General features: G+C 35.8%; 5 protein-coding genes and 4 pseudogenes across 5 annotated transcripts in view; 5 read left to right on the forward strand and 4 right to left on the reverse strand.

Moving 5' to 3' along the window:
- Positions 1-513, forward strand: part of LOC133248713 (olfactory receptor 6C3-like) — a 1,822-nt pseudogene extending 1,309 nt beyond the window's left edge.
- An 18,238-nt stretch (positions 514-18,751) lies between these two features.
- LOC133248715 (olfactory receptor 6C3-like) lies at positions 18,752-27,192 on the forward strand (annotated as a pseudogene).
- On the reverse strand, positions 22,958-23,925 carry LOC133248891 (olfactory receptor 6C1-like). Its single transcript, XM_061419172.1, has one exon. The coding sequence runs from the start codon at positions 23,894-23,896 to the stop codon at positions 22,958-22,960; it is 939 nt and encodes a 312-aa protein (XP_061275156.1). The 5' UTR covers positions 23,897-23,925.
- A 3,414-nt stretch (positions 27,193-30,606) lies between the features above and the next one.
- On the reverse strand, positions 30,607-30,715 carry LOC133249022 (U2 spliceosomal RNA; annotated as a pseudogene).
- A 4,400-nt stretch (positions 30,716-35,115) lies between these two features.
- LOC133248892 (olfactory receptor 6C3) lies at positions 35,116-36,051 on the reverse strand. The gene has a single exon (XM_061419173.1). The coding sequence runs from the start codon at positions 36,049-36,051 to the stop codon at positions 35,116-35,118; it is 936 nt and encodes a 311-aa protein (XP_061275157.1).
- Positions 36,052-48,309: 12,258 nt separating this feature from the next.
- LOC133248893 (olfactory receptor 6C1-like) lies at positions 48,310-49,344 on the forward strand. The gene has a single exon (XM_061419174.1). The coding sequence runs from the start codon at positions 48,384-48,386 to the stop codon at positions 49,320-49,322; it is 939 nt and encodes a 312-aa protein (XP_061275158.1). The 5' UTR covers positions 48,310-48,383; the 3' UTR covers positions 49,323-49,344.
- A 6,565-nt stretch (positions 49,345-55,909) lies between these two features.
- Positions 55,910-56,776, forward strand: LOC133248894 (olfactory receptor 6C3-like). The gene has a single exon (XM_061419176.1). It carries the CDS (start codon positions 55,910-55,912, stop codon positions 56,774-56,776), a length of 867 nt encoding a protein of 288 aa, XP_061275160.1.
- A 10,499-nt stretch (positions 56,777-67,275) lies between these two features.
- Positions 67,276-68,266, forward strand: LOC133248895 (olfactory receptor 6C1-like; annotated as a pseudogene).
- A 3,240-nt stretch (positions 68,267-71,506) lies between these two features.
- The window catches only part of LOC133248716 (olfactory receptor 6C3-like), a 945-nt gene continuing 362 nt past the window's right edge, over positions 71,507-72,089 (reverse strand). Inside the window, exon 1 of the mRNA XM_061419050.1 lies at positions 71,507-72,089. This exon is cut by the window's right edge and continues 362 nt beyond it. Coding sequence (XP_061275034.1) covers positions 71,507-72,089 — 583 coding nt within the window.

Raw genomic sequence — 72,089 nt, forward strand, 5'->3', positions numbered from 1 at the left:
TTCCCCCTCTTGCAACTATCCTGCTCAGGTACGTGGCTCCTTGAAGTGATTGGTTTTTACTCTGCAATAGTGATTCTGCTTTTTACTTTGGCATTAAAGATGCTATCCTACATTTTCATCATCAAGACAATTCTGGGACTGCCTTCTGCCAGTCAGAGAAAAAAGGCATTTTCTTCATGCTCCTCTCATGTCATTGTCATTTCCATCTCTTATGGAATCTGTATATTCATGTATGCCAACCCTTTAGCAAAAGAAAGGCATCCTTGAACAAAGGAGCATCTATTCTGAATGCTTCTGTTCCTCTTATGATGACCATTTATATATTCTCTGAGGAACCAGCAAGTGAAACAAGCCTTCAAGGAGACCATCCAAAAGGTTATCTTTACCCCAGGAAATGCAAGTTATTATATCAATAAAAGAGTAAAGTTCTTGTCAATGCTTTCTGTTACTCATAATCTGCCTAAACTCTTTCAGTACAGTTGTATGAATCCTTTTCATCTGTTCCCATGTTAAAAAATTCCCCACACTGAACCTAATTAACTGTATAAAGTTGAATATTACTTCAGAATTTTCTATAATTTTTTATTCAAATATATTTGGATGAAGTAAAGAACACAGGTTGGTGTTACAATTTTATAGGCCATTTAGTTTGATGAAAAGAATGTCAGAATTGATGTGGATTTCTGAAATTTTCTACCAGGTAATAGAAATGACATTATTAGGAATTTTTATTCTATCTGGAATTTTCATGAAATCAAACAACAACAATCACTAGAGGGTTGAAAATAAATATAAATATCAACTTAAATATTTTTAAAGTTTAGAAACTGAAGTATATTTTAACTCTTTATACTATTATAGTACTTTTATAATAATGAGGAGAGAGAAGAAAGAGGAGGGTAGAGTTAATATTTTTTCAGCAATTACTATATTCCAGGCCTATTCTAATTATTTTCTTCATATTGGCTCATTGAATCTTGTGAACAGCTTTACTTCATTTTCAGTCACTCATTCGTCATTTTCGTCAGTCATTTCGTCAGTCACTCATTTTCAGTCACTCATTTTACAGTCACTCATTCTACAGTCACTCATTCGTCATTTTCAGTCATTTGTGCTCTCATGGACTGCAGCACACGAGGCTCTGCTGTCCTTCACTAGCTCCCTGAGTTTGCTCAAACTCATTTCCATGATCTAGTAATGCCTTCCAAGCATCTCATCCTCTGTTGCCCCCTTCCCTTCCTGCCCTCAATTTTTCCCAGCATCACGGTCTTTTCCAGTGAGTATGCTCTTCACATAAGGTGGCCAAAATATTGGCGCTTCAGCTTCAGCATCAGTCCTTCCAATGAATATTCAGAGTTGATTTCCTGTAGGACTAACTGGTTTGATCTCGCAGTCCAAAGGACTCTCCAGAGTATTCTCTAGCAGCATAGTCTAAAAGCATCAATTCTTGTGTGCTCAGCCTTCTTTCTTGTCCAACTCTCACATCCTTACATGACTACTGAAAAACCCATAGCTTTGACTATACAGATCATTGTTGGCAAAGTGATGTTTCTGCTTTTTAATACACTAAATTCATCAAAGCTTTTCTTAAACAATTTTCTGAGGTAACTGTTATTGATTTTCTATTGAAGATATTTTTACCTTATCGTTTCCTCTGGAAATGTTTCATATGACTGTTCTTATTTCACAGCCATGATGAAAAGGTAAAATTGGTGTTAATTTTAATTGGCAATAGAGAAGAACAAGAAAGAAAAGGGATCCAGATTGGAAAAGAAGTAAAACTTTCATTGGTGACAGCATGATACTATACAAAGAAAACCGTACAAATACCATCAGAAAATGACTAGACTAATCAGTTAATTTAGTAAGGTTGTAGGATACAAAATCAATATGCAGAAATCCATTGAATTCCAATACACTAGCAACAAAAATCTGAAAGAGAAAATAAAGAATCAACTCCATTCATCAAAGCAACAATAACAATAAAATATCTAAGAATAAGTGCACAAAAGAGCTGTATAAAGAAAACTATAAGACATTGATGAAAGAAGTCAAAGATGACATAAACAGATGGAGAGACATACCAATTCTTGAATTGCAAGAATCAATGTAACAAAATGGAAAGCCCAGAGATAAACCCAAGCACTTTTGGGCACCTTATCTTCGACAAAAGAGGCAAGAATATGCAACAGAGGAAAGACAGCCTCTTCAATAAGTGGTGCAGGGAAAACTGGACAGCTTTGTGCAAAAGAATAAAACTAGAACACTTCCTTACACCATTCACAAAGATAAACTCCAAACGGATTACAGACCTCCACCTCTTTATGTTTCGGTAGTAAAATCAAGTAGGACCTTATTACAGAGAAGGCAATAGCAACCCACTCCAGTACTCTTGCCTGGAAAATCCCATGGATGGAGGGGCCTGGTGGGCTGCAGTCCATGGGGTTGCTAGGAGTCGGACACAACTGAGCGACTTCACTTTCACTTTTCACTTTCATGCATTGGAGAAAGAAATGGCAACCCACTCCAGTGTTCTTGCCTGGAGAATCCCAGGGACGGGGAGCCTGGTGGGCTGCCGTCTATGGGGTCGCACAGAGTCGGACATGACTGAAGCGACTTAGCAGCAGCAGCAGCAGCAGCAGGAGCAGGACCTTATTAAACTTAAAAGCTTTTGCACAGCAAAGGAAATCATAAACAAGATGACAAAACAGCCCTCAGAATGGGAGAAAATAATTGCAAATGAAGCAACGGACAAAGGATCAATCTCTAAAAAAGCAACTCATGTAGTTCAATAACAAAAGAACAAGTCATTGACACAATGAGCAGAAGACATAAATGGACGGCTATTTCTCCAAAGAAGACATACAGATGGCTAATAAACACATGAAAAAATACTCAACTTCACTTGTCAAAACTACAATGAGGTAAAACCTCACGTCGGTCAATATGGCCGTCATCAAACAAATACTGGAGAGGATGTGAAGAAATGGGAATCCTCTTGCAAAGTTGGTGGGAATGTGAATTTATAGAGCCACTATGAAGAATAGTATGGTGATTTCTTTGAAAAATAGGAATAAAACTTCCATATGACCCAGTAGTCTTAATACCGGGCATATATTCAGAAAATCACAATTCTAAGACACAGGTACTCCAGTGTTCACTGCAGCACAATTCACAATAGCCAGAACATGAGAGCAACCTTGATGACCATCGGCAGATGCAATGGATAAAGAAATTGTGGTAAGCACATGGACAGAGGAGGCTGTCAGGCTATAGTCCTTTGTGACTCTAGTGTCACAAAGAGTTGGCCATGACTGAGCACAAATGCACAACCATAAGCTGGGTTATAAACTGGTTCATAACAAGCCAAGCACCCACATAAAGGAACAAACTGGAAACAAATATAGTGAGGTAGATAAACCTAGAGCCTGTTATAGAGTGAAGTAAATCAGAAAGAGAAAAACAAATATTGTATATTAACACATATATATGGAATCTAGAAAAATGGTACCTATGAACCTACTTTCAGGGCAGCAATTAGAGACACAGATGTATAGAACAGACCTGTGTACATAGCGGTGATGGTTGGGAGAGGGTGGCGCAAATTGAAAGACAATAATTGAAACTCATACATTAAAATATATAAGACAGATAGCCAATGAGAAGTTGCAGTACAGCACGGTGAGCTTAACCCCAGCCTCTATGACAACCTAGAGAGGTGGGCTGGGGTAGGAGGTGGGAATGAAGTCAAAAAGGAGGAGACATATGTATACTTATGACAGACTCATGCTAACATATGGCAGAAACCAACACAACATTGTAAAGCAATTATCCAGCATTAAAAAACATTGAAAACTAGTATTCAGCATGATTGAATATTTCCTGAATTTCTATAAAGAGTGTTTCCAGTCAAAATCAAAATACAGGTCTCTCTCAGGTGTTGCTGCTCTGCCTTTTTCTGTCTGTCCTAATTTTGTAAGAAATATTGTGAAAACATGGAATGAAAAAACATTTCAAAGATGGAAATGAGGTGAGTTCCAAGGTTGAATGGAATGATGAGCCCAAAGGAAGGGTAATACGTGAGAGAATGATGAGAATTTGTATGGCAAAAAATGTATATACTATATTTGGTAGTTCAATTCAGTCATTCACTCATGTTCATTTCTTTGCAACCCCATGGACTGCAACAGGCCAGGCTTCCTGGTCTATCCCCAACTCTTGGAGCTTGCTCAAACTCATGTGCATTGAGTCAGTGATGCCATCCAACCATCTCATCCTCTGTCGTCCCCTTCTCCTCCTGCCTTCACTCTTTCCCAGCATCAGGGTCTTTTCCAGTTAGTCAGTTCTTTGCATCAAGTGACCAAAGTGTTGGAGCTTCAGCGTCAGCATTAGCCCTTCCAATGAATATTCAGGATTGATTTTCTTTGGGATTGACTGGTTTGATCTCATTGCAGCCCAAGGGACTCTCAAGAGTCTTCTCCAATACCATAGTTCAAGAGCATCAATTCTTTGGCACTCAGTATTCTTTATGGTCCAACTCTCACATCATACATGACTACTGAAAAAAACCATAGCTTTAACTAGATGCATCTTTGTTGACAATGTCTGCTTTTTAATATGCTGTCTAGTTTGGTCATAGCTTTTCTTCCAAGATGCAAGTGTCTTTTAATTTCATGCCTGCAGTCATCATCTGCAATGATTTTGGGGCCCAAGAATTTAAAGTTTGTCATTGTTTCCATTGTTTCCCCGTGTATATGCCATGAAGTGATGGTACCGGATGCCATGATCTTTGTGTTTTAAATGCTGAGTTTCAAGCCAGCTTTTTCACTCTCTTCTTTTACTTTCATGAAGAGGCTCTTTAGTTCCTCTTCACTTTCTGCCCAAAGGATTGTGTTATCCACTTATCTAAGTTATTGTTATTTCTCTCATCAATCTTGATCCCATCTTGTGCTTCATCCAGCCTGGCATTTCGCATGATGTACGCTGCATATAAGTTAAATGAGCAGGGTGACAATATACAGCCTTAGCGTACTCCTTTCCCAATTTGGTACCAGTCTATTGTTCCATGTCCAGTTCTAACTGCTGCTTCTGGAATGGCATACACATTTCTCAGGATGTAGGTAAGGTGATCTGGTATTCCCATCACTTTAAGAATTTTCCACAGTTTGTTGTGATCCACACAGTCAAAGGCTTTGGCATAGTCAATAAAGAAGAAGTAGATATTTTTCTGGAACTTTGTTGAATTTTCTATGGTCCAACGGATGTTGGCAATTTGATCTCTGGTTCTTTGACCTTTCTAAATCCAGTTCTAACATCAGGAAGTTCTCAGTTAATGTGCTGTTGAAGCCTCATTCAGAGAATTTGACCATTACTTTGCTAGAGTGTGAGATAAGTGCAATTGTGTGGTAGTTTGAACATTCTTCATGGTGGAGAGTTCTGACAAAGCGTGGTGCTCTGGAGAAGGGAATGGAAACCACCTCAGTATTCTTGCCTTGAGAAACGCAGGAACAGTATGAAAATTCAAAAAGATATGACACTGAAAGATGAACTCCCCTGGTTGGTAGGTGCTCAATATGCTACTGGACAAGAGTGGAGAAACAACTCCAGAAAGAATGAAGAGATGGAGCGAAAGTGAAAACAAGGCCCAGTTTGGATGTGACTGGTAATGTAACTAAAGTCTGATGCTGTAAAGAACAATATTGCATAGGAACCTGGAATGTTAGGTCCATGAATTAAGGTAAATCAGTTCAGTTCAGTTCAGTCGCTCAACCATGTCCAACTCTGCGACCCCATGAAAGGGTAAATCAAAAGTGGTCAAATAGGAGATGGCAAGAGTGAACATCAACATTTAAGAATCAGAGGACTAAAATGGACTGGAATGGATGAATTTAACTCAGAGGACTTTTATATCTACTACTGTGGGTAAGAAGTAGAAGAAATGGAGTAGCCCTCATAGTCAACAAAGGCCTAGTGTGAAATACAGTACTTGGGTGCAATCTCAAAAACGACAGAATGAACTCTGTTTGTTTGCAAGGCAAACCATTCAATATCACAGTAATCTAAGTCTATGCCCCAACCAGTAATGCTGAAGAAGCTGAAGTTGAATGGCTCTATGAAGACCTACAGGACCTTCTAGAACTAACACCCAAAAAAGATGCCCTTTTCATCATAGGGGATTGGAATGCAAAAGTAGGAAGTCAAGAAATACCTGGAATAATAGGCAAATTTGGAATACAGAATGAAGCATGGCAAAGCCTAATCGAGTTTTGCCAAGAGAAACACCCTCTTCCAACAATGCAAAAGAAGACTCTACACATGGACATCTCCAGATGGTCAATACTGAAATCAGATTGATTATATTCTTTGCAGCTGAAGGTGGGGAAGCTCTATGCAGTCAGAAAAAACAAGACTGGGAGCTGACTATGGCTCAGATCATGAGCTCCTTACTGCCAAATTCAGACTTCAATTGAAGAAAGTAGGGCAAATCACTAGACCATTCAGATATGACCTAAATCAAATCCTTTATGATTATGCAGTGGAAGTGACAAATAGATTCAAGGGAATAGATCTGATAGAGTGCCTGAAGAACTATGGATGGAGGTTCATGACATTCTACAGAAGACAGTGACCAAGAACATCCTCAAGGAAAAGAAATGCAAAAAGGCAAAATGGCTGTCTGAGGAGATCTTATGAATAGCTGAGAAAAGTAGAGAAGTGAAAGGCAAAGGAGAAAAGGAAGGATATATCCATGTGAATATAGAGTTCCCAAGAATAACAAGCAGAGGTAAGAAAGCCTTCCTCAGTGAACAATGCAGGGAAATTGAGGAAAACTAGAGAATGGGAAAGACTAGACATCTCTTCAAGAAAATTAGAGATGCCAAGTGAATATTTCATGCAAAAATGGTCACAATAAAGTGCAGAAATGGTATGTACCTAATAGAAGAAGAAGATATTAAGAAGAGCTGGCAAGAATACACAGAAGAACTATACAAAAAAGATCTTAAGACCCAGATAACCATGATGGTGTGATCTCTCACCTAGAACCAGACATCCTGGAGTCTGAAGTCAGGTTAGCCTTAGGAAGCATCACTATGAACAAAACTAGTGGAGGTGATGGAAATCCTGTGGAATTCTTTCAATTCCTAAAAGATGATGTTGTTAAAATGCTGCACTCAATATGCCAGTTTTCATATCCAATCCCAAAGAAAGACAATTCCAAAGAATGTTCAAACTACTGCACAACTGCACTCATATTTGGTAAGGTGATAGCAATAAAAGTATGAGCACTGAAAAATACTTGCAGGGAGACTATGTAAAAATTAATAGACTTTGAAAGCCCTGGTTTTTATTTGATTGCTCATTGTTATGCCTCTAATTTATAAAACAAGGCTTTTATTTTTTCATTTCCTGAGAAGAGTACAGTCTTCCTGGCCATGTCCATGAAGGCTCACTTGACTTTCAGATTCCTTAGGGTATAAATAAAGGGCTTCAGCATGGGGATAACTGAGGTGTTTAGCACAGCCACTCCCTTGCTCAAAGGCACCCTGTCCTTTGCTGATGGATTCATGTACATGAAAATGTAGCTACCATAAGAGATGGAGGTGACAATTTGTGGGAATAACACGTGGAAAAGGCCCTTGTCCTCTGAGTGGTGGAAGAGATCCTCAAAATCATTCTGATGATATATGGATAGGACAGAATTATTAATACCAAAGTGAACATTAGGTTAAACACAGCAATGGGAAAGCCCATCATTTCTAGCAATTTGGTGTCTGAACAAGAAATGTGTGAAAGGGGAAATAATCACAAGTAAAATGATCAATAGCATAATCAAGTTGTCTGAACAGCATGAGTGATGAGAAAATGATTAAGGATGAAGTCAACCAAGAAGCCAAGACAAGTAGTGTGCAGAGTCTACTATTCATGGTGCTCATGTACTGCAGCTATTTGCAGATGGCAATGTAATGGTCAGAAGACTTGGCAACCAGTAGGCAAAACTCAATGACTCGTAAGAGAATGGAAAAAAAAAAAAGAGAGAGAGAGAGAGAGAGAGCCATACAATCAGTAAAAGAAAAGGTTTTCTCTCCTGTAGTAATGGTGATAAGGAATTTGGGTACAGTGACAGTTGTGGATGACACCTCTAATATGGAGAAATTTCTGAGGAAGAAATACATCAGGGTCTGTAGGTGAGCATCCATCAGGGTTAGGGTGATTAATGGTCAGGTTTCCAGTGATACTGAGCATGAAGGTGGTGAGTAGAAAGATACAGCTCACAACGTGAAATTGTGGGTGATCTGACAGTTCCAGAAGGATAAACTCTCTTATTTCTATGTAGTTTCTCCTTGTCATCTTCTTTTGAGTATCCTTCAGGGTAAAACACAAAGAGACTAAAAGAAAAGCAAACTATTCACAGATAGCACTGGAATTTATTTCTGGAAGGGCTATGCCATACTAATTTAACTTGGGAGATCTTTGAAACAACTTATCTTTAAAGATTTTTTTTTTAACATATGCCAGTGTGTGTTTTTCATAGAATATTTATTTTATTCTTGTTTCATTTTTTTCTTATTTTATTTTATTTTTATTTTACTCTACAATATTGTATTGGTTTTGCCATACATCAACATGCATCCACCATGGGTGTACATGTATTACCCATCCTGAACCCCCCTCCCACCTTCCTCCCCATACCATCCCTCTGGGTCACCCAGTGCACCAGCCCCAAGCTTCCTGTATCCTGCATCGAACCTGGACTGGCCATATGACCCAGCAATCCCACTGCTGGGCATACACACCGAGGAAACCAGAATTGAAAGAGACACGTGTACCCCAATGTTCATCACAGCACCCCTTATAATAGTCAGGACACGGAAGCAACCTAGATGTCCATCAGCAGATGAATGGATAAGAATGCTGTGGTACATATACACAATGGAGTATTACTCAGCCATTAAAAAGAATACATTTGAATCAGTTCTAATGAGGTGGATGAAACTGGAGCCTATTATACAGAGTGAAGTAAGCCAGAAAGAAAAACACCAATACAGTATACTAACATATATATATGGTATTTATAAAAATGATAATGACAACCTTGTACGCGAGACAGCAAAAGAGACACAGAATATTTCTTTTAAAATAACTATTTCACTGATTGAAATAGGTTAAAAATATGCTTAAAATTTTTATTCAAATCACATACTTTAAATGCGAAGAGCAGGAATTCTAACCTAGGCTTTCCTATGTATATGAAATACTGGAATAGAAATGCTATCTATTGATTTTTTAAATCCTTTCCTAAAATATTTCTTTCCCAATGGGAAACTCCTCATCTTTTCTTCAAATTCAGTTAGATTGCATTATTTCCTAATCTTTTACCTGATTTCTTATATTATTATTTTGCTAGTTAATTTAGAAAATCCAAATATGTCAGGGAAAAGGTCACTCAAATGGGTCCATCTCCCAAATGAAAGTCATTGGACTTAAATCTTCAACAATATGAGAGACTTCTAAGTTCTCACTCTGACTCACACCCACCTTCCTAACTTCTGACTCCTTACCTGAATCATACCTAATGGATTCACTATTGTGACCATCTCAAGTATTGGAGCCAGGGTTTATGAACTCTGAAATCTAATGCCTGATGATTTGATGTGACAAAGATGTAATAATAATAGAAATAAAGTGCACAATATGCAAAATGAGCTTGAACCGTCCTGTAACTAGCCTCTACCCAGGTCCTTGGAAAAGTTGTCATCTGCTAAACTGATCCCTGGTACAAAAAGTTGGGGAACTTGTGTACAGACTCCAGAGTACAGAGGAGGCAGAGCGGATTTTTCATAGACTGCATCTGTGTCATTGGCTAAGGAAACTAAGTTGTATGAATATCTAAAATCAAACATAAAACATTATCTTTCAGAGAATATTTTTTTCTTCAAAATCTCTGCCATCTAAATATTATTATTCTCTCTATATGTGTGTGTATATTCTTTTTTTTTCTTCTTTTTAAATTAAATTTATTTATTTTAATTAGAGGCTAATTACTTTACAATAATGTACTGGTTTTGCCATACATCAACATGCATCTGCCACAGCTGTACACATGTTCCCAATCCTGAACCCCCTCCCACCTCCCTCCTGATACCATCCCTCTGGATCATCCCAGTGCACCAGCCCCAAGCTTCCTGTATCCTGTATTGAACCAGGACTGGCAATTCGTTTCTTATATGATATTATACATGTTTCAATGCCATTCTCCCAAATCATCACCCCCCCTCCCACAGAGTCTAAAAGACTGTTCTATACATCTGTGTCTCTTTTGCTGTCTCCCATACAGGGTTGTTGTTACCATCTTTCTAAATCCCATATATATGCATTAGTATACTTTATGGTGTTTTTCTTTCTGGCTTACTTCACTCTGTATAATCGGCTCCAGTTTCATGTATATTCTGCTTTCTATCCTATGTTTTATTTTTATATTTTCCTTTTTTCTACATTGATATTCACTTAGTAAAATCTCTATTTTGTCAGTATATTGGTAAAATTCTTAAATAGCAATGAAAGACTTTTACTTTGTCTTGCTGTTTAACAGTAACAAAAATAACAATGCATTTATTTTAAAAGGTCAATAAATTGACCCAGTTATTTTCAAGATCACTCATTCTGTGAATTCTCTTTGAATGGTAAAATTTACGTTTCGGTATTAGGAGAGAACTTTCTGCAATAGAATATTTAATTTCAAGATATAGGTTTATTGATTTGTTGTATGTGCATGCTTAGTTGCTCAGTTCTGTCCAGCTCTTTGCAAAACTATGGACTATATACCATCAGGCTCCTCTATTCATGAGATTCTCCAGGCAAGAATACTGGAGTGAGTAGCCATTCCCTTCTCCAGGGGATCTTCCTGACCAAGGGATCTAACTGGGTCTCCTCCATTGCCAGCAGATTCTTTACCATTTGAACCACCAGGGAAGCCTTTTTTTTTTTAGTATGTAATGCATCATAATATTGTGAAAATTCTCAGTGTTTTTTCTCTTCTACAAGCCTGAGCCTTTTCATTCACTTTACTGTATAAGAAAACTATAGCTACTCTCGATTTAGGGAAAATTCCAACTGAGATGAATGGTGGCCAATTCTACTGGGAAATCATGTGATGTTTAGGAGAAAATGAGTATATCCTTTTGCTAATCCTCAAAGATCAGAGGAAAACAATATCTTGAAACTTACAGAAACAGCAGGCTTTACATTGTCTGTAGACAAATTCATGGCAAATCAATATTTGATAAATATTCATTAATGCAAGTGTAAAAGTCATTGTTCTCAATTAACAACACTCTTCTCTAATTAACTGCTGTACATAACTCTGATCCTTAAACCATTTCAGAATGTGAAGTGTCAACCATTCTTGGGATGTTTTTGATAAAGCAATGAAGAATATACCCAAGTCTTTAAGACCTCATTTCAGACTTAACCTTCCTTAGGACTTATCCACACTTTTCCTGCTATTCCCATGAAATTTAGAATAACAAGCTTCATATTCCTTTCTCTCCCTTAAGATTTCTAATGTCTTATATATCTCATGGTGAATCAGGCTTGTGGTTCATTTAGGGTGAAAATTAACCTATCCAATAAACTACTGCTTGCCAAAGGAAGCGGGGGTGAGGGGTGGTGTGTGATTGGGACTGGCATATATACATTGTTGATCATTATTCTTTATTGTTCATCTCAGTCGCATCCAACTCTTTGTGTTCCTTTTGGACTGTAGCCTGCTAAACTCTGTCCATGAGATTCTTCTGGCAAGAAATACAGGAGTGGGTTGCCATTTCCTCCTCCAGACAATCTTCCTGACCCAGGGATTGAATCTGTGTCTCCTGTGTCTCCTGCACTGCAGGCAGATTCTTTATCTACTGGGCCATTGGGGAAGCCATACACTATTGTTGAGTAATTATTATAAATTACTAACAAATCTAATTATTTTCACATAGTATCTCTAGAGTTGTTTTTCATTTCTCATACTTTTATTGCTAGCTCTTGCCAAGGATATTAGATACATTTTTTCCCCCATTCCCATCCTTCTCTCATACACTTCCCTTCCTTCAGGCTAGTCCTTCCACTCTATAACCATGAACTGACCTCATAATTCTTCTTTGAAATGTTTTTAATTCCATGTTTTTGGACAGTATTTCTTAAAAAATTAAAGACAGAAGAGGCAGAGCAAGAGCACTCAAGAGAGACCTGTGTTTTATGATTTCACCAGAAAACACTCTTTCTAGAATTTCAGGAAATATTAAATCATGTAAAGCACTATTTTTAATTTACTCTACAATGACCATATGAATAATCTGTTCATCTCATTAGACTATTACATATACTCTCCTCTGCATATTGTGGCCTACCTAGTAGTTACATGAAAACAATACGACTAAGAACATAATGTAATTATATTTTCTGAGAACTCAAAAACTTTCCTCTTTACTCAGCTTAAATCTTCTGTACCATATAATTTATCAATATGAATATATACATTTAGCAAAACTGTGAAATAACCCCCTTTTTGGAAGTATTTAACTAACATATATGCTGTAACAATTCTTAAAGAAAGGTTCAAGAATGAATATTACCAGATACCATATATGACTATATTTTTTGTGGCCAGTTGTATATTTAAATAAATGATTGATGTTATGCTGATCTTTTCAATAATCAATAGCTAAGAGTTTCTGTAACTTTCTCATATTTGTGGCTATTTTGAGGTAATATCTTACAGATAAAATTCATTCAATAATCGGCTTAAATGACAAACCTAATTAGTAGGGATAATGAAACTCACATTGGCAAAGGTATTTGAGGCTAAAGAAAAATTGTAAGTTCGCTGTATTTTAAGCACTAGAAAATTGCATTACTTTGGAAAATGTATTGATTAAAATTTATAAAATGTTCATACAAGATTATGCTATTCTGACACTGAATTTTTATTTTTTTATGTTTTCCCTGAAGTCAAAACTTGGAATAATAATGAGGGATACTCAACCTCATCCTACATTTTTAAAACTTTTATCCAGAAAGAGTATAATTGTAATTCACAGAGCTAAATTCTTCCTGATATTCATGTACTATTATCAATTGAGAGACAGAAGTCCAAAATTTACTGAAAAACAAATAAAATAACTTATTAAAAAATACTGAGGTGATTTTGACTTAGTAGGAAAGTTGTGGAATTACTATTTCCTCCCCTCATGCTGAAACATTTATGATTTCCTAGCTTAATAGGAAATATTTGAATATACTGAAGTTTAGACTTGATTGATGATTGTGAGTTCTTGATACCATAAACTATAGTCTGGGAATTAAAAGAAGTATAAATGAATTGCAAAAGAGGAGTTTATGCTGATATTATCAGATAATGGAGCTCTCCACATAACTCTTACAAACTCCTTAGTGGTTAATATAAATGTTTGCAATCTGCATGTAAACACTGATTATCAATATCAGAGGTAAACACAAATTTTCTGTAAAAGGGCAATATATCAATAATTTAGAAAAAAAATAATAATTTAGAATTTGCAGACCATAGTGCCCCTGTTGAAACTATTCAACTCTCCATTTTTGTAATACAAATGCTGCTATAAGCATTGTGTGAATGGAAGGGCTCATGTCCAATAAAACTTTTTGTTTTTTCTTTGTAATGCTATGTTACATTATCTTTTTTTTTTTTTTTTACTTTACAATATTTTATTGGTTTTGCCATACATTGACATGGATCCACTATGGATATACACGTGTTCCCCATCCTAAACCCCCTCCCACCTCCCTCCCCATACCATCTCTCTGGATCACCCCAGTGCACCAGACCCAAGCACCCTGTATCATGCATTGAATCTGGACTGGCAATTCGTTTCACATATGATAATATACATGTTTTAATGCCATTCTCCCAAACCATCCCAGCCTCACCCTCTCCCTCAGAGTCCAAAAGACTGTTCTATACATCTGTGTTTCTTTTGCTGTCTTGCATACAGGGTTATTATTACCATCTTTCTAAATTCCATATATATGAGTTAGTATACTGTATTGGTGTTTTTCTTTCTGGCTTACTTCACTCTGTATAATAGGCTCCAGTTTCATTCACCTCATTAGAACTGATTCAAATGCATTCTTTTTAATGGCTAATATTCCATTGTGTATATGTACCACAGCTTTCTTTAACAAAAATAGGAACTGGGCCAAATTTGGCCCATAAACCTTAGTTCACTCACCCCTGTTTTAGACTTTTGCCATAAACATTAACCCATATGCTATTTTCTTTGTTGAATATGGGCTAATTTGATTGAAATGTGAAAATTCAATAATAGATGTAAGTTTTAATTTTAACTCCAGCTCTTTTTATTATGAAGGTAAATTAGCATAATCTTATAAATTATTTCCAGAGGAAAAGATGAGACAAGCATTTCTAACTCAGTTTTGGAGATTTTTATTCTTGATATCAAAACATAATGTAAGAAATTAAATATCATCAACAATTTGAACCCTAAAAGATAAAGTACTAAAAGTATCAAAACTAGCATTTCATATTATATATGATTTTATCCCAAAGGTAATTTATCTGTAGAAAGCTTATTTGTGGAATCCGTTACATTAAAGGATTAAAGATGAAAATCAAAGGTTGAAAAAAGAAAATCACATATCCTTGAACAAAATGCAATGACCAGTCATGATTCTTAACAGTCTCTTAGTAAAATACAATAGAATATTTTTTTCTCGGTAGCATAAATAACCTGATGAGATCATCACAACTAGATACGCTATATGTTCCTTGTTTAACTCAATTTGAACAAGTTCAGGCAAAATAATATTTTGGGACAACTGGGTACCTCTGAGTATTGCAAGATGATAAATAATACCAAAGACCTTTGGTTAATTTTACTAGCTTGAAAATTGCATCATGGTTAAGCAAAAATCAAACATGTATTTTCGGAATTCATACTGAAAATATACAGGGATGAAAAAGTACTCTATTTCAGTTCTGGTTTAATATATATTAATAAAATTATTTAAAGTTTTAAAAAGAGAGTTAATGCAAATATTTTAAAAGCTCTCACATTTATTGAGTCTGCTTGATCTGTAAATGAAACTTATTTCTCCAGTTCTCTATCTTAGTGTATATTTGATAATATTCATAAGTTAAGAATGATAGCTAACAATTTTAATGTTTTAAACAGTAGCCAAGTCTTGATAAAATCGGTTATAAAGGAGAACTATCACCATAACTCCTTTCATTTAGTACTCTGTTGGAAGGTCTATCCAGGGAACTATCATAAGAAAACTAAATATATATAAAAGTATTGGAAAGGAAGAAACAAATGTGCCATTCATTGCAAATAACACAATTTTCCTCCTAGGGCCTTAGTGTCTTACACTAAATATTTCTTTTACTGGAAAGTCTCCTTTCCCAGATATTTGCATGGTTAGCACCCTCCACTCCTTTAGGTCTCTGTTCAAATGTCACCTCAATGACAAACATCCACCCCAATGACATTTTTTAATATTACAGTATCTCCCTACTTCCAAGATTTTTCAGTTTTCTCTTCTTTTACAAACTACTCGTTAACATATGATATACCATATATATAGTTTACTAGTCAATTATGTTCAGGTTTATTGTCTGTATTCCCTTACATCCCTCATCCCATGAAAGCAGGGACCTTTATCTACTTTGTAGATGAACTGATGCACTCCCAGCAGTGGTGTGCTAGAGCTTGCCTGGACCACATCCTGGGAGCCAATGGTTGCAAGTCTGTTCTCACCTCTGAGCTCAGTAAGGGTACACTGATAGCTTGAAATCTGCCATGGTGAGAGACTTCACCTTTATTTGTGTATCCAACTAGTGATTCTTTTCATATTTTCTTTCTCAACTTCTTTACCAATAATACATGTTGCAATCAGTTGTTAAGGCTCTGTTGACTAACAGGGATTGACTCTGCACATAAATTATTTAAATATGTTTATTTATTTTACATTTATTGAATATCCACTGCATGGCTGACAGATGTTCTAAATGAGAAGGACTATCGATTTCTGGTAAATGTTTAAAAACTGCCTCTCTGGAGTTGTACAAATACAAATCTATTTGTAGAGACTCATTGTTTCTATGATCCAAACTCAAAATTCAAGGGAAATAAGCACACTAACTCTCTTAAGGGTAAATCCAGAATTTCTGGGAGAAAAAGTATATTCCTTAAACATAATCATACAAGTGAAGTGAGTGAAGTGAAGTCTCTTAGACGTGTCCAACTCTTTGCTACCCCATGGACTGTAGCCTACCAGGCTCCTCCCTCCATGGGATTCTCCAAGCAAGAATACTGGAGTGGGTTGGCATTTCCTTCTCCAGGGGATCTTCCTGACCCAGGGATAGAACCCAGGTCTCCTGCATTCCAGGCAGATGCTTTAACCTCTGAGCCACCAGGGAAGCCCCAATCATACAAGAGTCAAATCTAAATTAAACTTTCATGCACTCAATATCACATGCTGTTTCTGAAGTTGCCTCATGTATCTCAGTCATTTTGCCTTTTTACATTTTTGTATCCATATTTACAAAACTGACTCACATGTATCTTTTAATGATGCCTCATTGGCGCTCTCTTTGCTTAGATTCCCCTGGGCTAACAGGAGACAGATAAAATAAATCCAGTTCCATGTGTATGACATACATAGAGAAGAACATTCCTATTTTCTGTTTTTCAAAGAAGAATTTGTAGAATATGTTAGGCTCTGAAGCCTAAGGAAAATGTTACTTAAATTGTATAGATAGATTATCATAGAATTACAAAATATTCATTTAAAATCTTTGCATTAGTACAAAGAAAATGTCTTAGTAAGTAGTATTTCATATTATATGAAAAGGAGCAAGTGTAAGAAGTACTTTATGAGTCTGCCCAGGTGTAATTAAGTTTTTACACAGAGCCTGGGTAACAGACAAAGAGCAACTATGCATTGCATTATAATGAAAATATTCCTCAAATTTGTAGCAGCAGGAATGAAGGATATTGTGGGTCAAATATTACCAGTCTAAACATAATGAGAACTATAAACCTTGAGAGCCATGACAAAGTTAAATCACCATACTTGATTTGAGAGTACAAAAGAAACCAAATAAGTTGCCAACTCAATTCACCACCTCTGAATTTATCTAAATATGGAAGTAATCAGACTTTAAAATTTGAGACTAAATCATCAAGAAGAACCAGGGAGTAAGTATCTTTGTTATTTTCCAGTATAATAATATGATTCCTTCTCATTAAAATGTTTTAAAATAGTATTTGTTTATGGGTTTGTGAATTCAAAACCTTTTTGATATGAAAAGGTGATTATTTACTAACAAGAAGACTATTCATAGAGTCCTAAAGAACCAGCACAGCAATAAGTCTAGGGCTTTTCATTAACTTTTCTTAAGTTAAATGGTTTTCTGTTACAGAAATGAAATGACATTCTCTATGTAAAGGAATCAGAGAAGGTAATGGCACCCTACTCCAGTACTCTTGCTTGGAAAATCCCATGGACAGAGAGGCTGTTAGGCTGCAATCCAAGGGGTCGCTAAGAGTCGGACACGACTGAGCACTTCACTTTCACTTTTCACTTTCGGGCATTGGAGAAGGAAATGGCAACCCACTCCATTGTTCTTGCCTGGAGAATCCCAGGGATGGGGGAGCCTGGTGGGCTGCCGTCTATGGGGTCCCACAGAGTCAGACATGACTGAAGTGACTTAGCATAGCACAGCATGTAAAGGAATATCTGTTTCCCAGTAAAAGTTTTGACCATCTACTTGGTCACTTTCTAAAGCAATATTGTAAAACAAAAGAAAACTGATGTGCTCATTGCATGAACTAAACTATTTTTACACAATATTTATTTTAGTAGCAGAAGTTACACTCTCTTGTCCTTCCGGCCTTTTATCAGAAATAGAAAACAATGATGTGGGAAAGGGTTGCATCAACCAAACCCATAAGAAAACAGAGAACACCAAAAAAATATTCCCATGGAAAACACATATTCTAAAGTGAGATATTTACTATGTACACGAGTCATTTAAACTTGTGAAAGTTTCCTAAACAAGTGGGCCTCAGTTTTTCAAAATATAAATGTGGAAGAGGGCTACATAGCCTCTGTAAGATTATAAACTCTGTATTTAGATTATCTAAAAAGCATACTGGTTTTTATAATACTGAGGAAAGGAGAAGAATAAATTAAATTTTATCATATTATCACCAAAGAAGCTAAATATTTTAAAGAATAATTTGAAGTCTTAATAAAGAAAATAGTAGAAGAAATGTCCCAGTTTAATTGTTAACACATAACTTTTATTTCATCCATGGCCTGTGAGAGTGTATTTTTGAAGATGAGAGCTCAATATTTAACTTCAGATAATATTCATTACTTGAATGAAAGTTTGAAAGGAAACTGGAGAAGTTACTGTATGGGAAGAGAGGTTTTCAATGTCAAACACTACTTCATGATGGAAGCTTTAAAACTTTTGTATTCTATCCGCAAATATCTTTTAACGTTTTTTAAGTCCTATAGGGAGAGCATATTGGAGAAGGAAATGGCAACCCACTCGAGTACTCTTGCTTGGAAAATTTGATTGGACAGAGGAGCCTGGTAGGCTACAGTCCATAGGGTTGCAAAGAGTCAGACATGACTGAGCAACTTCGGGGAGAGCATACATTTTCTGTTCTAATGAGAGAGAAAATAATCAGAAATGAAAAACCACACAAGACCCACAGAATTCATTCTTCTGGGGCTATCAGATGACCCAGAGCTTCAGATTGTGATTTTTCTCTTTTTAATCATCACATATATATTAAGTGTCACTGGAAATTTGACCATCATCATTCTCACCTTGGTGGACTCCCATCTATAGACACCTATGTATTTTTTCCTCAGGAACTTCTCTATATTAGAAATCTCCTTTACAACTGTCTGTATTCCTAGATTTCTGGGCACAATTATCACCAGGGACAAAGCAATTTCATACAACAATTGTACAACTCAGCTGTTTTTCTTCATTTTCTTGGGTATCACTGAATTTTATCTTCTAACTGCCATGTCCTATGATTGCTATGTAGCTATCTGCAAACCCCTGCATTACACAACCATCATGAACAACAGAGTCTGTGTATTGCTTGTCTTTTGTGCTTGGCTGGCAGGGTTCTTAAACATCTTCCCACCAGTTATTCTTTTTCTCCAGTTAGATTACTGTGGTTCTAATATCATTGATCACGTTACTTGTGACTATTTCCCTCTCTTGCAACTATCATGCTCAGACACATGGCTCCTTGAAGTGTTTGGATTTTACTCTGCAATAGTGATTCTGCTTTTTACTTTGGCATTAATAATTCTATCCTACATGTTCATCATCAAGACAATTCTGAGGCTGCCTTCTGCCAGTCAGAGAAAAAAGGCTTTTTCTACATGCTCGTCTCACATGATTGTCATTTCCATCTCTTACGGAAGCTGTATATTTGTGTATATCAACCCTTCAGCAAAAGAAAAGATATCCTTGATGAAAGGAGTAGCAATTCTGGATACTTCTGTTGCTCCTCTGATGAATCCGTTTATATATACACTGAGGAACCAGCAAGTGAAGCAAGCCTTTAAGGATACCATCCAAAAGTTTATCTTTTTCTCCAGTAAATGCAACTAACTGTAGCATTAAAAAATGAAGTTCTGGTCAATTATTTCTTCATTCATATTCTCTCAAAACTCTTTCACTACAGTTATATGATTCCTTTTTATTTATTTCTATTCTGAACTTCCCCACACGTTGAACCAAATAAATTGAATAAAGCTGAATATTGCTTCAGAATTTTCTGTAAATTTTTTTATTCGTATGTATTTGACGAAGTATAAAATGTTACAACATAAGCCATTTTGTTTGAGAAAAAGAATCTCAGGAATAATGTGGATTTCTGAAAACTTCACTCTTCAGTTCAGTTCAGTTCAGTTCAATAACTCAGTCGTGTACGACTCTTTGCGACACCATGAACTGCAGCACGCCAGGTTTCCCTGTTCATCACCAACTCCTGGAGTTCACTCAAACTCATGTCCATTGAGTCGATAATGCCATCCAGCCATCTCATCCTCTGTCGTCCCCTTCTCCTCCCACCTTCCTTCCTTCCCAGCATCAGGGTTTCTTCAAATGAGTCAGTTCTTCACATTAGTTGGCCAAAGTATTGGAGTTTCAGCTTCAACATCAGTCCTTCCAATGAAGATTCAGGAATGATTTCCTTTAGGATGGACTATTTGGATCACTTTGCTGTCCAAGGAACTCTCAAGAGTCTTCTCCAACACAACATTTCAAAGCATCAATTCTTCAGCACTCAGCTTTCTTTATAGTCCAACTCTCACATCCATACATGACTACTGGAAAAACCATAGCTTTGACTAGATGGACCTCTTAGTCATACTACCTTATTTTAAACAAGAAATAATATATGGGTCAATGTTTAGGAAAATTCTAAGACAGGAGGTTGGTGGACAATCCATTGCTCACTGGGAAATTTGACCCACCACCTATTTTTGTTAAAAGTTTTACTGAACACACCTGAGCCCTTTCATTTACATGTTGTTCATAGCTGCATCAAAAATAAAGACAGGAACAACCGAGTAATTGAATCAGGGACACTATGCCTACAAATCCTAAATTATTAATGTATTACCCTTTTACAGAAAAAGTCTGTGTTGATCCCTGCTATTGATAATCAAAATGATTATACTGATAGCAAACATTTAAACTAAACACTGAAAAGTTTGTATAGAATGATGTAGAGAGCTGCATTATCTGAAAATATCAGCGTAGGCTCCTTCATAAATTTTGTAAAATTTTTACAGATCTTTTAATTCCCAGAAGTAACCTATCTACTATTTATGGTATATTTTTATTGAGTGAATAAGAACTCCCAACCCTCAATCAAGTCTAAACTTCAGTATTTTCACATGCTTCCAATCAAGCTTAGAAATTATAAATGTTTCAGCATGAGGGAAGGAGAAAGTAATGGCATGACTTCCCTACAATGTGGAAATATCAGTATTATTTTTGTAAGTTGTTTTTCTTATGTTTCATCAAATAATAGATCTAAGACTCTCAATTGAATATGGTATGTGAATATCAGGAAAAACTTGTCTCTGAGTTATGGTTACCGTCTTTGTATAATAATGGTTTAAAAGTGAGGGATGTGTTCCCTATCCTGAACACATGTATACCTGTGGCAGATTCATGTTGATATATGGCAAAATCAATACAATATTGTAAAGTTAAAAATAAAATTAAAAAAAAAATGAGGAATGAGTTTGAGTACCTTTCATGATTATATAAATTTTTGACTTCAGGGAAAACAGAAATGAAAAAGTGTTCAGGGTCAGAATTGCATGATCTTGTATGATTATTCATATATATTCTAATCAGTACATTTTCCAATATGATAATGCTTAAATAAGCATTTTTAACAAAAACCCTCAAGTTTATATATGGTAAAACTTTGCTCTTGTTACCTTCTTTACTCCTATTGATTAGGCATATCACTTAAAGAGGCAATTAAAAGAATTGTATGTACAAGCTATTATCTCAGAATAGTCACAAATATGAGAACGTTATAACACCCCTTAGCTACTGATTATCAAAAGATCAGCTTAATATCAAGCTTTTATTTAAATATACAACTGACCACAGTAAATGTGGTCATCTTTGGTATCCAACAATATTTATTTTGTCAGCTACAAATTGGCACTTGCCATGAGTGCTTGCCATCTGCCTCTACAAGGGTTAAATCATGTGCTGTGCAGCTGCTGATGTTCAACACCGCCTGAAGGAGTTCCGTGTGGAGAGCAGGAGTGAGGCACTTTGTGCTCTGGGAAAACTGGCAGGACAGGCCTTCAGATAGTTAAACAGCCACAGGAGCTGATTTTATGAGCCCAATTCTTGTATCTCCTCATATCAACAAAAACACTAAAATTCTTCATGGTGACGATTGTTTCTCATAACTAGCAGACTTTTCATGAGACGAGCAGAAACTTTCTACAAAAAGAAATGTGCTTGAATACATGTACTCCCTTTTTGCCAAATCACATATATACTGTCCTTCCCCTATACCTCTTTAGATCTGTTTCTCACAGATATCTGAGGTCTGTCTCCCAGATTGCAATCCTCATATTGCCCCAATAAAATTTAACTTGCAACTCTCACATTGTGTATTATTTTTATAATTTCTTCAGGCATTTTAAAAGAATTATTATGATACATATGTTAATTTTAGAGTTCCCCAAAAAGTGGAGGCTATTTCATAGTTTTCCTTAATAGCTTTCATAGTTTGCTTCACTATAATAGTCTTTGAGTTGATAAATTATACAGCACAGAAAATGTTAAACTCACTAATGAGAAAAGTTATTTGATTTCTCAAGAAAGTGTAATTACACCATTCTTTTAAGTTGTACTGTTTTTCATGTAGTTACTAAATTGGCCACAGTATGAAAAGGAGAGTATATGCAATGTTCTAATGAGACTATCAGATTATGTTAATTGTCCTTGTGTGGTAATAAAAATAAGGTTAAACATGATACAATATTTACTCAGTTACTGAAAAGAGTAATTCTGGTGAAAGCACAAAATGCTATTCTCTCTTGCATTTTGAAATTTCACCAGAAGAAAACTGCATGAGAGAAGGTTTGTATTCTGAGTGGAAAAAAATGTGTACGTATGTACACATATGAAGAGTTCAAATTTAAATGGCAAAAATAAAATAAACATATGCAAATATCCTTAGTAAACTGCTGACAATAAAAATATAAATGATGAAAATGAATCTAGGGAGGCTGTGTGGATATTAATAAATTTTGAAAAACCAGGATTTTAATTTAATTGCTCTTCACTGATATGCCTCGAATTCATGAAACAGGGACTTTTATATTTTCATTTCCTTGAGAAAAACATAGTCTTCCTTGCCATGTCCATGAAGGCTCTCTTGACTTGCTGATTCCTAAGAGTGTAGATAAAGGGGTTCAGCATGGGTGCTACTGAGGTATTTAGCACAGCCACTCCCTTGCTCAAAGAGACCCTGTCTTTTGCAGATGGATTCACATACATGAAAATGCAGCTGCCATAAGAGATGGAGATGACAATCATGTGGGACGAACACGTGGAAAAGGCCTTTGTCCTCTGAGTAGTAGAAGGGATCCTCAAAATTGTTCTGATGACATATGTGTAGGACAGAATTATTAATGCTAAAGTGAACAAGAGGATAAACACAGCACAGGAAAACCCCAGTATCTCTAGGAATTTGGTGTCTGAACAAGAAAGGTATAATAAAGGGAAATAATCACAAGTAAAATGGTTGATAACATTGGACTTACAGTAATCAAGCTGTATGAAGAACATGAGTAATGGGAATATAATTAAGAATGAAGTCAGCCAAGAGGCCAAGACAAGCAGCGTGCAGACTCTGTGATTCATGATGGTCATGTAATGCAGTGGTTTGCAGATGGCAATGTAGCGGTCATAGGACATGGCAACCAGAAGGTAAAACTCAGTAACTCCCAAGAAAATGAAAAAAAATAACTGAGTCATACAATTATTAAAAGAGATGGTTTTATCTCCCGTAATAATGGTGGCCAAGAACTTGGGAATAGTGACAGTTGTGAATGAAACTTCCAATATGGAGAAACTCCTGAGGAAGAAATACATGGGGGTCTGGAGGTGGATATCCAGCAGGGTCAGGGTGATAATGGTCAAGTTCCCAGTGATGCTGAGCATGTAGGTGATGAGCAGAAAGACAAAGATCACAACCTGAAGTTGTGGGTCATCCGACAGTCCCAGAAGGATAAAATCTCTTATTTCTGTGTTGTTTCTCATTTTACTTCTTCTTTTAAGTAACCGTCAGAATAAAACACAAAGGGAAGACACAAAAAAGGGGATTATCCATGTATAACAATGGGATTTGTCTCTGAAAGTAAACTTACTATGCCATGCTAACATAATTCAGGAGATTTTTAAAAGCAAGTTAAAAAAAATAGGTAACTTACTTTAAAGTAAGTTTTTACCATATGCCAGTATGTGTGTTTCACATAGAATATTTCTTTATCAAATCCCTGTTTTACAGGTTGCAATCAGAGTAGAAATAATTTTAAAAAATCTTATCCAAATCACATACCTGAATTGAAAAGGGAGGGATTATCACCTATATCTTTCCAAAACCTAGGAAATACAGTAAAATAAATGCTACCTGTTGACTTGTAAAATGCCCCACCCCCCACTCTTGGAGGATTCCCTCCTGTTGGGAAAGACTTCGTCTTTTTTCAAGCCCCATAAAATCATCCTATCCTAGTTTGTGTCAGCTGGTTCCTTGTGTTGTTATTCTCTACTGTAATATAGAAAATCTAAATGTGTCAGGAAAAAGTCAACCAGTGAATATGTCTCCAAAATAAAAGTCATTGGAATGAAATCTTTAATAACATGACAGATTTCTAAGTTTCCACTCAGACTTATATTAACTTCCCAACCTCATACTCCTCTTCTGAGGCCCCAGTTAATAGAATAAAGGAATGCAGATAATGGATTTGCTTCAGCAGTCTTCTCAGATATTAGACAGTCTAGAGAGGAGGCAGAGTGGATGTTTGGTAGATTGCATCTGTGTTATGAGTTAAGGAAACCAAAATGTGTTGTTCAGTCTCCAAATCATGTCCAACTTGTTGTGACCCCGTGGACTGCAGCATGCCAGACTTCCCTGTCCCTCACTATCTCCCAGAGTTTGCTCAAGTTCATGTCTATTGCATTGGTGATGTCATCCATGCCATCATGCCATGGTGATGCCATTCCTCTGACGTCCTCTTCTCCTTCTGTCCTCAATCTTTCCCAGCATCATAGTCTTTTCCAATGACTCAGCTCTTGGCATCAACTGGCCAAATTATTGAAGCTTTAAGTAGATAGCAGCAACGGAGCTGCTCTGGTACATCAGTCAGCTCAGTTCAGTTCAGTTGCTCAGGCCTGTCCGACTTTTTGCGATCCCATGAATTGCAGCATGCCAGGCCTCCCTGTCCATCACCAACTCCTGGAGTTCACTCAGTCTCACGTACATCGAGTCAGTGATGCCTTCCAGCCATCATCCTCTGTCATCCTCTTCTCCTCCTGACCCCAATCCCTCCCAGCATCAGAGTCTTTTCCAATGAGTCAACTCTGCATGACATGGCCGAAATACTGGAGTTTCAGCTTTAGCATCATTCCTTCCAAAGAAGACCCAGGACTCATCTTTAGAATGGACCGGTTGGATCTCCTTGCAGTCCAAGGGACTCTCAAGAGTCTTCTCCAACACCACAGTTCAAAAGCATCAATTCTTCAGTGCTCAGCTTTCTTCACAGTTGAACTCTTATATCCATACATAACTACTGGGAAAACCACAGCCTTGACTAGATGGAAGTTTGTTGATTCCTATGCAGCTCTGCTACATAGGAAATCTCAAACAAGAATTAGGTCATCTATGAATGGTTTAGCACCAGGTTCCCTACAAATTGGGGTGCTGTGATGGGTGATGGGGTGACTACCTTTCTGCCTGCACCCAGTCCCAGGATGAAGGGCTCTCTGCACCTGACCCTGGTCCCAAAGAACAGGGTGGCGCTCCCTTAGGGACCCTGGGGGAGGCCTGCCAGCAGGGATGTTGAGGGACCAGCTATCCAACGCCAATCAAGGCTCCTGTGATGCTGACATATCATTCTGCATGGGCAGGACTCTCACTTAGAGGTGTTCAGTCATAATCCCACAGATGGTTGCTTCACTCCATTGGCTCTTCAGCTAAGCTCTCAACCAAAGTATATGGATATCTGAAAACAAACATTACCTTCCAGAGAATATTTTTTCTTCAAAATTTATTCCATCTAAATGTTACTAGTATTTTCTGTCCGTTTCTGTTTCTCAGAAGTGTCCAACACTTTGCAGCCCCATTGACTGTAGCCCACCAGGCTCCTCTGCCCATAGAATTTTCCAGGCAAGAATACTGGAGTGCAGGTGCCATCTTCTACTTCAGGGGATCTTCCCCATCCAAGTATTGAACCCAAGTCTCTTGCAAATCTTGCATTGGCAAACAGATTATTTACCAACTGTGCCACCTGGGCAGTATCTACATTAATATTCCCTTAATAGAATCTCTATTTTGTCAGTGTATTAGTATAAACATGAAATAGCAATGAAAACCTTTATATTGTCATTCGAATTAACAGTAATAATAATGAATTTATGTTAAAAGGAAGCTGAGTTCCCTCAGTAAATTCAGGCAACCCAGAATTTGATAAATATTTACAAATACAAAAGTCATTGTTCTCAGTTAACAAAGATCATCTGTAATTATTAACAACTGTGTCTAAGAGTCATACATGACTGAGCGACTGAACTGAACTGAACTGATGACTCTGATGTGTAAACCACTTCTGGAACGTGAGGTGTTGACTATTCCTGGGATGGTTTTGGTAAAGTAATGAAGAATATATCCAAATTTCTAAGACATTATTTCTGAGTTTTTTTTTTTTTTTCCTTACAACTCATTCAAGCATTTTTTCCCCTTAGTCCCATGGAACTTAGGATAACAAGTTACATATTCCTTTCTGTCCCTTCCTTTGTAATGAATTCTAGTGTCTTGGATAAGGGCTTCCCAGGTGGCACTGGTGGTAAAGTACACGCCTGCCAATTCAGGAGACATAAGAGATGTGGGTTCCATCTTTAGGTTGGGAAGATGCCCTGGAGGAAGGCATGACAATCCACTCCGGTATTCAGCCTGGAGAATCCCCATGTACAAAGGAGCCTGGCAGGCTACAGTCCATAGAGTCTCAAAGAGTCAAACACGACTGAAGTGACTTAGCAGCAGTGTCTTATATCTCGTTGTCAAAACAGGCATGTGGCTCATTGAAAGTGAAAATTAACCTATATGATAAACAAATGCTGGCCATTGTGTTAAATAAGATAACTGGAAGTGATTTTCAGGACACATATGCTATTCCATAGTAAAGTGTAAGCATGGCTTCTTTGAGAAAAGATCACTAGCATTCCCCAAATTCACCAATTTAAAAAAGTGACAATATTTAAATGTTTATTAAAGATTACTTTCCTTATTTTATATAAATTGTGAGACACGAGTGGGAAGCTCTCGAAATTCCACAATATAATTGGAAATAAATTAGCTTCTCACATTCTCTATGTGTACTGAATTTTCTCTTCATAACTTTAAGACTCCTAAGGAAATCGTAAGTAATTCTATGAACATATATATCCTCAAGGCAGTTTTCACCCTTTGCATAGGACATAGTATTCCACTTCTTTATCTTTTCCTTTCGCTTGAGGATCTTTTTCTTGGTGTTAGGTTTATAAGTTAGAATAACTTGTCACAGAAGAAAACAGAATATTTATTAAATTTGATATCTTGGGTAATTTTTTCTAGAATGATTCATTGCACTCCTGATTGTGTTTGCTGACATCTAATACCATGGAAAAACATTATCATGACTGTAAGGGGAAAAAATAAAAACAACTCATAAGAGTCAATTTAGACTATTTTCAAATTATTACTTTATGACTGCCTTTGCTAGTCCTACAATTAGTTCAGAGTCCTGTTTCTCTCAGTCCTCTAATTAAAAAAAAAAAAAGTCCTTGTTTCTTTCTTAATGGAAAAGGGAAATCAAATCAAAGCATCAATAAGTATGAATAGGAATAATGAAGGGAAAACTGTAAAGACCTAAGTCACTCTCAAAATCTGTATAATTTCCTAGAAATGTTGCTTCACCCCTAATTGTCTCAGTTTTAACTATTATCTATGTCTGAAGATAATTTTTAAATTAAAAAGGAAATAAATGCTTATAAAAATATGGCATCAGGACTTAACTTTAGTTAAAAACGTGTGAGACTATTAGGGATTTGTATTCCAAGAGAAATTATTAAAAATACAACTCTCTGAGTTATAGGTTTCTTTTCCACTATGAACATGACTATAATATTTCAAGGAATTATTATGAGGGCTAATTTAATTAAAAGAAAAGGAAATTATATAAAAGTTTAAAGCATGCATTCCCAGAGTAAATACTATTTTTATTATTATTCCTAAAAGTAAAATCAATTATTACCTTTGAGGAAGATGATCCCAATATAAAAAATAATAACCATTTTTGAGGAAACTCATTTGAGAGACAATGCTAAGAGTTATGCAGTTATCAAACACCTCAGATATGCAGATGACACCACCCTTATGGCAGAAAGTGAAGAGGAACTAAAAAGCCTCTTGATAAAAGTGAAAATGGAGAGTGAAAAAGTTGGCTTAAAGCTCAATATTCAGAAAACGAAGATCATGGAATCCGGTCCCATCACGTCATGGTAAATAGATGGGGAAACAGTGGAAACAGTGTCAGACTTTATTTTTCTGGGCTCCAAAATCACTGCAGATGGTGACTGCAGCCATGAAATTAAAAGACGCTTACTCCTTGGAAGGAAAGTTATGACCAACGTAGATAGCATATTCAAAAGCAGAGACATTACTTTGCCAACAAAGGTCCGTCTAGTCAAGGCTATGGTTTTTCCTGTGGTCATGTATGGATGTGAGAGTTGGACTGTGAAGAAGGCTGAGCACTGAAGAATTGATGCTTTTGAACTGTGGTGTTGGAGAAGACTCTTGAGAGTCCTTTGGACTGCAAGGAGATCCAACCAGTCCATTCTGAAGGAGATCAGCCCTGGGATTTCTTTGGAAGGAATGATGCTAAAGCTGAAACTCCAGTACTTTGGCCACCTCATGTGAAGAGTTGACTCATTGGAAAAGACTCTGATGCTGGGAGGGATTGGGGGCAAGAGGAGAAGCGGAATACAGAGGATGAGATGGCTGGATGGCATCACTGACTTGATGGACGTGAGTCTGAATGAACTCCGGGAGTTGGTGATGGACAGGGAGTCCTGGTGTGCTGCGATTCATGGGGTCACAAAGAGTCGGACACGACTGAGCGACTGATCTGATCTGATCTGATCTGAATAGACTCATTACAATAGCTTTGTGTAATGTTTGAATAACCTAACAATGAGAGGCTAAATTTTAAACAAAATCATATAGCTAGTAAGTGGTCAAATTGGTATTCTAAATTCTTTCTGCTTGAACCAAAGCGTGTGTTATTTATCAAACATATATTCAATGAGGAGGACCAAACTCAAAAAGCAATTTTCTAACAATGAATAAATAATTATTAAGACAAACAGAAAGTATTAATATGCTCATTCTTCATAACCCATGATATTTACAGAAAGGGAAAGCAACTCCAAATTATTCATCTCCATGTAATGAAAAGTTAAGCTAAGAATGTATATATCCATGCTAAGAAAAAGTTATCATTGGCTTTTACTTTACAGTCTTACCTCTTTTTGTAGAAATGAATCACTTCAGGTGACTGAAGCTATTTTAAAAACCTGGTCACTATTTCAATTTTAGGATAAGATATCAAACATTTCTAAGAATGCTCTATCTCAACACATTTGAAATTACCTTATTTCTATAGATAAATTTCCTTGATACATGTTACATGGAAGCCAGGGGAGCAAACACAGTGAAGGCAAGCAAGATATGGAGTTACTGTGGTCCTTTCTGGATGTGATTTCTATATGAATTTTAACCTGCATGAGGCAAATGTTGCTTTATCCACCATATGGCTAAGGCTCATGGGAAATGCTCCAGCGAATCAAATGTGACAACAGGGCCAAGAGGAAATACACTAAGGATTATAAACATATTATCAACATTTATATCACTACTGAAACAGAAAACTTTGTAGATAATATCCAAACAGATAGAAAAGCATGAGAACTAAGGCAGAAGCATATGGATTATTTTGCTTACTATCTATGTGAAGATATCTAAATGTACAGGATTTTGGAAGGGATTTCCTGAATATCCTAAATCACCATTTCTCTGAAGAATAGACCTTTTCCCCCTTGCTGACTAAAATACTGTGATGAATGAATCTTATGAGTAAACATCACATTTTCCTTTCTTATGAGATAAAATGTCTCTATAAAGTTGCTCTCTGTGCTACTAGATAAAAAAAAATTAAAAATCAAATAGAGCACAATAAAAACAAGAATGAGAAAAAATATCATACTCAGTGAATTCCAATGAAATTTATGAGAAATTTTGGATTAAATACACTTTAAACTGTTCGAACTCTTCAAAAACACTTTTCGGGTTATTTTTCCATAATAGTGATACTAATCATTGAGAAAGATCTACCAGAGGTCCTGTTTTCATCTGATTGATTGTCAGTGTTCCAGTAATTACTGAAAGCATAAAATCTATTTTATAAGAATTTACAACTCAGATTCCTTTTAATCTAATTTTAGAAAGGACAGAAAATGAAATAAACCTCATCTATTGACTCAATCACTATTATTCATTCAACAAACATTTATTGAGATTCTTCTAGCTTTAGGTACTATAGGAGCACTAGGGACAATACAGGATCAAAATAGATATGACCCAAACTTTAATCAGCTTACCAAGGAATCTCCAAACACAAATATAGAAGATACTGTCATGGTCTGTACACAGGTTGGAAAAGAATTTCCAGACATATAGAATGAGAGGGAAATAAAGTTTATTAGAGTGGGAGATGCTGATAAGAAGAGATACTACACTTGATCTTAGCCAAAAGCCTGAGAAGCAATAGACTTAGGGACATGGGGAGAGGGGAGGAGAAGGTGATAAGTATGGAAAGAGTAACATGGAAACTTACATTACCATATGTAAAATAGATAGTCAAGGGGAATTTATTGTATGGCTCAGGAAATTCAAACAGGGGCTCTGCATCAACAAGGGTGGGGTTGGGAGGGAGGTTCAAAAGGGAGGGGATATATGTATAGCTATGGCTGATTCATGTTGAGCTTTGACAGAAAACAGCAAAATTCTGTAAAGCAATTACCCTTCAATAAAAGAATAAATAAATTTTTTAAAAAAAGAAAGAAAAAAGAATGAGAGACGCTGTTACAACAGTTGAGCCAGCTCAAGGGAGAACCAACGTTGAACAGTCCTTAGTCCACTTTTATACCCGGGATAAAAGTACAAGGAACGGGATAGGTGTCTTGAGGGTCACTTGCTGATTGAATGAGCCATGCATACTGGGTAGGGAAGAGTAAGGCAAATACCTTCCTTGTGTGGGGTAGGAGGGGAGACAGGTTATACTGCTCAGGAGGACCTGAAATCCGTTAATAGTTATGACATGGGGGAGGGAAGGACCATATGTGTCTGCTTTTTCGTTCCTGCATTCCAAGACCCTCCTTGGATTTATCTGCTTTTTAGTCCCTGGGCCACCACATTCCTCCCTTCCTTTATTTTTAGGGCCAATTCTTTGGCCCCTGTTCATACCCTGTTCATGTCTAACTATCTACCTATTGCCCTTCTTAAACATTTGGGAACTGAGTCTCAGGAGAAGAGGAACGATGACCACTCTGGCTTCTTCAGGCTGTACAGGGGTGTCATGGGGCTCTGGGTTCCCTTTGCCTGCTTCTTTGTCAGGGTGCATTTATGGAGGGACATGAGAGTCCATGGAATGATAAGGTGATTTGTTTCAGCATTGTCTTTGGGTTGGTCAGAGGATATTCTTGTTGTACTACCACTTGGAGATTTCTTGTATTCTAGAAGAAACAAACTTAACAAAAAAGTTAAAGGTACATGGCCCAAACATTAGAAGAAGTAGGAAAGCTCCTCAGGGGCTAGCCAGGAGAACCAGGGCCAGACATTTGTTCGTGACATTAGTGTTTCTCTAGGTACAAGAAGATGCAAGAATTTGGGCTCATAAAATCTTTACCTGAAAACATCTGACTATCTGAAGGCCAGTTCTTCTGGGCTTTTCCCAGAGCACAGAGTGCCTTATTTCTGATCTCCATCCTGAGCTCCTTTTAAGGGGTGTTGAAGGTCAGCAGCTTGCAGTGGTCATGATATAATCTTTGTAGAGGCAGCTGGCAAGTGCCAACTCCCAGTCAGCAGGGTCCACATATTTGACCATGCTTTGGGTGCATTTCATGCCCATTGTGCCCTGCAGTGCTGGGAAGGCTCATTCCAGGTCCAGGGAAGATTTCATTGATTGGCCACTCAGGGTGCTGTTATTGGACCAGGTCTTGTGAGTAGCAAAAGTCTCTGGACCATACCTGTCTTACTAGCCTCTTGGTCCAGGAATATAGTCCCTCTTGTTGCTTCTTCCCATATCTAGAGTTACATTATTACAATCATTGATATCATGGAACTGCTTATCAGCATTTTATCACAGGCTCAGTCACACATTTATTAACATAAGAAACAATCTTCTGATACAAGAGACATAGAAAATAGTACAGTTAACAGCTGTTAATAAAGTCACAAACAAGAATTTAAGTCAAGAACTTTCATTAGGTATAGCCCAGCCTACCCTGGGTCATCTGACTTGGTTAAATGAGTATAGACAGGTGTGACTCTCCTTGTTGTACATTGAAAGGTTGGCTATTGAGATAAGCTTAAGAAACAAACTTAGAGTGTCCTTTTTAATAACTTAATTAAACCCTTATCAATATAACATAACAGTAAGGAACTCTCAGAAGTGAGTCGTAGTAAACACACACCTTAATTAACAAAACTAGAACTTAATATTAAGTGAAATACATTTTTTTTCTCATTGTGAGGGCATTAACCCTGTAGCCAGGGAAGGCTTTAACCCATCAAATAAAAATGAGTTTTGTCAGGGAGCGTGAAAAATCCAAGCTGCCTTCTTGGATTTCCCATAGCCATGACTCTTTGATATACAGCTATTGTTAACCCATTTTTAATCCTCTGATTTAGGAGTAGACTATTGCCATGTTTTAAGGACATCAAATAGCAAAAGTCTAACAGTGAAGCATTATTTCTTATAGAAGCAGAATGAGCTTTTACATGTATCATAATCTTTAATAATTCTTATTTACTTTACCAAAGTAACAAAAGATTTAAAAAACAAATAAAATACTTAAAGGCAAAGAAATTCATAATCTGTTATTGAAAGCTTCAATCTAAGAAAACTTTGCTCTCTTAACATAGAGAATTGGCTAAATTCCAGCCTGTTACCAGTTTACCAGATAACAAACAAACAAAAGTTTTTATTGGTTACTCTTAGAAAAGTCTTTTCCATAAATCTTGAAATAGCTGTATTCTTGCAAAGGCATCACAGTGAAACCATAGAAGGCATGTTAAAAATCTGATTAAATTGCAATTGACAAAGTAGCCTGGCCATTGCTGTGATATGTAACACTAATATGATAACTAGAATTATAATTGAGCACATTTTTATCAGGGCATATCAGATGTATACGAATTCTACATAATTTTAGGATATATATATCCTAAATATATATATTTACTAATATATATATATATATATTAGTAAGTCAACCATATTGTATGACCTGAGACGATTTATAATCCCTTCAACAATATTTCCCATGTAACCTAACATGTCTAATGAACCCAGGTGGTTTAATGGCTCTTTGGGTTGTCTCAGGGGCCCTCTGAAGCATCCCAAAGTCATGCTCATAAAATATGTGAGACGCCCCCAAATCTCTTGGTGGACTTGATCATGATGAAGTCCTGAATAAATCCAACTCCAAAATACTGGAATGACGGTTGAACAGCCACTTGATGTAGGTAAAAACACCAAGTTACAAGGGAAAAGAAGAAACCGAAAATAACCCAATCAAATAAAATAAACCTCAAAAATTTTACCCTAAACAAATGGAGGTTTTTAAACATTTGACAAAGACCTCAAAATAACCGTCATAAATATTATCACTAAATTCAGGAAAGTGGCAGTGTTTTAGTTTTATTGAAATTATTCTGAATTATTTGAATGAATTTTTTTCCAAAATAATAGAGAACATGTGAATTATATACAAATTACGTGATATCATGATCAATATTTACCTTCAAAACATGTATTGAATTTCACAAAATAAATATCTTGACATTAAAAGTCTGATGCACGAGTACGTATCTCTTTGGACTGAATTTAGCATATGACGATTAAAAAAATATAGTCACAACCTGAAAGAAGAGAGCATTTTATTTGATGGGAATGTTTAGGACTCTGAGCCCAGGAAACAGCACCTCAGTAGCTCTGAGAAAACTGCTTCAAGACAGGAGAGGGAGTCAGATTATATACAAATTCGCAACAAAGAGAGCAGGCAGTCTGAACACCGAAGATCAGGTATCAAATTAAGGAATTTAACATTCTAGGTATGGGAAGATGCAACCTCTAGGTCCAGTGAATTAATTCCTTTCATAAACACCTCAGCTGCTACTGCTACTGCTAAGTCGCTTCAGTCGTGTCCGACTCTGTTTGACCCCATAGATGGCAGCCCACCAGGCTCCCCCGTCCCTGGGATTCTCCAGGCAAGAACACTGGAGTGGGTTGCCATTTCCTTCTCAGCTATCTGGGGCCAAATCCAGTTCCCTTGTTCACCTTAAAGAGTTGCAAGTGGCTACTTCTTGCATCACCCCTAGGTACTCAGCAATCACCATGAGGGAATGAGACTCTACTGGTTCTCAGTTTTGGGAGCTCTCATTCACATTTGGAGACCAGAAATTGCTGATGGCTGTGACGTTTCTTGTTTGTTGATATGACAGGAGATATTTTCATTTCACACATAATATCACACAGAATATATAGATTCTTAAACCATAGGAAATACTAATGTTCATCTTGAAAATACACAGGAAATTACACACTCATTTTGAAACTCTATATTTGAAGTACAAGGTGGTATCATAGGATCTTTTCAAGGACTGTTGAAGAGAATTAAAGCCATCTTTCACATTGTGCTATGTATTAAAGAAATACATTTCATTTTTACAAAAGTTCTGCATGAGAAATAACCTTATTATATTTTTAAATGTCAAAAAATAATACACTGGAGAAACAGGAATGGAAGTAGAAGCAGCAGACTGGAAAAATAATATATTAACTGTCAGGTGGCATGTTAAGAGACTATAAAGACCAACCATAGTTATACAGACTTTAAGGAATTTCAGGAATTAACCAAACTGCCATTTAAAGTTGACCAAAAAATCATTTATTGGCAGAAAAGACTGCTTTATAGACCACGTCTTTGAAGGCTTGTTTCACTTGCTGGTTTCTCAGGGTGTAGATGAAGGGGTTCAGCATGGGGGCCACAGAGGTATTGAGAATAGCTACTCCTTTTGTCAATGATGCCTTTTCTTTGGCTGAGGGATTAGCATACATGAATATACAGCTTCCATAGGAGATGGAGATGACAATCATGTGAGAGGAACAAGTGGAGAAGGCCTTTTTTCTCTGACTGGCAGATGGGATTCTCAGAATAGTCCTGATAATGTACATATATGACAAAATCACTAAGGCCAAAGTGAATAGCAAGGTAACCAAAGTAAAGTAAAAACCAATTATTTCTAGGAACCATGTATCTGAACAAGACAATTGTAAAAGGGGGAAATAGTCACATGCAAAGTGATCAATGACATTGGAAGCACAGTAATCCAGCTGGAGGAGAAGCATAAGGGGTGGGAAAATGGTCAGAAACCCACCGAGCCAAGCACAGAGCACAAGCAGGCTGCAGAGTTTCCTGCTCATGATGGTTGTGTAATGCAGGGGCTTGCAGATGGCAACATAGCGGTCATAGGACATGGCGGTTAAAATGTAAAATTCAGTCACCCCCATGAAAATAAAGAAAAATAGTTGGGCTGCACAATTGTTGTAAGAAATAGTCTTGTCTTTGGTAATAATTGCCCCCAGAAATCTAGGGATGCACACAGTAGTAAAGGAGATTTCTAAGAAAGAGAAGTTTCGGAGGAAGAAATACATTGGTGTCTGGAGATGGGAGTCCACCCAGGTTAGGGTGATGATGGTCAGGTTTCCAGTGACACTTAATACATATGTGATTAATAAAAAGAGAAAAATCACAATCTGAAGCTCAGGATCATCAGAAAGGCCTAGAAGGACAAACTCTGTGATCACTGTGTGGTTCATTTCTTTCTCTTTTTCCCTTCTTTTTTCTTCTTTTAAATATATTTAGATAGAAAGTGTATTAAAAGGAAGTGATGAAAAATATAATTCATGATGACCAATATCATCATCATTTCTAAAAGCATTCTATCTAATTCATGCCAATATTGTTTTCTTTTAATACCTTATTTACAATTTTTCTTAAAATGTATTTGTGGGTCATGTTTTATATAATAGTTCTCTTATTCTAAATCTAACAGGAAAAGTTAGGAAATCTTTATATGAGTCACATTATTCAGAGATGATAAATGAATTTGACACTTTTTGCTTTGTCTAGTTTATGCAAGTCCTTGCAGTTTTGTTGGGATAATCCTATAAAACATACATCATTTTTTGTCAGGTATCAGAAAACACTGCCATCTAAAAGAGAAGTGGATGATCTTAATTCCATCATAAGATATAAATGAAACTTAAAAGAATAAAGTAACAACACCTTTTATGGAACAAGAAATCAATTCACGATTTTCTTAGCAAATAAAATAAACTTTAAAATATTTAATGATTAGATAATTTAATTACCAGCTTTATTTTTTTAATTTAATTTTATTTTTAATCTTTACAATATGATATTGGTTTTGCAAAATGGGGTTTATGAATGTAATTATCAACATGAATAGGCTATAGGTATTAGGTATTACTTACAAGAAAATATAATTATTTTATATATTAAATATCATTCACTTAATGGTTTATCTGATAATTCCTTTGAAATCATTAATGTTTGACATTCTCTAAGATTTTCTATGTATGTATGTATAGAAACTTTATATATATAGAAGACTGTATATTTTTGAGCTTAAAAGAATATGCAGTATTTATCAATTTTTTATTTTGCACTGAAGCACGAACTGAAAAATAACTACTTGCCTCAGATAGTAGCAGCTCCATTACCCAGACTTCAGCCCAGTATATTTTCCATTTGAACATCGTTGCTTCTCAGCTATTAAACTTTATGAACAACTGTTTTATTCCCTTGGAGTTCTACCCCACATTTATCTTTTACATGAGGTGACTAATCCAAAAGGATATTCCAGAAATGTAGAGGAAAACCTCTCCTATTAATCCAAAGCCATTCAGCTGATTCCCAGCTCCACTGGATGTATCTATCATTCTGCATATCTGGTTTGTTAAAATCATAATAGCTCCCTTATCTTATTTTAGATATTCACATTTCTGCTGTGAATAATAGAAGATAAATCATCACTACTCTGCCAGACACTAGTAAACATCACACAAATCAAATTTGATTATTTTTTTATCTATTTTATGATGATTCATGAAAAATAAAAATGGAATATCAAAAACCTTAAGAAGATATGGAACTTCTATCATCCTCTTCAATAACGTTGGTCTAGAAGTTTAAGGGAGCAATATTTAAAGTGAGAACTGCAAGTGACATGGCAACGTGGGGTATTAAGAGTGTAGAGTCTTAAACTAGGATCTGGCATTTAGTTGCACTAAATGCTCAAATATTCAAGTTTAGCTGTTGTGACCTATGAAGAGAGACCTGTGTTGATCTCCTGGGAACAAAGGCCAGACAACAGCTCTGCTATGACGTGGAACGTCAGGGATTTCTGGAAGCTACCATTGGTGTTCTCAGAGCCTCCTGACTCTCTTCTATAGTGAATCTCTCTTGGGAATGTTGATGTTCATCCCACAGAAGAGTTCAATGAGGACTTCTACAAAATAATACTTTTTTCATTTATCACAATTATTTACTATTTTTGAGTAATAAAATAATGTGAAATCTTACAAAAATAGCACTCAGTCGACTTTAGTTTTAGTCATATTCTTGGCACATGAAAGTTTTCTACATATACACTTCATTACTTATCCTTAGACTTCATTATTGTTGGAGCTTCAAGGTTCTTTCATAATTCTAAGTTATATAAGAACTTTATTAAATATTAAGAGTAACAAGGGAAAAATAACATACAAGGGAACTTCCATCAGGTTATCCACTGACTTTTTAACAGAAACTCTACAAGCCAGAAGGGAATGGCATGATATATTTAAAGTGATGAAAAGAGAAGAACCTACAATCAAGAATACTCTACCCAGCAAGCCTCATTCAGATTTGATGGAGAAATCAAAAGCTTTTCAGATTAGCAAAAATTGAAAGAATTCAGCACCACCAAACCAGTTTTACAACAAATGCTAAAGGAACTTCTCTAAGCAGGAAACAAGACAAGGAAAAGACCTACAAAAAATAAACCCAAAACAATTAAGAAAATGATAATAGGATGATACATATTGATAATCACCTTAAATGTAAATGAGTCAAATGCATCAACCAAAAGACATAGACTGACTGGGTGGATGAAAACCTGTGCATGTATGTACTTCCAAATACTATATCTCTCTGCTTAACCTCCCAAACAGTATGGAATCATTTTATATTATTAGGTTCCTGCATTGATCTTTAAATGCTCTCTGGCTAATGATTGTGAAAATTGAAAAACATCTTTTACTATTGTGATTATGTAACTATTACTCCTTAATATCATTGTATCATGATTGGGCAACAATAGAATTCTATATCATCAACACTAACATTTAATAGGAAAACCTATAATCACCTTTTAAAATAAAGATGCATATCTGAAATATCTTGGAATTTTTTGAAAAATTCAAATGCCCAGGTATTGCTTTTTTTCCTCCAAAGCTCCAGATACGATTCTAAGGAGCAGCCATGTTTAAGAAGAACTGGACCACAGGATGATCTTTTACTTTTATTTAGTTGGTTTCACTTTTTCTATTTCATATTCAGTGCTCCCATCTCATTTAGCTTTTGTTTTCAGATTTCTCCATCTCTTCTACTTTTTTTTTTTATGTCCTTTCTCAAGCTTTCATCAAGCATAGTAGAACAGTTTTCATATACATATATATATACATAGTATTTGTAGGGTATATATATATAGATATACACACACATATATATATATCTCTCTTAGAAAATTTATGAATTTTTTCCTAAATAAAAATTTGACATTTTGACTCAACTTGACTTCATATTAATAAGACTCTATATTTCTAATTATAAAAATAGATATACAACAAGCAACAAAGTTTTATTATATCACATAGGGAACTATAAACAATATCATGTAATAACCTATAATGGAAAATAATTTGAAAAATAATATATATGTATATGTGTAACTGAATTACCTGGCTTGTACCTGAAACACTGTAAGTCAACTATACTTCAATAAAGTATATATGCTAAGAAATTTTAAAAAAGAAATGGAGCTTTATGGTACTCAAGGATGAGATTCTGCAAAGTATTTTAAGATCACTATAGAAAATTATTCTACACTATAAAGTCTTTTAAGCATGTAAAAGACTATGTAAATAATCAATAACATGTCACAGACCATAACAACATTTACTGAGCTTAAAAAGAGATTAGAAACTCATATATATATATATATATATATATATATAAATTCTTTACATTATTAATAGTACTTCTGATAATAATGAGAAGGAGAAAAAGAAAGAGGAGGGTAGAGATAATTTTTTTTCAGCAATGACTATAGTCTGGGATAACCCAGAGGGATGGTATGGGGAGGGAGGTGGGAGGGGGTTCAGGATTGGGAACACATGTATACCCGTGGCGGATTCATGCTGATGTATGGCAAAACCAATACAATATTGTAAAGTAATTAGCCACTAATTAAAATTAAAAAAAAAAAAAAAACTATAGTCCAGACCTAAATCCCAGGGACAGAGGAGCCTGGCGGGCTGCTGTCTATGGGGTCGCACAGAGTCAGACACGAGTGAAGCGACTTAGCAGCAGCCACAGCAGCAGCAGACCTATTTTAATTGTTTTCTTCATATTGCCTCTTCGAATCCTGCCAACAGCTTTATGAGGTACCTGTAAATGTTATTCTCTTGCAGAAACATTTATCTTATCTTTTTCTCTGAAAATATTTTATAAGATTGTTGCCCAATTGGTCAAAGTTTGTGGGAAATTTTAAGACAGCAAGTGGATAGACTATCTATAGCCTATTAGGCAATTTTGGCTCATGAACTATTTTCATTAAAAGCTTTATTAGACATGCTTTAGGCCTTTCATTTACATGTTGTTCATAGCTGCATCCACACTACAGAGAGGGACAGTTAGTTACCTCAAGGACTCATGGTCTACAAATTCTAAATTATTAATATATGACCCTTTTATAGAAAAAGTATGTCTTGACTGGTGATATTGATAATCAAAATGCTCATACAGATTGCAAACATTTATAATAACCACTAAGGAATTTGCATAGTGTTATGTACAGAGCTGTATTATCTGATAATATCAACATAAACTCTCTCATATCTTTTGCAATAATTTTACAGTTCTTTTAATTACCAGAACTACACCTATCTACAGTGCATGGTATATATTTTGAGTCATTAAGAAGTCACAGTTATCAATCAAGTCTAACTTCAGTATTTTCACGTTTCCAATTAAGCTTAGAAATTATAAATGTCCAACATGAGGGGAGAAAAAAGTAACTGCATGATTCCCTACAGTGTGGAAATCTCTTCAGTATGGTTTATAAGTTATTTTCTTTGTGTTTCAACAAATAATGTATCTAAGACTCTCAACTGAGAATAGTACGTGAATATCAGAACTTAGTTCAATGAATTATGATTACAGTCTTTCTATAATAATGGTTTAAAAGAGTAGGATGAGTTTGAGCACTCTCCATTATTATTTAAATTTTTTTAAAGATTTTTTTAAATTTTATTTAACTTTACAATATTGTATTGGTTTTGCCATATATCAACATGAATCTGCCCCAGGTATACATGTGTTCCCCATCCTGAACCCTCCTCCTTCCTCCCTCCCCATACCATCCCTCTGGGTCTTCCCAGTGCACCAGCCCCAAGCATCCAGTATCGTGCCTCGAACCTGGACTGGCGACTCGTTTCATATATGATATTACACATATCATATGTGTAATGCCATTCTCCCAAATCTTCCCACCCTCTCCCTCTTCCACAGAGTCCAAAAGACTGTTCTATACATCAATGTCTCTTTTGCTGTCTCATATACAGGGTTATTGCTACCATCTTTCTAAATTCCATATGTATGCGTTAGTATACTGTATTGGTGTTTTTTTCTTTCTGACTTACTTCACTCTGTATAATAGGCTCCAGTTTCATCCACCTCATTAGAACTGATTCAAATGTATTCTTTTTAATGCCTGAGTAATACTTCATTGTGTATATGTACCATGACTTTCTTATCCATTCATCTGCTGATAGACATCTAGGTTGCTTCCATGTCCTGGCTATTATAAACAGTGCTACAATAAACATTGGGGTACACGTGTCTCTTTCCCTTCTGGTTTCCTCAGTGTGTATGCCCAGCAGTGGGATTGCTGGATCATAAGGCAGTTCTATTTCCAGTGTTTTAAGGAATCTCCACACTGTTCTCCATAGTGGCTGTACTAGTTTGCATTCCCACCAACAGTGTAAGAGGGTTCCCTTTTCTCCACACCCTCTCCAGTATTTATTGCTTGTAGACTTTTGGATTGCAGCCATTCTGACTGGTGTGAAATGGTACCTCATAGTGGTTTTGATTTGCATTTCTCTGATAATGAGTGATGTTGAGCATCTTTTCATGTGTTTGTTAGCCATCTGTATGTCTTCTTTGGAGAAATGTCTATTTAGTTCTTTGGCCCATTTTTTGATTGGGTCATTTATTTTTCTGGAGTTGAGCTGTAGGAGTTGCTTGTATATTTTTGAGATTAGTTGTTTGTCTGTTGCTTCATTTGCTATTATTTTCTCCCATTCTGAAGGCTGTCTTTTCAGCTTGCTTATAGTTTCCTTTGTTGTGCAGCAGCTTTTAAGTTTAATTAGGTCCCATTTGTTTATTTTTGCTTTTATTTCCAATATTCTGGGAGGTGGGTCATAGAGGATCCTGCTGTGATGTATGTCGGAGAGTGTTTTGCCTATGTTCTCCTCTAGGAGTTTTATAGTTTCTGGTCTTTCATTTAGATCTTTAATCCATTTTGAGTTTATTTTTATATATGGTGTTAGAAAGTGCTCTAGTTTCATTCTTTTACAAGTGGTTGACCAGTTTTCCCAGCACCACTTGTTAAAGAGATTGTCTTTAATCCATTGTATATTCTTGCCTCCTTTGTCAAAGATAAGGTGTCCATATGTGCGTGGACTTATCTCTGGGCTTTCTATTTTGTTCCATTGATCTATATTTTTGTCTTTGTGCCAGTACCATACTGTCTTGATGACTGTGGCTTTATAGTAGAGCCTGAAGTCAGGCAGGTTGATTCCTCGAGTTCCATCTAACTTCTCTCGTGCCTTCTATGGGAATTCCCTGAGCATGATATTGTATCTCATTCTTCTTTTCATTGTTCTCTATTAAACTTTTGAATAATTTATTTTATACTTAATAGCTTAGTGTACCACTTTATGGGGACATTTTATTACACAAGAAAGGAAATGTAGTGTTTACACATAAGATTCATTCATCCCAATATTTCAGTCAGCAAGGTCAAGAAATGTTTATACTTTAGGGAAACCCTGATGTACCAAATTCAGAAAACCTCTTCCAAAAATTTTGCAAATCTTCCATATGTTTCTGCCCTACTTCTCATGCTTTTCTACCTCTTTGGACATTGTCCACCAAGTTTTCTAATTCAATAGTGGTACAAATATTAATAACATATGTATAATCCTTAGAGTATTTTCCTCTTGGCTCTGCTGGCACATTTGATTCACTGGAGTACTTCCCATGAGCCATGGGCATATGTTGTGGTAAAACTGCATGTGGCTCATGCAGGTTAAAAATCCATATAAAAATCATGTCCATAAAGAACCACAGTAATGGTATCTTGCTACACTTCACCATTTTTTTCTCCCATGCATGGCTACAAAGCAAAATGCACCAAAGAAAAAAATAGCTACAGAAAGAAGATAATTGCAAGTGTGTTGAGATAGAGTATTTTTACAAATGCTAAATATCTTAACCTAAACTTGAAGTAGTTACCAATATTTTTTTAATAGTTTCTGCCTCTTAATGTAATGCATTTGTAGAAATAGAGGTAAGATTGTAAAGTAAAAGCCATTGCAAACTTTCCTTTCCTTAGCACTGATTTAATAATCCTTAGCTTAGCATTTCATCAGGTGAAATAAATAATGAATAATTTGGGGTTGCCATTCCTTCCTGTATATATCAAGGATTCTGAAGAATGAGTCTTTTTATGTTTCATGTTTGTCATACTAATTTATTAATTTTCAGAAAATTATTCTGAGTTCAGTCCTGCTCATTGAAAAATGTCTGATAAATATCACATGCTTCAGTTTCAGGAGGAAATAGTATAGAATTCCAATTTGACCTTTAACTAGCTGTATGGTTTTGTTTATAATAATTAATCTCTCATTGTCAGTTTCTTCAAAGGTAACATAAGGTTACTGCAATGAATCAATGAGGTCGATGAGATAAGTACATAAACAGTACTGGCTCTCAAATAAGTTTCCTCCAGAATGGTTGCTATTGTTTTATAGTGGGACCATCTTCATCAAATGTAATAATTGATTTTATTTGTAGGAATAATAAAGAGAACAGGATTTACTGTGTGTGAATACATGCTTTAAATTTTTATATAATTTAATTTTACTTTTAATCATTAGCCATCACAATAATTCTATGAAATATTACCCTCATTTTTACAGTGGGGAAGAAAAAAAAACATATTACTCAGAGAGAGTTGTATTTTTAATCCAGATCTCTTGGGATGCAAATCCCGAATAATCCCACACAAAATAATTTAAATTAAGACCTAATGCTATATTTTTATAAGAATTTCTTTTCCTGTTTAGGTTAAAGATTATCTTCAAATATAGATACTAGTTAACAAACAGATATTTAGGGAGAAATAGAATATCTCTACAGACAAGGCAATGGCAACCCACTCAAGTACTCTTGCCTGGAAAATCCCATGGATGGAGGAGCCTGGTAGGCACAGAGTTGGACATGACTGAAGCAACTTAGCAGCAGCAGCAGCAGCAGAATATCTCTATGGAAACCCACAGATCCTAAAAGTGATATAGGTGATTACATTTTTTTCCTTCATTATTCCTAATCATATGGGTTTGTGTGTTGATATGACTAATTTGATTTGACTCCCCTTTTCCATTAAGAAAAAGTAACTTGCTTTTTTTCAGAGGAGTCAGAGAAACAGAATTCTGAACTAACTGTAGGACTATTCAAAAATAGTCTTAAGGTAATAATCTGAAAATACTCTAAATCAACTCATGAATTTTTTAATACGGTCATAATGAAGTTATTATATGGTTAGATGTCAGCAAGCACAGTCAGCAGTGAAACAAATCATTCTAGAAAAAAAAAATTAGGGTTGTTATAAATCCAAACTATTACCCAAGATATAAAATTTAACCAATGTTCTGCTCTCTTCTATGACAAATTGTCCTAACTTATAAACCTAACACCAATAAAAAGATCCTTAATTAATAGGGAAAGACAGATAATTTGAATTTTGTGTAATAATGCCAGAGCTGCCCACATAGCTCAGTGATAAAGAATCAACCTGCCAGTGCAGAAGATTCAAGAGATCCAGGTTCTTGATCTGGGGTTGGAAAGATCCCCTGGAGGAGGAAACAGCAACTCACTCCAGTATTCTTGCCTGGGAAATCCCATGGACAGAGGGGCCTGGAGGGCTACAGTTCATAGGGTTGCAAAGAGTTGGACATGACTGAGCACGTATGCAACTTTATTAATACTGATGGTGCAAACTCTCTTGAGTTTATATTTGTTCATAGCATTACTTATGACTGCTTAGGAGTCTTAAAGTTAGGAATAGTAAAATCAGTACATATAGAGAATGTGAGAAGCTAATTTATGTTTCCAGTTATATTGTAGAATTTTTGGAGCTTCCCACCCACGTCTCACAATTTAGATAAAATAAGGAAAACAATCACTCAATCCTTAATAGACATTTACATATTGTTGCTTTTTCAAATAGTAGCATTTAAGGAATGCTGGTGATCTTTTCTCAAAGAAGCTATTCTTACAATTTACTGTGAAATAGCAGATGTGTCCTAAAAATCATTTCCAGTTATTTTATTTAACCCCAAATTTTATTTAACTCAATGGCAAATATTTGCTTTATATAGGTTGATTTTCATTTTCAAAGATCCACAAGCCTAATTTGACACTGAGCTATCCAAGACACTAGAATTCATTAAAAAGAAAGAGACATAAAGGAACATGAAGCTTGCTATCCTAAGATCCTTGGGACTAGAAAAAACGTGAATGAGCCATTAGTAAGGAAAGTATGAAATGATGACTTAGAGACTTGGATATATTTTTTATTACATTACCAAAAACATCCCAGGAACGGTTAACACCTCACACCCCAGAAATGATTTACAGATTAGAGTCATAAATAGCTGTTAGTTGCAGAGGATTGTTCATTGAGAACAATGACTTTCAAATTTTAAATATCTATCAAATACTTGAGTTGCCATACATTTGCCTACAGGAATTGTGCTTGTAAGGCTTGCTTTTCTTACAAGTGCTCTTAAACGTTTTTCTCTAGTCATTGAGGATTAGCAAAAGGATAGGTTCATTTTAATGTGAACATCACATTTTTTCCCAGTGCACTGGCCACCATTGACCTCAGTTGGAATTTTCCCTAAATCAGCAGCAGCTCCACTTTCTGCTATACAGAGGAGTAAATGAAAAGAAACCTCAGGTTTGTAGAGAAAACAAACAAACAAAAAAAAGGTGAAAATTTTCACAATGTTACAATAAATTACATGCTACAAATCAACAAACCTACACCTTAAAATTAAGTATTCTATTGCAAAAACTTCTCTCCTGACACTAGAATGTAAAAGCTACAAGTCAATGAGAATTCACAAAATGAATGATATTGAAATTTGTTATTGTTGTTGTTATTCAGTCACTAAGTCATGTCCAGCTTTTTGCCACCCCATTGACTGCAGCATGTTAGGCTTCCCTGTCCTTCACTATTTCCTAGAGATTGCTCAGATTCATGTGCATTGAGTCAGTGATTGTATCTAACTAACCATTTCATCCTCTGCCGCCCCGTTCTCCTTTTGCTTTCAATCTTTTCCAGCATCAGGGTATTTTCCAATGAGTTGGCTCTTCACATTAGGTGGCCAAAGTATTGCTGCTTCAGTCACCAACAGTCCCTCCATTGAATATTCATGGTTGATTTCCTTTAGGATTGACTGGTTTGATCTCTTTGCAGTCCGACGGACTCTCAGGAGTGTTCTCCAGCACCATCATTTGAAAGCATCAATTCCTGGGCATTCAGCCTTCATTATGGTCCAACCCTCACATTCATACATGACTACTGAAAAACCTATAGCTTTGACGATATGGACCTTTTTGGTAAAATTATATCTCTGCTTTTAAATATGTTGTCTATGATTGTTACAGCTTTTCTTCCAAGGAGCAAGCATCTTTTTATTTCATGGCTGCAGTCATTGTCCTTAGTGATTTTGGAGCCCAAGAAAGAAAAATCTGTCACTGCTTCCACTTTTTCCATTTCCATTTGCCATGAACTGATGGGACTGGATGCCATGATCTTAGTTTCTTAAATGTTGATTTTTAAACTAGTTTTTTCATTCTCTTCTTTCATCCTCATCCAGATGCTCTTTAGTTCCTCTTCACCTTCTGCCATTAGAGTGGTATCATCTGCATATTTGAGGCTGTTGATATTTTTCCAGGCAATCTTGATTCCAGTTTGTGCATCATCCAGCCTGGCATTTCACATGATGTACTCTGGGGCTTCCCTGGTGGCTTAGAGGTTAAAGCATCTGCTTGCAACGTGGGAGACCTGGGTTCGATCCCTGGGTCAGAAAGATCCCCTGGAGAAGGAAATGCCAACCCACTCCAGTATTCTTGTCTGGAGAATCCCATGGAGGGAGGAGCCTGGTAGGCTACAGACCATGGGGCTGCAAAGAGTCAGGCACAACTGAGCTACTTCACTTCACTTCATTCTGCATAGAATTGAAATAAGCAGGGTGACAAAATACAGCTTGGATGTATCCCTTTCCCAATTTGGAACCAGTCTGTTGTTCCATGTCTGGTTCTAACTGTTGCCTGTTGACCTGCATACAGGTCTCTCAGCAGACAGGTAAGGTGGTCTGGTATTCCCATCTCTTTAAGAATTTTCCACAGTCAAAGACTTTACTGTAGTTAATGAGGCAGATATTGAAATAAATTGGTTAAATGATTTCTGCTACTGTTAGTTATGATGACAAAATAAAGACTTCATTGCTCTTTCATGGACTATACTAGTAGCCTGACAAAATAGAACTTCTATTAAGGGAATATTAATGTAGATAAAATAAAAATATAATGTAAAAATCAGAATATACACATATAGATAGAGAGAGAATGCTAATAGTATGTAGATAGAGAGGTTTGGAAGAAAAAAAAATGTTCTCCAGAAGGTAATGCTTTATTTTAGATATTGACATACTTTGGTTTCCTTAGCTCATGCCACAGATCCAATATACTTAATGGCCACTCTGCCTCCTTTCTACTCTTGACTATCTAATATCTGAGAAGACCACCAAAACAGATACATGACCTGGATTCCTTTATTCCATTATCTGGGCCTTCAGATGGGTAGGAGGTTGAGAAGGTGAGTGTGAGTCTGACTCAAAACTTAAGAAATCTGGCATGTAGCTCAAGATTCATCTTCCATGATTTGCCTATTGGAAACATATGCACTGAATGGCCTTTTTCCTGACACATTTGGCTTTTCTATATTACACTAGGAAACAATCATTATACGAGAAACTAGGTGACAGACATTAGGATAGGATGATTTATGGAGGTTGAAGAAAAGACACAGAGTACCCCGATAAGAGGGGATCCTGTGGAGACACTTTTAAAGAGTCAAGAGGTAGCTTCTCTCCTCCTGTATTTCCTAGGTTTGAGAAAAACATAGATTTTAATCCTTGCTTTTCATGTGAAGGATATATTGTTTTTATAAGATTTTTAAAAATATTTTTAGCCTGATGCCAATTTGTAAACTAGAGATTTTATAAAGTAACATTCTATGTGAAACACAAATCTGACATGTCATAAAAACTTACTTCAAAACAAGTTATCTATTTCATTAACTTTTAAACAATCTCCTGAATTATGTTAGCAGGGCATAGTAGGTTTCCTTTCAGAGCCAAATCCCAGTGCTATACATGGATAATCCCCTTTTCTGTGTCTTCTGTTTGTGTTTTCTCCTGGAGGTTACTCAAAAGAAGAAGAAGAAAAAATGAGAAACTACACAGAAATAACAGAGTTTATCCTCCTGGGACTGTCAGATGACCCACAACTTCAGGTTGTGAGCTTTATCTTTCTGCTCATCACCTACATGCTCAGCATCACTGGGAACTTGACCATTATCACCCTGACCCTGCTGGATGCCCACCTCCAAACCCCCATGTATTTCTTCCTCAGAAATTTCTCCTTATTAGAAATTTCATTCACAACTGTCAGTATACCCAAGTTCCTGGCCACCATTATTACAGGAGATAAAACCATCCCTTTTAATGATTGTATGGCTCAGTTATTTTTTTTAATTTTCTTGGGAGTCACTGAGTTTTATCTTCTGGCTGCCATGTCCTATGACCGTTACATTGCCATCTGCAAACCGCTGCATTACTTGACCATCATGAATCACAAAGTCTGCACACTGCTTGTCTTGGCATCTTGGCTGACTTCATTCTTAATCATATTCCCATTAGTAATGCTCTTCCTACAGCTTGATTATTGTAAGTCCAATGTTATTGACCATTTTAGTTGTGATTATTTCCCTTTATTATACATTTCTTGTTCAGACACCAAATTTCTAGAGATAGTAGGGTTTTCCTGTGCTGTGTTTATGCTCTTGTTCACTTTAGCATTAATAATTCTGTCCTACACATATATCATCAGAACAATTTTGAGGATCCCTTCTACAACTCAGAGGACAAAGGCCTTTTCCACCTGTTCTTCCCACATGATTGTCATCTCCATCTCTTATGGCAGCTGCATTTTCATGTATATGAATCCATCAGCAAAGGACAGAGTGTCTTCGAGCAAGGGGGTGGCTGTGCTAAACACCTCCATAGCTCCCATGCTGAACCCCTTTATCTATACCCTAAGGAATCAGCAAGTCAAGCGAGCCTTCATGGACACAGCAAGGAAGACTGTATTTTTCTCAAGTAAATGAAAAATAAAAGTCCTGTTTTATGAATTAGACCCATATGATGAAAAGCAATTAAATGAAAATCTAGGAATTTCAAAACCTCTTAATATTCACACAGCCTCCCTAGATTCATTTTTAATCATTCATATTTTTATTGCCAGCAGTTTATCAAGGATATTTGCGTATGTATATTTTCTTCTTGCCATTTAAACTTGAATTCTTCATATATATATTTATATATACACACATCATATACACAAATATATGCTTATACATTATACAGTTTTTTTCCATTCAATTTTCAATCCTTTTCTCATGTACTCTTCTTCCTTTAGGGCTGGTTTTTCTAGTCTGTAACTATGGGAGTGATTTTATTTCCTTCTTTGAAACATTTTTTTTATGGTAATAGAAAAATTAGTTTTTTTTATATAAATTAATTTCATTATTTCACACTAATTTTTAGAAAATTAAAGTCAGAAAGAGGCTGAACAGGTGCTCACAAGAGAGAATAGTGTTTTACAATCTCACCAGAAATCAGGTTTTCTAGAAATAAATGCATATTAAATCATATTTAATCTTATTTTTAATTTACTACACAGAGACTATAAACATAATCCGACAGTCTTATTAGAATCTTGCACACAACCTCCTCTTCATACTGTGGCCTACTTTGTAACTATGTGAAAAACAGTACAACTAAAAGAAAAATGTAATTACATTTTCTTGAGAAATCAAAAAACATTTCCTATTATGGAGTTTAACATTTTCTGTGCTGTTGTTCAGTCATTCAGGCATGTCCAACTCTTTGCGACCCCATGGACTGCAGACTCCCCGGCTGCAGAAGACTGCACCCAGGTTTCCCTGTTCCTTACTATCTCCTGGAATTTGTTCAAACTCATGTCCATTGAGTCGATGATGCCATTCAAACATCACTATATTATTCTTCAATTCAAAAAACTATTATAATGAATAGTTGCTTAGGGAAAATTATGATATAGATCCTGCTTTGGGGAAATGCCAATTTTAACATATATATAATAACTATTCTTTTAAGAAGCCTGAAGAAACTGGCAACTTAAAAACTTGAGAGCTGTGTGTTAAGTTTTTAGGTGGGCAATATGAGCAGCCCAGGAGACAGTGCCTCAAATAACTCTGAGAAACTGTTCCAAAGACGTACGGGGGAAAGATAGTGTATATGTGATTTTGATATACAGTTAAGCACACATTTATTTTAGAATTTCTCCTGGTCTTATGAAGCTTCTGCCAGTCATGAGAAACAATTTGCACCATGAAGAATTTTAGTACTTTTCTAGATATGAGGAGATACAAGAATTGGGCTCATAAAATCAGCTCCTGAGTGTATCTAACTATCTGAAGACCTGTCCTGGCAGTTTTCCTGGAGCAGAGGGTGCCTCATTTCTTCTCTCTACCCTTACTCCTTCAGGGAGTGTTGAAGGTCAGCAGTTGCAGCAGCACATGATTTAATCCTTGTAGAGGTTATATGACAAGTACCCATGCCAATTGCCAATTTGTAGTTGCTGGATACCAAATATGACTACATTTGCTATGGTCAGTTGTATATTTAAATAAATGCTTGATGTTAAGCTGGTCTTTTGATAATCAATAACTAAGTTTTTTTTAATAACTTTCTCATATCTGTGGCTATTTTGAGATAATAGCTTATACATACAATTCTTTTAATTGTCTCTTTAAGTGATATGCCTAATCAGTATTAGAGAAACTAACAGTACCAAAGTTTTACTATACACAAAACTGAGATTTTCTTGCTAAAAATGCTTATTTTAAGCAGTAGAGTATGAGAACATATGGAAAATGTACTGATTAGAATTTGTATGAACAATTGTACAAGATCATACAATTCTGGCCCTGAACATTTTTTTCTGTTTTCCATGAAGTCAAAAACTGAAATAATAATGGAGAGTGCTCAAACTCATCCTACTCTTTTAAACAATTATTATAGAAAGACTGTAATCATAATTCATTGAAGTAAGTTCTGATATTCACATACTATTCTCAGTTGAGAGTCTTAGATACATCATTTGCTGAAACACACAGAAAATAACTTATAAACCATACTGAGGTGATTTCCACACTGTAGGGAAGTCATGCAGTTACTTTTTCTTCCCCTCATGTTGGACATTTATAATTTCTAAGCTTAATTGGAAACGTGAAAATACTGAAGTTAGACTTGATTGATAACTGTGACTTCTTAATAACTCAAAAAAAATTATACCATAGACTGTAGATAGGTGTAGTTCTGGTAATTAAAAGAACTGTAAAATTATTGCAAAAGATATGAGAGAGTTTATGTTGATATTATCAGATAATACAGCTCTGTACATAACACTATGCAAATTCCTTAGTGGTTATTATAAATGTTTGCAATCTGTATGAGCATTTTGATTATCAATATCACCAGTCAAGACATACTTTTTCTATAAAAGGGTCATATATTAATAATTTAGAATTTGTAGACCATGAGTCCTTGAGGTAACTAACTGTCCCTCTCTGTAGTGTGGATGCAGCTATGAACAACATGTAAATGAAAGGCCTAAAGCATGTCTAATAAAGCTTTTAATGAAAATAGTTCATGAGCCAAAATTGCCCAATAGGCTATAGATAGTCTATCCACTTGCTGTCTTAAAATTTCCCATAAACTTTGACCAATTGGGCAACAATCTTATAAAATATTTTCAGAGAAAAAGATAAGATAAATGTTTCTGCAAGAGAATAACATTTACAGGTACCTCATAAAGCTGTTGGCAGGATTCGAAGAGGCAATATGAAGAAAACAATTAAAATAGGTCTGCTGCTGCTGTGGCTGCTGCTAAGTCGCTTCACTCGTGTCCGACTCTGTGCGACCCCATAGATGGCAGCCCACCAGGCTCCCCCATCCCTGGGATTTAGGTCTGGACTATAGATTTTTTTTAAGTTATTTATTTTAATTAGTGGCTAATTACTTTACAATATTGTATTGGTTTTGCCATACATCAACATGAATCCGCCACGGATGTACACGTGTTCCCAATTCTGAACCCCCCTCCCATCTCCCTCCCCATACCATCCCTCTGGGTTATCCCAGACTATAGTCATTGCTGAAAAAAAAATTATCTCTACCCTCCTCTTTCTTTTTCTCCTTCTCATTATTATCAGAAGTACTATTAAAAATGTAAATAATTTATATATATATATATATATATATGAGTTTCTAATCTTTTTCTAAGCTCAGTAAACATTGTTATGGTCTGTGACATGTTATTGATTATTTACATTGTCTTTTACATGCTTAAAAGACTTTATAGTGTAGAATAATTTTGTATAGTGATCTTAAAATACTTTGCAGAATCTCATCCTTGAGTACCATAAAGCTCCATTTCTTTTTTAAAATTTCTTAGCATATGTACTTTATTGAAGTATAGTTGACTTACAGTGTTTCAGGTACATAGCCAGGTAATTCAGTTACACATATACACATATATTATTTTTCAAATTATTTTCCATTATAGTTTATTACACGATATTGTTTATAGTTCCCTGTGTGATATAATAAAACATTGTTGCTTGTTTTATATCTATTTTTATAATTAAAAATATAGAATTTTATTAATATGAAGTCAAGTTGAATCAAAATGTCAGATTTTTTATTTAGGAAAAAATTCATAATTTTCTAAGAGAGAGAGAGAGAGAGAGATATACCCTACAAATACTATGTATATATATATGTATATGAAAACTGTTCTACTATGCTTGATAAAAGCTTGAGAAAAGGACATAAAAAAAAAGTAGAAGAGATGGAGAAATCTGAAAACAAAAGCTAAATGAGATGGGAGCACTGAATATCAAATAGAAAAAGTGAAACCAACTAGATAAAAGTAAAAGATCATCCTGTGGTCCAGTTCTTCTTAAACATGGCTGCTCCTTAGAATCGTATCTGGAGCTTTGGAGGAAAAAAGCAATACCTGGGCATTTGTATTTTTCAAAAAATTCCAAGACATTTCAGATATGCATCTTTATTTTAAAAGGTGATTATAGGTTTTCCTATTAAATGTTAGTGTTGATGATATAGAATTCTATTGTTGCCCAATCATGATACAATGATATTAAGGAGTAATAGTTACATATTCACAATAGTAAAAGATGTTTTTCAATTTTCACAATCATTAGCCAGAGAGCATTTAAAGATCAATGCAGGAACCTAATAATATAAAATGATTCCATACTGTTTGGGAGGTTAAGCAGAGAGATATAGTATTTGGAAGTACATACATGCACAGGTTTTCATCCACCCAGTCAGTCTATGTCTTTTGGTTGATGCATTTGACTCATTTACATTTAAGGTGATTATCAATATGTATCATCCTATTATCATTTTCTTAATTGTTTTGGGTTTATTTTTTGTAGGTCTTTTCCTTGTCTTGTTTCCTGCTTAGAGAAGTTCCTTTAGCATTTGTTGTAAAACTGGTTTGGTGATGCTGAATTCTTTCAATTTTTGCTTATCTGGAATCTTTTGATTTCTCTATCAAATCTGAATGAGGCTTGCTGGGTAGAGTATTCTTGATTGTAGGTTCTTCTCTTTTCATCACTTTAAATATATCATGTCATTCCCTTCTGGCTTGTAGAGTTTCTGTTAAAAAGTCAGTGGATAACTTGATGGAAGTTCCCTTGTAGGTTATTTTTCTCTTGTTACTCTTAATATTTAATAAAGTTCTTATATAACTTAGAATTATGAAAGAACCTTGAAGCTCCAACAATAATGAAGTCTAAGGATAAGTAATGAAGTGTATATGTAGAAACCTTTTACATGCCAAGAATATGACTAAAACTAAAGTAGATTGAGTGCTACTTTTGTAAGATTTCGCATCTATTTTATTACTCAAAAATGGTAAATAATTGTGATAAATGAAAAAAGTATTATTTTGTAGAAGTCCTCATTAACTCTTCTGTGGGATAAACATAAACATTCCCAAGAGAGATTCACTATAGAAGAGAGTCAGGAGGCTCTGAGAACACCAATGGTAGCTTCCAGAAATCCCTGATGTTCCATGTCATAGCATAGCTGTCGCCTGGCCTTTGTTCCCAGGAGATCAACACAGGTCTCTCTTCATAGGTCACAACAGCTAAACTTGAATATTTGAGCATTTAGTGCAACTAATTGCCAGATCCTAGTTTAAGAATCTACATTCATAATACCCCACATTGCCATGTCACGTGCAGTTCTCACTTTAAATATTGCTCCTTTAAAATTCTAGACCAACATTATTGAAGAGGATGATAGAAGTTCCATATGGTCTTAAGGTTTTTGATATTCCATTTTTATTTTTCATGAATCATCATAAAATAGATAAAAAATAATCAAATTTGATTTGTGTGATGTTTACTAGTGTCTGGCAGAGTAGCGATGATTTATCTTCTATTATTCACAGCAGAAATGTGAATATCTAAAATAAGATAAGGGAGCTATTATGATTTTAACAAACCAGATATGCAGAATCATAGATACATCCAGTGGAGTTGGGAATCAGCTGAATGGCTTTGGATTAATAGGAGAGGTTTTCCTCTACATTTCTGGAATATCCTTTTGGATTAGTCACCTCATGTAAAAGATAAATGTGGGGTAGAACTCCAAGGGAATAAAACAGTTGTTCATAAAGTTTAATAGCTGAGAAGCAACGATGTTCAAATGGAAAATGTACTGGGCTGAAGTCTGAGTAATGGAGCTGCTACTATCTGAGGCAAGTAGTTATTTTTCAGTTCGTGCTTCAATGCAAAATAAAAAATTGATAAATACTGCATATCCTTTTAAGGTCAAAAATATACACAGTCTTCTATATGTATAAAGTTTCTATATATATATGCACAGAAAATCTTAGAGAATGTCAAACATTAGTGATTTCAAAGGAATTATCAGATAAACCATTAAGTGAATGATATTTAATATATAAAATAATTATATTTTCTTGTAAGTAATACCTAATACCTATAGCCTATTCATGTTGATAATTACATTCATAAACCCCAATATAAAAATAAAACTGGTAATTAAATTATCTAATCATTAAATATTTTAAAGTTTATTTTATTTGCTAAGAAAATCGTGAATTGATTTCTTGTTCCATAAAAGGTGTTGTTACTTTATTCTTTTAAGTTTCATTTATATCTTATGATGGAATTAAGATCATCCACTTCTCTTTTAGATGGCAGTGTTTTCTGATACCTGACAAAAAATGATGTATGTTTTATAGGATTATCCCAACAAAACTGCAAGGACTTGCATAAACTAGACAAAGCAAAAAGTATCAAATTCATTTATCATCTCTGAATAATGTGACTCATATAAAGATTTCCTAACTTTTCCTGTTAGATTTAGAATAAGAGAACTATTATATAAAACATGACCCACAAATACATTTTAAGAAAAATTGTAAATAAGGTATTAAAAGAAAACAATATTGGCATGAATTAGATAGAATGCTTTTAGAAATGATGATGATATTGGTCATCATGAATTATATTTTTCATCACTTTCTTTTAATACACTTTCTATCTAAATATATTTAAAAGAAGAAAAAAGAAGGGGAAAAGAGAAAGAAATGAACCACACAGTGATCACAGAGTTTGTCCTTCTAGGCCTTTCTGATGATCCTGAGCTTCAGATTGTGATTTTCCTCTTTTTATTAATCACATATGTATTAAGTGTCACTGGAAACCTGACCATCATCACCCTAACCTGGGTGGACTCCCATCTCCAGACACCAATGTATTTCTTCCTCCGAAACTTCTCTTTCTTAGAAATCTCCTTTACTACTGTGTGCATCCCTAGATTTCTGGGGGCAATTATTACCAAAGACAAGACTATTTCTTACAACAATTGTGCAGCCCAACTATTTTTCTTTATTTTCATGGGGGTGACTGAATTTTACATTTTAACCGCCATGTCCTATGACCGCTATGTTGCCATCTGCAAGCCCCTGCATTACACAACCATCATGAGCAGGAAACTCTGCAGCCTGCTTGTGCTCTGTGCTTGGCTCGGTGGGTTTCTGACCATTTTCCCACCCCTTATGCTTCTCCTCCAGCTGGATTACTGTGCTTCCAATGTCATTGATCACTTTGCATGTGACTATTTTCCCCTTTTACAATTGTCTTGTTCAGATACATGGTTCCTAGAAATAATTGGTTTTTACTTTACTTTGGTTACCTTGCTATTCACTTTGGCCTTAGTGATTTTGTCATATATGTACATTATCAGGACTATTCTGAGAATCCCATCTGCCAGTCAGAGAAAAAAGGCCTTCTCCACTTGTTCCTCTCACATGATTGTCATCTCCATCTCCTATGGAAGCTGTATATTCATGTATGCTAATCCCTCAGCCAAAGAAAAGGCATCATTGACAAAAGGAGTAGCTATTCTCAATACCTCTGTGGCCCCCATGCTGAACCCTTCATCTACACCCTGAGAAACCAGCAAGTGAAACAAGCCTTCAAAGACATGGTCTATAAAGCAGTCTTTTCTGCCAATAAATGATTTTTTGGTCAACTTTAAATGGCAGTTTGGTTAATTCCTGAAATTCCTTAAAGTCTGTATAACTATGGTTGGTCTTTATAGTCTCTTAACATGCCACCTGACAGTTAATATATTATTTTTCCAGTCTGCTGCTTCTACTTCCATTCCTGTTTCTCCAGTGTATTATTTTTTGACATTTAAAAATATAATAAGGTTATTTCTCATGCAGAACTTTTGTAAAAATGAAATGTATTTCTTTAATACATAGCACAATGTGAAAGATGGCTTTAATTCTCTTCAACAGTCCTTGAAAAGATCCTATGATACCACCTTGTACTTCAAATATAGAGTTTCAAAATGAGTGTGTAATTTCCTGTGTATTTTCAAGATGGACATTAATATTTCCTATGGTTTAAAGAATCTATATATTCTGTGTGATATTATGTGTGAAGTGAAAATATCTCCTGTCATATCAACAAACAAGAAACGTCACAGCCATCAGCAATTTCTGGTCTCCAAATGTGAATGAGAGCTCCCAAAACTGAGAACCAGTAGAGTCTCATTCCCTCATGGTGATTGCATCACCTAGGGGTGATGCAAGAAGTAGCCACTTGCAACTCTTTAAGGTGAACAAGGGAACTGGATTTGGCCCCAGATAGCTGAGAAGGAAATGGCAACCCACTCTAGTGCTCTTGCCTGGAGAATCCCAGGGACGGGGGAGCCTGGTGGGCTGCCATCTATGGGGTCAAACAGAGTCGGACACGACTGAAGCGACTTAGCAGTAGCAGTAGCAGCTGAGGTGTTTATGAAAGGAATTAATTCACTGGACCTAGAGGTTGCATCTTCCCATACCTAGAATGTTAAATTCCTTAATTTGATACCTGATCTTTGGTGTTCAGACTGCCTGCTCTCTTTGTTGCGAACTTGTATATAGTCTGACTCCCTCTCCTGTCTTCTTGAAGCAGTTTTCTCAGAGCTACTGAGGTGCTGTTTCCTGGGCTCAGAGTCCTAAACATTCCCATCAAATAAAATAGCTCTCTTCTTTCAGGTTGTGACTATATTTTTTTAGTCGGCATACGCTAAATTCAGTCCAAAGAGATACGTACTCATGCATCAGACTTTTAATGTCAAGATATTTATTTTGTGAAATTCAATACATGTTTTGAAGGTAAATATTGATCATGATATCATGTAATTTGTATATAATTCACATGTTTGCTATTATATTGGAAAAAAATTCATTCAAATAATTCAGAATGACTTCAATAAAACTAAAACACTGCCACTTTCCTGAATTTAGTGATAATATTTGTGATGGTTATTTTGATGTCTTTGTCAAGTGTTTAAAAATCTTCATTTGTTTAGGGTAAAAATTTTGAGGTTTATTTTATTTGATTGGGTTATTTTCTGTTTCTTCTTTTCCCTTGTAACTTGATGTTTTTATCTACACCAAGTGGCGGTTCAACCGCCACTCCAATATTTTGGAGTTGGATTTATTCAGGACTTCATCATGATCAAGTCCACCAAGAGATTTGGGGGCGTCTCACATATTTTATGAGCATGACTTTGGGATGCTTCAGAGGGCCCCTGACACAACACAAAGAGCTATTAAACCACCTGGGTTCATTAGACACGTTAGGTTACATGGGAAATATTGTTGAAGGGATGATAAATCTTCTCAGATCATACTATACGGTTGAGTTACTAATATATATATATATATACTAAAATTATGTGGAATTCGTATAGATCTGATATACCCTGATAAAAATGTGCTCAATTATAATTCTAGTTATCATATTAGTGTTACGTATCACAGCAATGGCCAAGCTACTTTGTCAATTGCAATTTAATCAGATTTTAACATGCCTTCTATGGTTTCACTGTGATGCCTTTGCAAGAATACAGCTATTTCAAGATTTATGAAAAAGACTTTTCTAAGAGTAACCAATAAAAACTTTTGTTTGTTTGTTATCTGGTAAACTGGTAACAGGATGGAATTTAGCCAATTCTCTATGTTAAGAGAACAAAGTTTTCTTAGAATGAAGCTTTCAATAACAGATTATGAATTTCTTTTCCTTTAAGTATTTTATTTGTTTTTTAAATCTTTTGTTACTTTGGTAAAGTAAATAAGAATTATTAAAGATTATGATACATGTAAAAGCTCATTCTGCTTCTACAAGAAATAACCCTTCACTGTTAGACTTTTGCTATTTGATGTCCTTAAAACATGGCAATAATCTACTCCTAAATTAGAGAATTAAAAATGGGTTAACAATAGCTGTATATCAAAGAGTCAGGGCTATGGGAAATCCAAGATGGCCGCTTGGATTTTTCAGGCTCCCCGACAAATCTCATTTTTATTTGATGGGTTAAAGCCTTCCCTGGCTACAGGGTTAATGCCCTCACAATGACAAAAAAATTATATTTCACTTAATATTAAGTTCTAGTTTTGTTAATTAAGGTGTGTGTTTACTACGAGTCACTTCTGAGATAGTTCCTTACTGTTACGTTATATTGATAAAGGTTTAATTAAGTTATTAAAAAGGACACTCTAAGTTTGTTTCTTAAGCTTATTTCTATAACCAACCTTTCAATGTACAACCAGGAGAGTCACACCTGTCTATAGTCATTTAACCAAGTCAGATCACCCAGGATATGCTGGGCTATACCTAATGAAATTTCTTGACTTAAATTCTTGCTTGTGACCTTATTACCAGCTGCTAGCTGTACTATTTTCTATGTCTCTTGTATCAGAAGATTGTTTCTTATGTTAATAAATGTGTGACTGAGCCTGTGATAAAATGCTGATAAGCAGTTCCATGATGTCAATGATTGTAATAATGTAACTCTAGATATGGGAAGAAGCAACAAGAGGGACTATTTTCCTGGACCAAGAGGCTAGTAAGACAGGTATGGTCCAGAGACTTTTGCTGCTCACAAGACCTGGTCCAATAACAGCACACTGAGTGGTGAAGATCAATGAAATCTTCCCCGGACCTGGAATGAGCCTTCCCAGCACTGCGGGGCACAATGGGCATGAAATGCACTCAAAGCATGGTCAAATATGAGGACCCTGCTGACTAGGAGTTGGCACTTGCCAGCTGCCTCTACAAAGATTATATCATGACCACTGCAAGCTGCTGACCTTCAACACCCCTTAAAAGGAGCTCAGGATGGAGATAAGAAATAAGGCACTCTGTGCTCTGGGAAAAGCCCAGAAGAACTGGCCTTCAGATAGTCAGATGTTTTCAGGTAAAGATTTTATGAGCCCAAATTCTTGCATCTTCTTGTACCTAGAGAAACACTAATGTCACAAACCAGTGTCTGGCCCTGGTTCTCCTGGCTAGCACCTGAGCACCTTTCCTACTTCTTTTAATCTTTGGGCCATATACCTTTAACTTTTTTGTTAAGTTTGTTTCTTCTAGAATACAAGAAATCTCCAAGTGGTAGTACAACAAGAATATCCTCTGACCAACCCAAAGACAATGCTGAAACAAATCACCCTATCATTCCATGGACTCTCATCTCCCTCCATAAATGCACCCTGACAAAGAAGCAGGCAAAGGGAGCCCAGAGCCCCATGACACCCCTGTACAGCCTGAAGAAGCCAGAGTGGTCATCGTTCCTCTTCTCCTGAGACTCAGTTCCCAAATGCCTAAAGGGGCAATAGGTAGATAGTTAGACATGAACAGGGTATGAACAGGGGCCAAAGAATTGGCCCTAAAAATAAAGGAAGGGAGGAATGTGGTGACCCAGGGACTAAAAAGCAGATAAAACCAAGGAGGGTCTTGGAATGCAGGAACGGAAAAAGCAGACACATATGGTCCTTCCCTCCCCCATGTCATAACTATTAACAGATTTCAGGTCCTCCTGAGCAGTATAACCTGTCTCCCCTCCTACCCCACACAAGGAAGGTATTTGCCTTACTCTTCCCTACCCAGTATGCATGTCTCATTCAATCAGCAAGTGACCCACAAGACACCTATCCCATTCCTTGTACTTGTACCCTGGGTATAAAAGTGGACTAAGGACTGTTCAACGTTGGTTCTCCCTTGAGCTGGCTCACTGTTGTAACAGCGTCTCTCATTCTTTTTTTCTTTCTTTTTTTTAAAAATTTATTTATTCTTTTATTGAAGGGTAATTGCTTTACAGAATTTTGCTGTTTTCTGTCAAAGCTCAACATGAATCAGCCATAGCTATACATATATCCCCTCCCTTTTGAACCTCCCTCCCAACTCCCTCCCAATCCCAACCCTTTTGATGCAGAGCCCCTGTTTGAATTTCCTGAGCCATACAGCAAATTTCCCTTGACTATCTATTTTACATATGGTAATGTAAGTTTCCATGTTGCTCTTTCTCACCCTCTCCTCCCCTCTCCCCATGTCTCTAAGTCTATTGCCTCTCAGCCTTTTAACTAAGATCAAGTGTAGTATCTCTTCTAATCAGCATCTCCCTCTCTAATAAACTTTATTTCCCTCTCATTCTATATGTCTGGAAATTCTTTTCCAACCTGTGCATGGCCCACGACAATATCTTCTATATTTGTGTTTGGAGATTCCTTGGTAAGCTGATTAAAGTTTGGGTCATATCTATTTTGATCCTGTAGTGTCTCTAGTGCTCCTATAGTATCTAAAGCTAGAAGAATCTCAATAAATATTTTTTGAATGAATAACAGTGATTGAGTCAATAGATGAGGTTTATTTAATTTTCTGGCCTTTCTAAAATTAGATTAAAAGGAATATGAGTTGTAAATCCCTGTAAAATTACTAGATTTTATGCTTTCCTTAATTACTGTAACACTGACAATCAATCAGATGAAAACAGGACCTCTGGTAGATCCTTCTCAACAGTTAGTACTATTATTATGGAAAAAAAACCTGAAAAGTGTTTTTGAAGAGTTTGAACAGTTTAAAGTGTATTTAATCCAAAATTTCTCATAAATTTCATTGGAATTCACTGAGTATGATATTTGATCTCATTCTTATTTTTATTATGCTCTATTTGATTTTTAATTTTTCTTTTATTTAGTAGCACAGAGAGCAACTTTATAGAGACATTTTATCACATAAAGGAAAATGTAATGTTTACTCATAAGATTCATTCATCACAGTAGTTTAGTCAGCAAGGGGGAAAAGGTCTATTCTTCAGAGAAATGGTGATTTAGGATATTCAGGAAATCCCTTCCAAAATCCTGTACATTTAGATATCTTCACATAGCTAGTAAGCAAAATAATCCATATGCTTCTGCCTTAGTTCTCATGCTTTTCTATCTGTTTGGATATTATCTGCAAAGTTTTCTGTTTCAATAGTTATATAAATGTTGATAATATGTTTATAATCCTTAGTGTATTTCCTCTTGGCCCTGTTGTCACATTTGATTCGCTGGAGTATTTCCCATGAGCCTTGGCCATATGGTGGATAAAGCAACATTTGCCTCATGCAGGTTAAAATTCATATAGAAATCACATCCAGAAAGGACCACAGTAACTCCATATCTTGCTTCCCTTCACTGTGTTTGCTCCCATGGCTTCCATGTAACATGTATCAAGGAAATTTATCTATAGAAATAAGGTAATTTCAAATGTGGTGAGATAAAGTATTCTTAGAAATGCTCGATATCTTATCCTAAAATTGAAATAGTGATCAAGTTTTTAAAATAGCTTCAGTCACCTGAAGTGATGCATTTGTACAAAAAGAGGTAAGACTCTAAAGTAAAAGCCAATGACAACTTTTTCTTAGCATTGATTTATACATTCTTAGCTTAACTTTTCATTACATGGAGATGAATACTTTGGAGTTGCCTTTCCTTTCTGTAAATATCAAGGGTTATGAAGAATGAGCACATTAATACTTTCTGTTTGTCTTACTAATTATTTATTCATTGTTAGAAAATTACTCTTTGAGTTTGGTCCTCTTCATTGAATATATGTTTGATAAATAACACATGCTTCAGTTCAAGCAGAAAGAATTTAGAATACCAATTTGACCATTTACTAGCTATATGATTTTGTTTAAAATTTAGCCTCTCATTGTTAGGTTATTCAAACATTACACAAAAATATTGTTATGAGTCTGTTAGATAACTGCATAAATCTTATCATTGTCTCTCAAACGAGTTTCCTCAAAAATGGTTATTATTTTTTATATTGGGATCATCTTCCTCAAAGGTAATAATTGATTTTACTTTTAGGAATAATAATAAAAATAGTATTTACTCTGGGAATGCATGCCTTAAAATTTTTATATAATATCACTTTTCTTTTAATTAAATTAGCCCTCATAATAATTCCATGAAATATAATAGTCATGTTCATAGTGGAAAAGAAACCTATAACAACCTATACAACTCAGAGAGTTGTATTTTTAATAATTTCTCTTGGAATACAAATCCCTAATAGCCTCACACATTTTTAACTAAAGTTAAGTCCTGATGCCATATTTTTATAAGAATTTATTTCCTTTTTAAGTTAAAAATTGTCTTCAGGCATAGATAACAGTTAAAACATAGACAATTAGGGGAGAAGCAACATTTCTAGGAAAATATACAGATTTTGAGAGTGACTTAGGTCTTTACAGTTTTCCCTTCATTATTCCTATTCATACTTATTGGTGCTTTAATTTGATTTCCCTTTTCCATTAAGAAAGAAACAAGGACTTTTTTTTTTTTTTAATTAGGGGTCTGAGAGAAACAGGACTCTGAACTAATTGTAGGACTAGCAAAGGCAGTCATAAAGTAATAATCTGAAAATAATCTAAATTAACTCTTATGAATTTTTTTTCCCCCTTACAGTCATGATGATGTTTTTCCATGGTATTAGATGTCAGCAAACACAATCAGGAGTGGAATGAATCATTCTAGAAAAAGGTTAGGGTTGTTATAAAACCAGGCTATTACCCAATATATCAAATTTAATAAATATTCTGTTCTCTTCTGTGACAAGTTATTCTAGCTTATAAACCTAACACCAAGAAAAAGATCCTCAAGTGAAAGGAAAAGATAAGGAAGTGTAATACTGTGTCGTATGCAAAGGGTGAAAACTGCCTTGAGGATATATGTGTTCATAGAATTACTTATGATTTCCTTAGGAGTCTTAAAGTTATGAAGAGAAAATTCAGTACACATAGAGAATGTGAGAAGCTAATTTGTTTCCAATTATATTGTGGAATTTAGAGAGCTTCCCACTTGTGTCTCACAATTTATATAAAATAAGGAATGTAATCTTTAATAGACATTTAAATATTGTCACTTTTTTAAATTGGTGAATTTGGGGAATGCTAGTGATCTTTTCTCAAAGAAGCCATGCTTACACTTTACTATGGAATAGCATATGTGTCCTGAAAATCACTTCCAGTTATCTTATTTAACACAATGGCCAGCATTTGTTTATCATATAGGTTAATTTTCACTTTCAATGAGCCACATGCCTGTTTCGACAATGAGATCCAAGACACTGTTGCTAAGTCACTTCAATCATATCTGACTCTTTGAGACCCTATGGACTGTAGCCTGCCAGGCTCCTTTGTACATGGGGATTCTCCTGGCTGAATACTGGAGTGGATTGCCATGCCCTCCTCCAGGGCATCTTCCCAACCTAAAGATGGAACCCACATCTCTTATGTCTCCTGAATTGGCAGGCATGTACTTTACCACCAGTGCCACCTGGGAAGCCCTTATCCAAGACACTAGAATTCATTACAAAGGAAGGGACAGAAAGGAATATGTAACTTGTTATCCTAAGTTCCATGGGACTAAGGGAAAAAAAAGCTTGAATGAGTTGTAAGGAAAAAAAAAAAACTCGAAAATAATGTCTTAGAAATTTGGATATATTCTTCATTACTTTACCAAAACCATCCCAGGAATGGTTAACACCTCACATTCCAGAAGTGGTTTACAGATCAGAGTCATCAGTTCCGTTCAGTTCAGTCACTCAGTCATGTATGACTCTTAGACACAGTTGTTAATTATAGATGATTTTTGTTAACTGAGAACAATGACTTTTATATTTGTAAATATGTATCAAATTCTGGGTTGCCTGAATTTATTGAGGGAACTCAGTTTCCTTTTAACATAAATTCATTATTATTACCATTAAATGGAATGACAAAATAAAGGTTTTCATTGCTATTTCATGTTTATACTAATACGCTGACAAAATAGAGATTCTATTAAGGGAATATTAATGTAGATACTGCCCAGGTGGCACAGTTGGTAAATAATCTGTTTGCCAATGCAAGATTTGCAAGAGACTTGGGCTCAATACTTGGATGGGGAAGATCCCCTGAAGTAGAAGATGGCACCTGCACTCCAGTATTCTTGCCTGGAAAATTCTATGGGCAGAGGAGCCTGGTGGGCTACAGTCAATGGGGCTGCAAAGTGTTGGACACTTCTGAGAAACAGAAACGGACAGAAAATACTAGTAACATTTAGATGGAATAAATTTTGAAGAAAAAATATTCTCTGGAAGGTAATGTTTGTTTTCAGATATCCATATACTTTGGTTGAGAGCTTAGCTGAAGAGCCAATGGAGTGAAGCAACCATCTGTGGGATTATGACTGAACACCTCTAAGTGAGAGTCCTGCCCATGCAGAATGATATGTCAGCATCAGAGAAGCCTTGATTGGCCTTGGATAGCTGGTCCCTCAACATCCCTCCTGGCAGGACTCCGCGGGGTCCCTAAGGGAGCGCCACCCTGTTCTTTGGGACCAGGGTCAGGTGCAGAGAGCCCTTCATCCTGGGACTGGGTGCAGGCAGAAAGGTAGTCACCCCATCACCAATCACGGCGCCCAATTTGTAGGGAACCTGGTGCTAAACCATTCATAGATGACCTAATTCTGGTTTGGGATTTCCTATGTAGCAGAGCTGCATAGGAACCAACAAAATTTCATCTAGTCAAGGCTGTGGTTTTCCGAGTAGTTATGTATGGATATGAGAGTTGGACTGTGAAGAAAGCTGAGCACTGAAGAATTGATGCTTTTGAATTGTGATGTTGGAGAAGACTCTTGAGAGTCCCTTGGACTGCAAGGAGATCCAACCAGTCCATTCTAAAGGAGATGAGTCCTGGGTGTTCCTTGGAAGGAATGAGTCTAAAGCTGAAACTCCAGTACTTTGGCCATGTCATGCAAAGAGTTGACTCATTGGAAAAGACTCTGATGCTGGGAGGGATTGGCAGCAGGAGGAGAAGGGGACAACAGAGGATGAGATGGCTGGATGGCGTTTCTGACTCAATGGATGTGAGTTTGAGTGAACTCTAGGAGTTGGTGATGGACAGGGAGGCCTGGCATGCTGCAATTCATGGGGTCGCAAAGAGTCAGACAGGACTGAGAAACTGAACTGAACTGAGCTGACTGATGTAGCAGAGCAGCTCTGTTGCTGCTATCTAATGAAAGCTTCAGTAATTTGGCCAGTTGATGCCAACAGCTGACTCATTGGAAAAGACTATGATGCTGGGAAAGATTGAGGGCAGAAGGAGAAGAGGACATCAGAGGCATGGCATCACCATTGCATGATGGCATGGATGACATCACCAATGCAATAGACATGAACTTGAGCAAACTCTAGCAGATAGTGAGGGACAGGGAAGTCTGGCGTGCTGCAGTCCACGGGGTCACAATGAGTCAGACACTATTTGGAGACTGAACAACACATTTTGGTTTCCTTAACTCATAACACAGATGCAATCTACTAAACATCCACTCTGCCTCCTCTCTTGACTGTCTAATATCTGAGAATACTGCTGAAGCAAATCCATTGTCTGGATTCCTTTATTCCATTATTTGGGGCCTTAGAAGAGGAGTATGAGGTTGGGAAGTTAATATGAGTCTAAGTGGAAACTTAGAAAACTATCAGGTTATTAAATATTTCATTCCAATGACTTTCATTTTGGAGACATATCCACTGGGTGACTTTTTCCTGACACATTTAGGTTTTCTATATTACAGTAGAGAATAGCAATACAAGGAACCAGCTGACACAAACTAGGATAGGATGATTTTATGGGGCTTGAAAAAAGACGAAGTCTTTCCCAACAAGGAGGGAATCCTCTAAGTGTGGGGGGTGGGGCATTTTACAAGTCAACAGGTAGCATTTATTTTACTGTATTTCCTAGGTTTTAGAAAGATCTAGGTGATGACCCCTGCTTTTTCAATTCAGGTATGTGATTTGGATAAGATTTTTAAAAATTATTTCTACTTTGATTCCAACCTGTAAAACAGGGATTTGATAAAGAAATATTCTATGTGAAACACACATACTGGTATATGGTAAAAACTTACTTTAAAGTAAGTTACCTATTTTTATTAACTTGTTTTTAAAAATCTCCTGAATTATGTTAGCATGGCATAGTAAGTTTACTTTCAGAAACAAATCCCATTGTTATACATGGATAATCCCCTTTTCTGTGTCTTCCCTTTGTGTTTTCTCCTGACGGTTACTTAAAAGAAGAAGTAAAATGAGAAACAACACAGAAATAAGAGAATTTATCCTCCTGGGACTGTCGGATGACCCACAACTTCAGGTTGTGATCTTTGTCTTTCTGCTCATCACCTACATGCTCAGCATCACTGGGAACTTGACCATTATCACCCTGACCCTGCTGGATATCCACCTCCAGACCCCCATGTATTTCTTCCTCAGGAGTTTCTCCATATTGGAAGTTTCATTCACAACTGTCACTATTCCCAAGTTTTTGGCCACCATTATTACGGGAGATAAAACTATCTCTTTTAATGATTGTATGACTCAGTTATTTTTTTTTTTTTCATTTTCTTGGGAGTCACTGAGATTTACCTTCTGGTTGCCATGTCCTATGACTGCTACATTGCCATCTGCAAACCGCTGCATTACATGACCATCATGAATCACAGAGTCTGCACGCTGCTTGTCTTGGCCTCTTGGCTGACTTCATTCTTAATTATATTCCCAATACTCATGTTCTTCATACAGCTTGATTACTGTAAGTCCAATGTTATCAACCATTTTACTTGTGATTATTTCCCTTTATTATACCTTTCTTGTTCAGACACCAAATTCCTAGAGATACTGGGGTTTTCCTGTGCTGTGTTTATCCTCTTGTTCACTTTAGCATTAATAATTCTGTCCTACACATATGTCATCAGAACAATTTTGAGGATCCCTTCTACAACTCAGAGGACAAAGGCCTTTTCCACGTGTTCGTCCCACATGATTGTCATCTCCATCTCTTATGGCAGCTGCATTTTCATGTATGTGAATCCATCTGCAAAAGACAGGGTCTCTTTGAGCAAGGGAGTGGCTGTGCTAAATACCTCAGTAGCACCCATGCTGAACCCCTTTATCTACACTCTTAGGAATCAGCAAGTCAAGAGAGCCTTCATGGACATGGCAAGGAAGACTATGTTTTTCTCAAGGAAATGAAAATATAAAAGTCCCTGTTTCATGAATTCGAGGCATATGAATGAAAAGCAATTAAATTAAACTCCAGGTTTTTCAAAATTTATTAATATCCACACAGCCTCCCTAGATTCATTTTCATCATTTATATTTTTATTGTCAGCAGTTTACTAAGGATATTTGCATATGTGTATTTTATTTTTGCCATTTAAATTTGAACTTTTCATATATGTACATATATATATACACACACACATTTTTTTTTTCCATTCAGATTGCAAACCTTCTCTCATGCAGTTTTCTTCTGGTGAAATTTTAAAATGCAAGAGATAATAGCATTTTGTGATTTCACCAGAATTACTCTTTTCAGTAATTGAGTAAATATTGTATCATGTTTAATCTTATTTTTTATTAGCACACAAGGATAATAAACATAATCTTACAGTCTCATTAGAACATTACATATACTCTCCTTTTCATATTGTGGCCAATTTAGGAACTATGTGGAAAACAGTACAACTTAGAAGAATGATGTAGTTACACTTTCTTGAGAAATCAAAAAACTTTCTCATTACTTAGTTTAATATTTTCTGTGCTGTATAATTTATCAGCTCAAAGACTATTATAATGAAGAAAACATGAAAGCTATTAGGGAAAACTATGAAATAGCCTCCACTTCTTGGGGAACTCCAAAATTAGCATATGTATCATAATAATTCTTTTAAAATACCTGAAGAAATTATCAATTAAAAACAATACACAACGTGAGAGTTGCAAGTTAAATTTTATTTGGAGCAATATGAGGATTGCAATCCGGGAGACAGACCTCAGATATCTGTGAGAAACAGATCTAAAGAGGTATAGGGGAAGGACAGTATATATATATGATTTGTTAAAAGTGGAGTACATGTATTCAAGCACATTTCTTTTTGTAGAAAGTTTCTGGTCGTCTCATGAAAAGTCTGCTAGTTATGAGAAACAATCGTCACCATGAAGAATTTTAGTGTTTTTGTTGATATGAGGAGATACAAGAATTGGGCTCATAAAATCAGCTCCTGAGGCTGTTTAACTATCTGAAGGCCTGTCCTGCCAGTTTTCCCAGAGCACAAAATCCCTCAGTCCTGCTCTCCACACTGAACTCCTTCAGGTGGTGTTGAACATCAGCAGCTGCACAGCACATGATTTAACCCTTGCAGAGACAGATGGCAAGCACTCATGGCAAGTGCCAATTTGTAGCTGACAAAATAAATATTACTGGATACCAAAGATGACCACATTTACTGTGGTCAGTTGTATATTTGAATAAAAGCTTGATGTTAAGCTGATCTTTTGATAATCAGTAGCTAAGGGGTGTTATAACGTTCTCATATTTGTGACTATTCTGAGATAATAGCTTGTACATACAATTCTTTTAATTGCCTCTTTAAGTGATATGCCTAATCAATAGGAGTAAAGAAGGTAACAAGAGCAAAGTTTTACCATATATAAACTTGAGGGTTTTTGTTAAAAATGCTTATTTAAGCATTATCATATTGGAAAATGTACTAATCAGAATTTATATGAATAATCATGCAAGATCATGCAATTCTGGCCCTAAACACTTTTTTCTTTTCTGTTTTCCATGAAGTCGAAAATTTATATAATGATGAAAGGTACTCAAACTCATCCCTTATTTTTTTTTGTTTTTTTTTTTTAATTTAATTTTATTTTTTAACTTTACAATATTGTATTGGTTTTGCCATATATCAACATGAATCTGCCACACGTACACATGGGTTCAGGATAGGGAACACACCCCTCATTTTTAAACCATTATTATACAAAGATTGTAACCATAACTCAGAGGCAAGTTTTTCCTGATATTCACATACCCTACTCAATTGAGAGTCTTAGATCTATCATTTGATGAAACACAAGAAAAACAACTTATAAAAATAATACTGAGTATTCCACATTGTAGGGAAGTCATGCCATTACTTTCTCCTTCCCTCATGCTGAAACATTTATAATTTCTAAGCTCACAGTATTTTCACCATGTGAAAATACTGAAGTTTAGACTTGATTGAGGATTGTGAGTTCTTATTCACTCAATAAATATATACCATAAATAATAGATAGGTTAGTTCTGGGAATTAAAAATCTGTAAAAATTTTACAAAATTTATATAGGAGCCTACGCTGATATTATCAGATAATGCAGCTCTCTACATCATTCTATACAAACTCTTTGGTGTTTAATTTAAATGTTTGTTATCAGTATAATCATTTTGATTATCAATAGCAGGGATCAACACAAACTTTTTCTGTAAAAGGGTAATACATTAATAATTCAGGGTTTGCAGGCATAGTGTCCCTGATGCAATTACTCAGTTCTTCCTGTCTTTATTTTTGATGCAGCTATGAGCAACATGTAAATGAAAGGGCTCAGGTGTGTTCAATAAAACTTTTAACAAAAATAGGTGGTGGGTCAGATTTCCCAGTGAGCGAAGGATCGTCCACCAACCTCCTGTCTTAGAATTTTACTAAACATTGACCCATATATTATTTCTTATTTAAAATAAGGTAGTATGACTAATAGGTCCATCTAGTCAAAGCTATGGTTTTTCCAGTAGTCATGTATGGATGTGAGAGTTGGACTATAAAGAAAGCTGAGTGCTGAAGAATTGATGCTTTGAAATGTTGTGTTGGAGAAGACTCTTGAGAGTTCCTTGGACAGCAAAGTGATCCAAATAGTCCATCCTAAAGGAAATCATTCCTGAATCTTCATTGGAAGGACTGATATTGAAGCTGAAACTCCAATACATTGGCCACCTGATGTGAAGAACTGACTCATTTGAAGAAACCCTGATGCTGGGAAAGAAGGAAGGTGGGAGGAGAAGGGGACAAGAGAGGATGAGATGGTTGGATGGCATCACTGACTCAATGGACATGAGTTTGAGTGAACTCTGGGAGTTGGTGATGGACAGGGAATTCATGGTGTCGCAAAGAGTCGTACACGACTGAGTTATTGAACTGAACTGAACTGAACTGAAGAGTGAAATTTTCAGAAATCCACATTATTCCTGAGATTCTTTTTCTCAAACAAAATGTCTTATGTTGTTACATTTTATACTTCATCAAAAACATATGAATTAAAAAATTTACAGAAAATTCTGATGCAATATTCAGCTTTATCCAATTTATTTGGTTCAACTTGCGGGGAAGTTCAGAATAGGAATAAATAAAAAGGAATCATATAACTGTAGTGAAAGAGTTTTGAGAGAATATGAATGAAGAAATAATTGACCAGAACTTTATTTTTTAATGCTACAGTTAGTTGCATTTACTGGAGAAAAAGATAAACTTTTGGATGGTATCCTTAAAGGCTTGCTTCACTTGCTGGTTCCTCAGTGTATATATAAATGGATTCATCATAGGAGCAACACAAGTATTCAGAATTGCTACTTCTTTCATCAAGGATGCCTTTTCTTTTGCTGAAGGGTTGATATACACAAATATACAGCTTCCGTAAGAGATGGAAATGACAATGATGTGAGAGGAGCATGTAGAAAATGCCTTTTTCCTCTGACTGGCAGAAGGCAGCCTCAGAATTGTCTTGATGATGAACATGTAGGATAGAATTATTAATGCCAAAGTAAAAAGCAGAATCACTATTGCAGAGTAAAATCCAATCACTTCAAGGAGCCATGTGTCTGAGCATGATAGTTGCAAGAGAGGGAAATAGTCACAAGTAACATGATCAATGATATTAGAACCACAGTAATCTAACTGGAGAAAAAGAATAACTGGTGGGAAGATGTTTAAGAACCCCACCAGCCAAGCACAAAAGACAAGCAACACACAGACTCTGTTGTTCATGATGGTTGTGTAATGCAGGGGTTTGCAGATAGCTACA

This window comes from Bos javanicus, chromosome 5 (assembly GCF_032452875.1).
Source record: "Bos javanicus breed banteng chromosome 5, ARS-OSU_banteng_1.0, whole genome shotgun sequence".
In the NCBI taxonomy this organism is placed as follows: Eukaryota; Metazoa; Chordata; class Mammalia; order Artiodactyla; family Bovidae; genus Bos; species Bos javanicus.

Bases quoted from the DNA above. Each gene is read 5' to 3' on its own strand.
- LOC133248893 (XM_061419174.1), top strand. From the start codon at position 48,384: ATGAGAAACTACACAGAAATAACAGAGTTTATCCTCCTGGGACTGTCA.
- LOC133248892 (XM_061419173.1), bottom strand. From the start codon at position 36,051: ATGAACCACACAGTGATCACAGAGTTTGTCCTTCTAGGCCTTTCTGAT.
- LOC133248894 (XM_061419176.1), top strand. From the start codon at position 55,910: ATGAACCACACAGTGATCACAGAGTTTGTCCTTCTAGGCCTTTCTGAT.
- LOC133248891 (XM_061419172.1), bottom strand. From the start codon at position 23,896: ATGAGAAACAACACAGAAATAAGAGATTTTATCCTTCTGGGACTGTCG.